General features: G+C 41.2%; 2 protein-coding genes across 2 annotated transcripts; one reads left to right on the forward strand and one right to left on the reverse strand.

Moving 5' to 3' along the window:
- Nucleotides 1-23,135: 23,135 nt before the first annotated feature.
- Nucleotides 23,136-25,507, forward strand: nfkbiaa (nuclear factor of kappa light polypeptide gene enhancer in B-cells inhibitor, alpha a). Its single transcript, XM_012868935.3, has 6 exons — nt 23,136-23,436; nt 23,994-24,099; nt 24,205-24,412; nt 24,509-24,597; nt 24,710-24,970; nt 25,085-25,507. The coding sequence occupies exons 1-6, from the start codon at nt 23,219-23,221 to the stop codon at nt 25,112-25,114; spliced, it is 912 nt and encodes a 303-aa protein (XP_012724389.2). The 5' UTR covers nt 23,136-23,218; the 3' UTR covers nt 25,115-25,507.
- Nucleotides 25,508-26,623: 1,116 nt separating this feature from the next.
- Nucleotides 26,624-32,854, reverse strand: LOC105930638 (proteasome subunit alpha type-6). Its single transcript, XM_012868937.3, has 7 exons — nt 32,677-32,854; nt 31,902-31,996; nt 31,717-31,798; nt 27,994-28,149; nt 27,733-27,911; nt 27,410-27,504; nt 26,624-26,860 (listed from the first exon to the last, which is right to left on the reverse strand). Exons 1-7 carry the CDS (start codon nt 32,750-32,752, stop codon nt 26,803-26,805), a joined length of 741 nt encoding a protein of 246 aa, XP_012724391.1. The 5' UTR covers nt 32,753-32,854; the 3' UTR covers nt 26,624-26,802.
- Nucleotides 32,855-53,546: the final 20,692 nt, after the last annotated feature.

The raw sequence follows: 53,546 nt of genomic DNA on the forward strand, positions 1-53,546 counted from the left end.
AAGTTTCTAATTTATTGTTTGGAGTAAATCAAACATATTCCTTTTGGACATTTTATAGAAAACATATTTCTTCAAGATAATAATATAAAAACAATATTTTTCTGGTCACAAACTCTTAAATGTTTAAAATGAATGTGTATTGCAGTTTCTATTGCGACCACAAGAGGGCGCCCAATCTTTACCTTAGACGTGAACCATGGGGTTTTCTTTCTAACCTTAATGAGTGAGGTTTATTCTTTCCAGCAAAAAGTAAACAATAACCATCATCTAATGATTGCTAAAGATAAAAATAACATAAAGACCAAATAAAAACAGAATAGTAAATAAATATTAAATTCATACTGTGCAAAAAAAAGTAAACCCTTTTAATGTCTCTTCAGACTTTTGCAGAGGAGCTTTAGGAGGTTAAATCAGAATAATCAGATCTAAAACCAGGGACTCTCTGCCTTATGCTATCTGATACTAGTGACGCCTGCAACAGAACATGTAGGGTGGCTGCCCAAGCCTCATCAAATAAAAAAAAAAGAGGCCTGTGAGAATGCATAAAGTATCTGCTCTGTAGATTTGTGGTTTGTCTCGTTGCCGCAGTGTTTCTGTGCCTATTTTCACACGGCTTGTCAGGAAACTTTGAGGGTTTGAACATGTAACCGGGGCACTACAGCGTGCCATCAGAAAGTTTGTGCTTTTGGTTTGTTTCACAAGCACGCCTTGGTGCTGTTTTTTCCCCCTCTCTCAATCTCCTAAAGAAGAACGCTGCTGGGTGCGCCACAAATAAAGGAGGAAAAATTGGAGAAAGGTTAAGAATGAGACAGGAATGACTGCGCGTCAGCTGAGTGCCGCTGTGTCTATTTTAAACCTTGATTTGCTTCACCATTCTGAAGCTGGGCGCTTGTTGTTTCACTCGAACTCATCTGCATCTGTGCTCACACAACAATCAGCTCTGTGGTGACTACAGTGGATGTAAATAGCCTCCACGCCCCCGTCAATCTGCAGTTTTTGTGACGCAACAAGTGACACCATCACTCATATTATAACAATTTATACTTTTTATGTGTCACATATCCTGTACAAAAAAAAAAAAACACACAAAAAAAACGATTAGACGGGGAAAATTCCCCCAAAATGTAAAGAACCTGCATAAGTTGCACTCCGGTTGCATAAGTGAGCACGCCTTTAAACTAATGCGTTGTTTTTGCAGGCCCCCCTCAAACTGATTCATGTCTTTCTGTTGAATAATACAGGATACATGCTGCATTAAAAGTGGATCCAGCATTTCAAAAGGGGTGTGTGAACTTTTTTTTTTATGTCAGCAGTACCTGTGGTCAAGTTCAAACTCCTACATCAGATCCTCTGCGGTGATGTTGAGAAGGTTTCTCCTGCCTACCGTCTGCTTGAGGTCAAAGTAAAGCAACTCCCATTTACACCTGCTTGCCTCAAGGGACAATAGCGCTACGGTCTTCTCATTTGTGAAGTTTTCTTGCCTGGATTTTTAGACCTTTGCCCTATTTTAATTTTTTTTTTTGATGATGATGATGAATAAAGGTTTACATATCCATGCGGTATTGCTGTGTCACCGTGCGTTTTACATTTGATGTTCGAGTTTGTAACTATAGCAACACACAGGTTCGACCTGATCCTGTACAGTCAGGAAACTAGTGGAGCTTGCTCACCGGGTTGGTCAGCGTGTGGCTTTTCTGAGCACGGCAAAATAAACAATGCTCACCGAATCAGTCGCTATACTGGTTCAGAGAGGCAGTGACAGGGAGGCTAAAATAACTCCACCATTATTGCTGTTGGACGAATCATTTCTTTGGTTTTCCCCCTGTTTAAGATGAACTCCAATGAACTGAGTAGCTTCTGATGTTCTGGTGGACAGAGTCAGGACTATCAATAATAATAATAATAATAATAATAATAATAATACATTTTATTTATAATGCACTTTACATTTCAAGTAAAATCTCAAAGTGCTGCAATAGCAGGGGGTTAAAAACACTTCCCAAAGTGTTATAAAAACAAAGACACAATAAAACACCATAAAAGCAAAATTGAAATCATAAGTATTAAAAGGCCGTTTGAAATAGGAATGTCTTTAGGGGCTTTTTGAACACCTCCACAGTTTGTGGGGCCCTCTGGGTCTCTGGGAGGGCATTCCATATACGTGGGGCGAGTGCCTGGAAGGCCCTGTCTCCCATATAGGAGAGATTGGTCCCAGGTTGGTGCAGGCAGTAGGTAGAGATGGAGGAGCGGAGGTTTCGTGGAGCCGTGTGCGGGTTGAGGAGATCACTGATGTCAGTTAAGAAAGGCCGTTTAGCTGAATCCATTTGAAGATCTTTGATGGCAAACCTTAAACCTTACAACTTGACATGGTCCAGAGAGCTCAGGAAGTAATTGGGTAGCTCTGCAAAGATGTCTGCACAAGAAGGCTTTTTAAACTTTGATGTCATTATGAACTGGGCTATTTCTTCACGTAAAAACTCTTCCAAGTCTGTGTGCATCTTCTAATGACTTATTGTGGCGAGAAAACTGAAGTGAACTACGGTGAAGACAACAAGAGCTAGCTCCTTAAACAGGGCCAGGGAAGTCCCTTGATCTCAAACCTTTCTATCAAATCAAACAGCCTCTAAAAGAAGGAGAAATTTAGATCAAGTTATTTCATATTTGAAGCTAATTCCTGGAGGTGGAGGCAGTGTGCATTATTGTGCTGCTTCCTGTAACAAATGCATGAAACTACAGCATAAAAAGTGCACCCTGCAAATAAAAGCATGCTAAACAGAAAGAACCCAGGCAAGGTCCTGCGTCAAATTCTACGCTAGCCAAGTAAGCAAATCAGTAAAGTTTATTGGTTAAGCGCCTTTCACAGACAAAACCATCGGCAGGCGCTGTGCCGTGAACCAATAAAATAACTATTAAAATTAAGTGCCGATGAAACACCAACAGCTGCCGTTTTCCAGGAAGTCACAGAAGGCTACTTTGGTGCCACTTTCAAGTAAAGAACACTGACAGAGTGCATTAACAACCATAAAGCTGGGTAGAAAAGAGTGAAAAAACGTTAGATGAGCCCAATGACTAGCTGCAGATTCAGAGTTGAGGTCTAATTAGTGATGTGAAAAAAATCAGGATACCCTAACTCAGCTTTCATGTTTTTTAACGTACATTATATAGGCATATTGATATTTAATATACATTTTAATGATACTAAAAATTTAGAAGATCTGGTGAGAATAAATTAAGTGGAGTGAATTTATTTAGCACTTTTCTAGTCATACTGACCACTCAAAGCGCTTTACAGTACAGCCACTTAAACGATCACTAATGTGTGTGCACATATTCACACACTGGCATGCAGATCGGTAAGCAACTTGGGGGTCGGGCGGCTTGTCCAGGAGCACATCAAAATGTGAAAGGGAGAAGCTGGAATCAAACCCACAACCTTCCAATTGCAAGATGATTAATCTAGAACATCTTTAATTTGCATTTTGAAGTAGTTTTGCCCTGTTTAAAATTAGATATTTAGTTTAACATGCCCCTGACAATAATCACCAAGCCCAGGTCTGGCTGTCCATGCAGGTTCAGATGGCTAACAATCTATCCAAAAACCCTAAATATCCCAAAAGGGCCCATAGCAGGCTCTTTCTGCTGCTGATGCAGAAATGTGTGGCTGTACAATAAGAAAATACTGTAGAAGTTTAACTTTCATGGAAGATGTGCAAGGAGAAGAACTTTGCTCTACAACAGAGAACAGACTAAAGCCAGAGAGAGTACAGAAAAAGGCCAGGTCTTTTGGAATAATATTCTCTGATCTGAGGACCCAGAGAGGGACATAACTGAACTCCAGAATTGAGGACATGCTTGACAATAACCAAAACAAACAAAAACCTTCTCACCAGCAATTAAGCATGACAATGTTAGTGATAGGGCTTATTTATTTATTTAGTTATTTTGCTGGTCCTGACTTGCTCACTATTGTAAAATTCTCCACAAATTCTAAAGTGCATTAGAGGGACTTAAGGAAAATTTGAGACATTGTGTAAAAAAATTAAACAGAAGAAAAACTAGACCCTGAAACATACGTAAGCTATGTTTATATGCACAAAATTTCACGATTGGATTCCTATGTATTCAGATTAAATAATTGGATTATACCGCTTAAGTTATAATCAATTACTCCGATCATAATGTGCGTGCATACGCATGTGGCTTTGTTCGGAATACAACCACTCTTACATGTAAAGTTATCAAATTCCCCTAAAAAAAAAACATAGAAGAAGAAGTACTTCCGTCATTGTTGAGATTGTTTACATTTCAATTGATTACAAAAATCCCCGCTGCACCTTATCCTGTAATTTACTGTAATTTACTGTGATTCTTCAAGCTGTATGCAAACATAATTTCGTTCTGTACGCACTCTGTGCATACAAAATGACAAATAAAGTTGTCTAAGTCTAAGTCTTTGCTGAACAACAAAAAATAGTAAACAAAGCAGAATTATGTGAGCTTGTTTTAATTCAATTCAATTCAATACAATTCAATTCAATTCTATTTTATTTATATAGCGGCAATTCATGAAACATGTCATCTCGAGGCACTTTACAAAGTCAAATTCAATCATAATAAACAGATTGGGTCAGATTATACAGATTGGTCAAATATTTCCTATATAAGGGAACCAGTCGATTGCATCAAAGTCCTGACAAGCAGCATTCACTCCTGGAGAACCGTAGAGCCACAGGGAGAGTCGTCTGCATTGTCCATGGCTTTGCAGCAATCCCTCATACTGAGCAAGCATGAAGCGACAGTGAAAAGAAAAACTCCCCATTTACGGGAAGGAAAAACCTCCAGCAGAACCAGGCTCAGTATGAACGGTCATCTGCCTCGACCGACTGGGGTTAGAGAAGACAGAACAGAGACACAACAAGAGAAACAAACAAGCACAGAAGCACACATTGATCCAGTAATCTGTTCTACATTAGATGGTAATAGCGGGTGATCTGTCTTCTTTGGATGATGTCTCAGATAACAGAACGCCAGACCAGGTGTACCTACTATGAAGGAAAAAAACAGAGAGAACAAAAAGTTAATAGCAGAAATGATGATGCAATTATGCAAGCAATGCATAATTGAAGAACAGTACAACTCGATAGAGTGAGAAAAATAGATCCTGATGTCCTCCAGTAGCCTAAGCCCATAGAAGCACATCCCCATAGGTAGGTCAGGGCAACATAAGCCACTCTAGTTATAAGCTTTGTCAAAAAGGAAAGTTTTAAGCCTAGCCTCAAAGTAGACAGGGTGTCTGCCTCACGGACCAAAACTGGGAGTTGGTTCCACAGGAGAGGAGCCTGATAACTAAAACATCTGCCTCCCATTCTACTTTTAGAGACTCTAGGAACCACCAGCAGACCTGCAGTCTGAGAGTGAAGTGCTCTGTTAGGAACATACAGGGTAATCAGAGCTCTGATATATGATGGAGCTTGATTATTAAGGGCTTTATACGTTAGAAGAAGAATTTTAAATTCTATTCTTGATTTAACAGGAAGCCAATGAAGGGAAGCTAAAATTGGAGAAATATGATCCCTTTTGTTTTTCTTCCTAGCTGGACTTGCATGATGTTCTACGTAATTATGGCTGAAACGTTGCTGAGTAAGCAAAAACAATTGTCAAACAGAAATGCTGTATCGGGAGTCGCGACATTTTTGCCTGTCGCGACCGTTTTGCCCGTGCGCACATGCGCATTCTGGTCAGTTTGCCACATTCAGAATAATTTAAGCCTGACAACTGTCTATATGCACGTTAATCGGATTATCAATCGGTATAAACCACCCCTCTCATTCGGAATACAATTTCATTCTGATAGAGCTTAATCCAATCATCATATTGATTGGTTTGTTTACATGGCGCCTTTTTATTCCGATCGTCCCTTTATTCTGATTACTTTTGTAAGTATTGACCAAAAACATACCAGCACATCCACTAAGGATGGGGAAATGAGAAATAAATGGTCCTGGGCGCAGTCAAAACCCAGAGCCTTATTCTTTTTAGATACCGTGGGGATAACTTAAGACAGGCTGTACTTGCAAGAAGCTGATCAAACACATCACAGCAGAAAGTCAGTAGTGGGATCATCTTTCCTCAGACTGATGTTTGGGGCGGGGTGAAATATTTTCCTTTGCAGTTAAACCAGTTTCTTTTCCGGAGGGGGAAAACGGAAATCAGAGACTGATATGTTTATTTATTTCTAAATAAAGAAGGGAATGTTTGGTGGAGGGGTGGCTCTGTGATAGACTGGCTTCTATTATACATTTGCGATATGCACCAGCCAGCCTGTGTCACAGGTAGAGCAGAAAAGCAAACGGATAGATGACTAAATTCATAAATTAAAGGAATGATACAATTTATTCTAAAAGGTGAGAAATGTAAATGTGCAAACTGTTTGGACTGTCAGATTTCATTAATATCTGCATAGACAGGATATGACTTTCAGCCTAAACGGAAGCAGAGGGTTCTCGTCATTTGCATAAAGATTACAGTTTCCACGCATTCACCTCTACCTGTTGTCGTTTCAGTTTCAGCCATGTTTGTATGGCAGTAAAGGAAGCTGCTGTGGTGCATCATGCAACACGGTTTTACAACTGAGGGAGGTATTCAAGCAGTCCGTGCATAAAACCAGGGTAAGCAATGGCACTCTTCAGTAAGGATCTCTCTAAAGCAACGGCAACTGTCTGGGCGTATCTGTGGAAATGCTAAAAGTTTCTAACATCGTGGGAATGCCTCAGGACGGAAACAAGGGTATTGCCCCTTCTCCGAATAACGCCCACACTTCCCCGAAAAAATATGCATTTGCACATTCAGCACGAAACCAAGGCTTCTTCAGAGAGGGAGCATCTCAGAGTTTTCAACCTCACTTTGAAAGTACCAGACTATAAGGCACCTTTTAAGTGTCTCTCATGACGTTTTCAAAAGGTGCAGCCCAACATAAAGGGGGAAACAAAAGGTCTATTATAAAGAAAATACATGCAGAAAGCTGTTTGATCTGGCTCTTTCAAGTCAGCACCTTGGATAGCAGATGTTCTTGGTCATTCCTCTCAACGGTTGGATGGAAATAATGGAAAAGGTTATTGTGAACACATACAATAAGCATTATGTGCAGTGTATAGTCTAATACCAGCATAATGCCACTAGACATGATAGATTCCTGCACCAGTGGCAGGCAGAAGCAGATTAAAGGGATGACTGTGGGGCATGGAGACCAATGTCCACCACTATATAAAATACTTCACCCCTAAAAAGACAATAATTGTATTTGTTTACTCATTTATCTATAGTAAACTGAGCACAAAAAACATAAGGAAATGTGGGCGTGACTATTTTCTTTGTTGTGACAATGCTTTTAAGGGTTACATGCTAGTTGAAATCCTGTTCTTTTTCCCTTAAATGGCGCCATATTTGTAAGGAAAACGCATTCATGACTTAAGCAGCAGTCTCGCATATGTGGACGTAAATGACTGAATTTATTGTAAAGTGCTTTGGGGTCATCGGACTTCATAAAGCGGCAAATAATTACAGGCCAATAATTACCATTTGGTTTGATCATATAAAGTTATTCTCACAAATCCTCACTGCTAATTCCTAACAACTTCCAACATGCCCTCGAGGATGTCCAGGCTTGACCCCCACAGAGGAGCGCTCATCATTGGTCAGTGCTCTCTGGGAACGGCGAGGACTGCCAGTTTCGATCTTCACCGCGCTGAACACCGGTGGCATCGGCTTGGGAATCCTCGGCAGTGACGACCTGGCTGTTGTGGCTTTGTTTGTTTCCCCCCACACATTACTAAGGTCCCTGTTTGTTAAATGAACAAATGTTAAATAACCACAACATTGTTAAGAAAGCCTTTCTTCAAACTAATATCTAATCTAATATGGTAAACAACACCAAACATGATACAGTAGATTAAGCTGTTTTGTCCTTACCTTTTGTGCTATGTATATAATTATATCCTTCACAGGCCTATTTTAAATTCTATACACCCACCCCCCCTCAATTCCCCTTCATTGGAGGCGTCCCTGAATAACAGCAAGCCACAGCAGGGAGGAGATCACTTCATTCGTCAAAGTAAAAGACTCCTTCTTTTCGTGTTATCAGATGGGTGTGAAATTTGTGAAGCTGTGGGCGTTGAACTGCTGTGTCACAAGCACCCACGCCAAAAAAAAAAAAGAAAAAAAAATAAGAAAATGTACCGGTTAGAGCTGAGTGTCAACGATTACCGTAAGGTGGAGGGATAGCTTCCCCCTGAAAGGAGGGAATCTGTCATGAATTACATACACACACCAGGGAGGCTGAAGCTTTTTTTTTTTTTTTAGCAAAACTGAGAAATGTGCTAAAAAAGAAAGGCTGAGGTCTTGTGGCAGCTACATTCATCGTGTTCGTTACAAAATGGGATTATTAGAAATGACATGACGCAAGCTAACTCCAGAGCTAGTTCTGGGAGGATGCTAGCTTGGAAGCAGGTGGAAACATGTAGCCTCGGTGGTAAAACTAAACAGTAAAATATGTTATTCATTTTATTTAAGGAGGCCAACTTATTTTTGATGAACAAATTATCATGCAGCTGGCTATACTTGCTAATAACCAGATTTTTATTTTTAGCATTTACGAAATATGACACTTTCTGGACTCAGTTTTAGTTAGAACAAGGGATGTGATGAAATAGCCAGCTCACACGATAAGGCGGTGTGTAACACGGTGTGTTTTAAGGAACATGCATTCGGTGTGGAAGAGTGTAATCCAGGAACAAGCTGTCAATGTATGACAACTTGTTTTCATATTTGGCTAATACTGAGATTATTGCAATGCTAAAAAAAAAAGCAATGAATAGTCTGTTTTTGTGTCTTTTTGTCTGTCCTCTGTAAAATGTCTGCAAAACACTACATATTTTTGCTTTTTTAACCAAAAGTTCACATTGTCTGTCCAGATCCCCTTCAACGTCGTTAAAAGGCCTGCGAAGGAGGTGCCATTTAGGGTCGTTAGGCACATCTCACTGTGTTCTCACAAAGCTTACAAACTGTTCATATCTTGTTTGTTGCAGTTTCTTGCCCAAATACGCCAAATGCTGTCTCACAAAGAAGAAGGGATTTCTGCCATGCCCTGAACTTTCTGCCGTCAGCTAGCCAAGCTATTATCATCTGTAAGTGGGCTCTTTGTTAGCACCACCTTCGTGTCAGGCCCATCGTAATAGCTTGCACTAAAGTAGCAACTTGATCGGGCATCAAGATAGATTTCACGTTGACCTTTCAAAACATTTCTTTGGCTCTAAAGTCTTTTTAATGAGATACTTCTGGAGCATAGTGAAGCCCCTCCCCCAGCCTATTATTATGTACCGCCAATCAGCTACTGCACAGTTCATTCACTTTGAAGATTGAAATCTGGCAGGTTGAAAATATTTCCAGTTACAAAAATCACAGATATCAGTCATTTTATGGGAACAAAAGAAGTGCCTTCAATCACTTTCAATGTTGAATGTTACGCAGATATTTGGAAATTGTTTATACTATATATTTTTTTGCTCAAGTCTATGTCTTAGAATCAACTTAATACATCTTTAGCATTATGATAAAGCCAAAAGTCATCATCTTATTTCATCATTTCAGCTGCACTTGGAATACGTTCTGTTGGGCTTTTTTTGTTTTGAATAAATGTAATTAAAAAATATATCACACGGAGTCTTTGTGCTCACGATTATTGTAAAGTGTGAATCTATTCATGGAGAATGGCCATCTATATATCCATTTCTTCTGCTGTCATCTCAGGCTGTGGGCTGAACCATCTCTTCGAGGCATGCTGACAAGGTCATTTCAAACTCCTTCCAGCAAGTCCGAAACCTGCCCTGGGACTGTTTGCGAACAGCCTCCAAAGAATGTTACCCTGAAAGTAGGGTGTCCAGATGACGCCTCTTAAAACGGAGCAGCAGAAGCTCTACTCCAAGCTCCTTCCAGATGATGGGTGGTAACCCTTTTTAGCCTTTTCAATCCAGGATTCTGTTGTTTCAGTCATTTTTCATGATCATAGGTGAAAGTTTTAATCCTAGATGGATGGGTACCACTTTAATATAAAGACAGAGAAGTAAAATATAGCCAAGTGATTGCTATGTCGTAGCTGGATGCTGTCAATATACAGCGCTTCTTTGTTTCTTTCTAAAACTTTTACCACAGCCTAGTTTAGAAAAATATGCAAAAGGGAAACGTTCTAAAGTTTTTTTTGTTCTACAGTTTTGCTCACATTGTCTGACTTGGTGTATTTCACTGATTTAAATAGCATTAAAAAAAGAACTTGAAGCTTCAAATCCATTTCTTTTACTAATAATTTAATCTTAAAACTACAGAATCTATATAAAAGAAGCAGACCCTAAAGTATGCTTTCCCTTCTTTTTGTTTATCAAATTGAAACATCATTTCCAAGGTGAATTTGAATAGCTTGTCAGCGCTACATCAGACCTTTAAATCCTTAGGAACGTTGCCAGTTGTTATTGCATAATGAATTTCATGATTCAGTATGATGAATCATGATTTAAATATCTAACTTTTATTTTACTGGAACCAGCAGGGCCCGATGTTTTTTTGTAGGGTGCATAGGTCAGCTTAATTCCGATCTTTGCATATACCTCAAAGGCAGTAATTGTCAGTCCCACTGAAGCCATGCCAAGGAGCAAAACTCCTGCTAAAACCAGATAAGAAAGGGGTCCTTTTGAGCAAAGCATCTCCATCCTCAAGTCTCCAACATTTAAATATCTCACCAACTATTTCTATTTAATATATCCTAACACGCTTGTCTACAAACAATTTTCTCTTCTCAACCAACTTTAGCACCAATGCACAGCTGGGTGGTGAATAAATGTTTCACAGGTTTCACAAATGTCAATGTATTCCTTGAAGTGACAACAGTCAATGCTCTCCAGATATTACAAATGTTTCAGTTTCACCATTTCGCCATGATGCAACAATGTAATTTCAGTATTATAGATAGGCATTCACTCCTCCACATACACATAACCTCCCCACTCAGTATTTTACCACCTGTGAAAAAAAGGAAACCAAAAGATGGAACAGCGTCATGAGTTGTAGTTATCAAACATTAGCAACGATCAGTACTGTGAAATGAGTCGGCAAAGATTGCAACAGCTTTCCAACTCTTTTCGCAGTTTGGTTCTTGATTTTATAATTGGTGCCTGTTTACTGGCAAGCAGAGTTGGCATAGTTGCTTGTTACCTCTTCAGGAAAGTAATCTGGTTACTTTACGGATTACTTATTTCAAAACTAATTATTTACTTTGTTACTTTTAAATATTGTGATGTACTACCTGAAAAGGATTCAACCTTTCAGCCTAATTCTGTTCTCTCTCTGTATAGTCTCATAATCATATTTTTCAAAACTTCTTTTATAAGTTTAGTTTTTTTCCCTTTATACACATTGCATCAACCAGAAGCTAAATGAAATGCAACAGTCTCTGAAGAAAGCTGTTAATAAAATTAAGTCTTTCTGTTACTTACTGTTTCTGTATATTCCATTGTATAAGATAACTTACTATTTTGTGTTTATATTCCTTCATTTAAATACATGTAAATAAAATACCGCAACAAAATAATTAAAATCCAAGTCTCACTCGCATTTATTAAGAATTATTATCGCTGGCATCTTTTAACAGTTAGTAAAGTCATAATGAGTTTACCAAAACAGAAAATCTTGTTCCGTGCCTGTGGCTAGCCTGACAAGGCCCAATGGTTCTTTGTTTTCTTTCAGAGTGAAACAGTGGTTATCTTGCATCACCAGAAGCTTCTCAAACCTCCTGTCAGACAGTCTGTTTCTTTTCGGGGAAAGCCCCGATCCACCAAAGCCGAACAGCCGTTCCACTGGTGCACTGGACTGAGTTGGAGTGTTGCATTTCATATACAGCTTGTTGAAGGTTGGGAAATGATTCAGAATCTCAAGCTTATACCCTGTCCTTATTTGGTAATTGAATATTTCTTTCTGCTAAGCAGCCATTCTCAAAATCAAAAAAGTTAGTTTCAGCTGTGCTGGCTGGCCGTTGGGACACATTAGCATCGTTAGTTGCAGGAGCAGCTTTACGACACTCTGTTGTCAGAAGCTCCTTCACATGTTCTCTCCAATGCGCATCTCTCAGCCATCAAAGTTTCAACCTGGGATGATGAGCCGCTGCAAGAAGTCCTTCTTGGCATCAAAAGGAGTTTTGATGGCCAGTAAAATAAAATATAACATAACCAAGAATATATTTATTTATATTAATCATTTTAATATCTAGCTGTGTAAATTCTATTGTGGGCTTTACTAACCTAAACAATCTCATGAGCCATCAATACTGTATGAGATTTAATGCAGGTTGTGGCAAGTTTTACTCTGTATTCTATTCCTCTGTGGATTTTATGATCGACATTCATGAATATTGATGATCAATAGCCCTGACATTGGGCTATGACATTGGGCTACAACGGGTATGAATGATTGATTTTTTTAAATCATATTCTATCAGTATTAAAATGCTACACGCTGCTTTAAACAAAGTGTAGCATTTGTCCACCATCAATGGTCCAATAAACTCAACAACTCGACCCATCAATTATCATATAATAAGGTCTTACCTTTACAATGACATCTGAAAGACTGGCTGTCATTAAAGATAGCTCATCTTACAGGGCTCGTGTCTTTGACATCAGGCATGTGAATATTGGTAGAAAAACCCCATAGGTGCACTCATCCCATTGTAAGGTGTCCAGTGCTATTGTCAGCAGCTTCGTCAATTCAATTCAATTCAAATGTATTTATATAGCGCCAATTCATGAAACATGTCATCTCAAGGCACTTTCCAAAGTCAAATTCAATCAAATTATACAGATTGGGTCAGATTATACAGATTGGTCAAAAAAATGTCCTATATAAGGGAACCAGTTGATTGCATCAAAGTCTTGACAAGCAGCATTCACTCCTCCTGAAGAAGCCTAGAGCCACAGGGAGAGTATTTTGCATTTGTCCATGGCTTTGCAGCAATCCCTCATACTGAGCAAGCATGAAGTGACAGTGGAAAGAAAAACTCCCCTCCAATGGGAAGGAAAAACCTCCAGCAGAACCAGGCTCAGTGTGAACGGTCATCTGCCTCGACCACTTGGGGTTAGAGAAGACAGAGCAGAGACACAACAAGAGAGACAAAAAAAGCACAGAAGCACACATTGATCTAGTAATCTGTTCTACATTAGATGGTAGTAGCGGGTGAGCCGTCTTCTCTGGATGATGTCACAGTTAACAGAACATCAGACCAGGTGTACCTACTATGAAGACAAAATGACAGAGAACAAAAAGTTAAAAGATGAAATAACAAACAATGCAAATTGGAGAACAGTAGGAGAACTCAGCACAGTGAGCTTGATGTCCTCCAGCAGCCTAAGCCTGTAGCAGCATAACTATAGAGATAGCTCAGGGTAACATGAGCCACTATAACTATAAGCTTTGTCAAAATGGAACGTTTAAAGCCTAGTCTTAAAAGTAGACAGGGTGTCTGCCTCACGGACCAAAACTGGGAGTTGGTTCCACAGGAGAGGAGCCTGATAGCTAAAGGATCTGCCTCCCATTCTACCTTTAGAGACTCTAGGAACCACCAGCAGACCTGCAGTCTTAGAGCGAAGTGCTCTGTTAGGGACATACGGGGTAATCAGAGCTCTGATATATGATGGAGCTTGATTATTAAGGGCTTTATATGTGAGAAGGAGAATTTTAAATTCTATTCTTGATTTAACAGGAAGCCAATGAAGGGAAGCTAAAATTGGAGAAATGTGATCCCTCTTGTTGATTTTCATCAGAACTCTTGTTGCAGCATTTTGTATCAGCTGAAGACTTTCAACTGCATTTTGTGGACTTCCTGATAGTAAAGAATTACAATAGTCCAGCCTTGAAGTAACAAATGCATGGACTAGTTTTTCAGCATCACTCCTGGACAGAATGTTTCTAATTTTGGCGATATTCCTGAGGTGAAAAAGGAAACTCTGGAAACCTGTTTAATATTGGATTTAAATGACATCTCTTGGTCAAAAATAACACCAAGATTTTTTACTTTATTACCAGAGGCCAAGTTAATGCCATCCAGATTAAGTGATTGATTAAGAAGTTTATTTTTTGAGGACTCTGGTCCAGAGATTACAACTTTTGTCTTGTCAGAATTTAAATGCAGGAAATTTAAAGTCATCCAGCTTTTAATGTCATCAAGACATGACTGCAGTCGAAGTAACTGATTGGATTCATCAGGATTTATGGATAAATATAGCTGAGTGTCATCAGCATAATAGTGGAAATTAATCCCATGCTGTCTAAAACAAATTGCCAATCAGAAGCATATATATAGTAAAGAGAATTGGCCCAAGGACTGAACCCTGTGGTACTCCACAAGTGACCCTAGAATTTGAAGAAGATTTATTATTAACATGAACAAACTGGAATCTGTCAGACAGATAAGATTTAAACCAGGCTAATGCTTTCCCCTTAATCCCTACAGTATGCTCAAGTCTTTGTAGGAGAATATTGTGATCAACTGTATCAAATGCAGCACTGAGATCTAGCAGGACAAGTACAGACACAAGTCCATTATCTGAGGCCATGAGAATATCATTAGTGACCTTCACCAGAGCTGTTTCAGTGCTATGATGAGCTCTAAAGCCTGACTAATACTCCTCAAGTAGGTCATTACTTTGCAAATGTTCACATAGTTGATTAGCAACTACTTTATCAAGAATTTTAGATAAGAAACGAAGATTAGATATAGGTCTGTAATTTATTAAGTCATCTTGATCAAGAGAAGGTTTCTTAAGTAAAGGTTTAATAACAGCTACTTTAAAAGCCTGTGGTAAAGATAGATTAATCATGTCTATAATAGGGCCATTGATCAAAGGGAATACCTCCATAAATAACTTGGTTGGGATTGGGTCTAACATACAAGTAGAAGGTTTAGATGAAGCTAAAATTTTAGATAGCTCAGAAGGCTCTACTGCTTCTAAACAGTTCAAACACAGATCAGGTTCTAAAGATTCCTCCAGCGCTGCCTCACTTACTGAGGACGAGGTAATCATGATGCCAATTATTTTATTTTTAATGGAATCAATTTTATTTATGAAGAATCCCATAAAATCGTTACTACTAAGAGCTAAGGGAATGGATTGATCAACGGAGCTATGACTCTGTGTAAGTTTGGCAACTGTACTGAAGAGAAATCTAGGTGAGTGTGGCATTTAATATACATATTGATTAAGTTTGAGAAATGATTCAGAATCTCAAGCTTATACCCTGTCCTTATTTGGTAATTTCATATTTTTTTCTGCTAAGCAGCCATTCTCAAAATCAAAAAAGTTAGTTTCACCTGCGCTGGCTGGCCGTTGGGACACATTAGCATCGTTAGTTGCAGGAGCAGCTTTACGACACTCTGTTGTCAGAGGCTCCTTCACATGTTCACTCCAATGCGCATCTCTCAGCCATCAAAGTTTCAACCTGGGACGATGAGCCGCTGCAAGAAGTCCTTCTTGGCTATCCAGTACAACATCAAAAGGAGTTTTGATGGCCAGTAAAATAAAATATAACATAACCAAGAATATATTTATTTATATTCATCTAGCTGTGTAAATTCTATTGTGGGCTTTACTAACCTAAACAATCGTATGTGCCATCAATACTGTATGAGATTTAATGCAGGTTGTGACAAGTTTTACTCTGTATTTTATTCCTCTGTGGATTTTATGATCGACATTCATGAATATTGATGATCAATAGCCCTGACATTGAACGGGTATAAATGATTGATTTTTTTTAAATCATATTCCATCAGTATTAAAATGGTACACACTGCTTTAAATAAAGTGTAGCATCTGTCCATCATAAATGGTGCAATAAACTCAACACTTGTCAGTGGGCTTATCAAAGTGCAGAACTCAGAGACATCCATCTTTTTTGGATGTGGGTACCATTAGCTTCCTACGACTGATGTCATCCACCTGTTCAGAAACTAATGTTGATCAATTTGTTTTGGTCCAAAGAGCATTGCAACGCTACTCCCACATACAACCTTGTCTACCTTTCTGGGTGAGAAGAGAGGTGAGTGGCACCTGCCTGCTGCTCTCAGTCTTCTGCTGCTCTTCTGACCAAAGATCATTCAGCGAGAAAATGCAATATCCATCCTATAAAAGTAATGTCACTACGGTCAAAAATTAGGTTTAGCACTATTTTTTATTCTTTTCATTTCTCGCAAAGTCGAGCGGGGCTGGGCCAAGCTGGGCTGGCCAAAATGAGTCGGGTCAATGGAAATGGGTCTGAATTCTCTGACATGCCAGGGTGGCCATGTTGTGTTGTAATGTAGATCTAAACCAGCGAACTGTTAGACCCAAAAAAATATTGTTTATTATTTATTCACCATCCAGGTGTCTGCAGTGGTGAAATCAAAGCCTACCTCTCCAGTTGTATCCTTCAGATTAGCGTCCATTGTATCATGTTCTGTTTTAAGGTATCCTGCAAATGACTTTCTCTGTGGCAGCTTGACACGTCTTTTGGTCAATATTTTTTCAGTGCAAATGATTTCAATTATTCATACCATGAAATTATGGGAGAGATTACATGGAGCAAGACAGAGGTCAGAAATGAGCATCCATAAGCAGCAGTTTAGCTTCATTCTCGTTTCTGGATTGTCCTTTCTTTTCTTGCCCCTGTTGGATTTCTCTTTGGCTTCAGATACCTGGACCTCGACCAAGTGCCTGACTCTGCCTCCGCTTCCTTGTGCATGAACCTCAAATGGATCACGGATTGTCTCCAAGTCTCAGCCCCCATCACTAGAGCTGATCCCAGAGCTGTTTTACTCCTGATCTTACCGGCGGCCTTGTCACCCCTTCGACGACTGTCAGCCTGTAGATCCGAACCGGACCTCAGATACAGCCAGGCAGAACCATTGCTCCTATTCCTGTGAGTGCAACCAGCTGCTTCCAGTGTCCCACTGGAGAGTTTCTTGAATAAATCTTTTAATTTATTCTCTGTCTAAGACTGAATTTTCAGATCCTGTGTTTTTGGGTATGACCGAAAAACAATTGTTACAACCAGGACTCAGTGACAGGCTATGGGCTGTTTTACTTTTTTTTCCTTTTCCAGGAGGCCGAGAAGAACCTGTGCAGCTCTGTGGGTTTGTTTGAGCCACCGCTGCCATATGATGGCTTAATCCTAGCAATCCCTCTTCCGGGGACAGGTCTGCTTAGGCTCTGCTCCTCTGCTGCCACACCACGCAATTCTTGTCATCTACAATGTTAATGCCTTGCTTCTGTTTGCTTTTTGCCAAGCTGAAAGTTTTTATTTTATTTATTTATTTATTAATATTTCTTTATTCACCAAGCCACTTCCACCTGCCGGTCTGCATTTGGGTCCTACTCCAAGAAACACAATCTTGACATATGATTGCATTATTTATTAACAGCAGTTAAATTATGCAATTAGAACATAATCTGCTCTACATGCAGCCCAATGACATGGTAGTGAAATGAAAGGAGATGGGACGTCTAAAATAGGTGATGAAGGGATGCAGTTAGGCCCAAAGTTATTCATACACCAAATTAGGTTTAAAATGACCCTCTATTTTTACCAATATGTTTCTTCTGAATAGAAGTATTATTAATATTTTGGAGTTGCCAAATCAGGGAAACCATGTAGGCAGTCAAAAAGTTTGATGTTTCCAAATTCTGATTTCATTTATTAAGGGGAGAGCTGTCCAAACCGAAACAATCTGGTCCTGTGTGGAAAAGCGTTGTTTCCTAAACCTTAGAACTAGTTGTGCCACCCTTAACGGCAACAACTGCCAGTGCTTACCACCAGCAGACTTTGCCGTAACAGATGTGAACCTGAGCGGTGCTCCTGTGGTTGGACTTCTGTGTCAGGGATGGATTGTCCAAACTGAACCAAACCTTGTGTGAGCACAAGGATATATTCTGGAGGGGAGAACGTGGCCTTGTCTTTACAAGTAACTCAATAGCTTCTCAATCTGTTGTTCCAAAGTAATCTGCTATCAGATTCCAAAACAGGGAGGGAGACTGTTTAACTTTGCAACATTGCACTGTTGCCAGTGGCCTTCAAAGACGCTAAACCTGGAAGGTACAGGTGTAGCGCCCCTAGTGGCTAGAAGTTACACGGCGCTGCTTCAAGTTTGGATTTAAAATGGCTCAGGTCAACGACTGAGCAAAGACACAGAGGAACCTGGTTCCAGAATATGGGTTCCGTGAGTGAGAAAGCCCATTCACCCTAATGTTTAGATTTAGTTCTCAGAACATTCAAGAAGAACTGGGACGATGTCCTCAGGAGTCTACCACATAAGCAGAAAGTGAATAAATCAGAGATGTAGGATGTGGCCAGTCCAATATGAGCTTTAAAAACAAGCAATAAAAGTTTAAACCCTGTGGGTGACTTGTTTGTGTCTGGGGGAGTCTGTTAAAAGACGTGTTTCTGCATTTTGGACCAATAGAAGCCATTTAAGGGAAGACTAAGAGACACTGACATAAAGAGACACACAGTGGATTATATAAAAATACATTCTTTACATATATATGGTATTGTGTTTGAGTTTTTGTGCCCTACTTCATGTTTGCAGACTGGTTACATTAAAAGGAGCAATGAGTAAGAAATTTACAGTAGAATCAACCTAAATCATTCTCATTTGTCACCCGGGATGGAAGTAATATTCCCTATAAACAATCGCTTCTCTCCATCAAGAATGTCTTAACCAGGTTTTTCTCTTTTCCAAACCTAAAGGTATAGTTGCGAACTATTCGGCGCAGTGAGAGTTCCCATGGTTGCCAACACAAAGAGCAGCATTTTGGTATTTTATTTTGATAAAAGAGCAGCAGCCTGCAAACTTGGAAGCCAGTAAGAGAAGCGGACCAGAAATAATCTCGACAATACCGACGAAGCCCCGGCCTCCTTAAAAAAGGGAAAATGATCCAAGGCGGGGTAAAACACGTATTAATTTTGTTGAGTCGTTTGAAAGATCTAATTGACTTCAAAACGGAAGGTTTCTCCTTGACAGGTAAGCACCAGTTTTTTTATTCCCTGAACAAATAATTAGTTCAAGCGGTCGGTTTATATTATTCAAACCAATAAGCAGAAGCTGAAATCTGCAAAGTGTCAGCCACTCTGACAACAATGGCACATACCTATCCTGTGTAAGTAAAAAATCAGAGGGGTCGGTGGGAAGTGTTTTTGGCCGTGTTTCACAGCAGGGACCGCTGCATCTCTCCCGTCTCTGTGGGCAAGCTGTTTATTCAACAACAACTTACTTTGGCTAAATAGTCTTCATTCGTGATCTTGAATTTAGCTGCACAAAGTCTTAACGCCGAAGACTTTGTGTGTTGTTCTAATTTGAAACGCTAGGTGTCATTATTACATATTGCTCCTTTAAGTGATTTAATGATCCTATCTGTCAGACCGGAATCAGGCCTGTGTGTGCCAGCGAATTTGAATTATGTTCTCTTAAGCAATTGAGTTAAACACAGTTTATTGATGATTTAAGAAGGCTCCCTGAATCATAAAATAAATCATTAATTGACAGCTTTACATTGTATTTACTCTAGTTAATTTGGTCTGATATTAGCATTTGTTAGATTAGCTGAAAGTTGCAAAATGTGACAAAAGCAGAAGTTGATAGGAGAGCAAATACATTTTCACAGCAATATAGGCTACTTATTCAATAAATAGAATATACATTCCGATAAGGCTTGTTTGTCATGAAATATACCTTTTTAAAATTAGCAACCTTTAAGAAGGTATTAGGCAGTTATTAGCAGGCAATATGAATTATGTAATGTTTTAGAGAATGCTTGTTTTATTTTTGCTAACTCCAAAACCTGCTTTAAGATTGGTATTGAACTAATGTGATGTATTTTATTTTTTATTAAAAATTTTGTTTTGTTGTCGCAAGACTTTATACTTGAATTGGGAAGTTTTGGTGAAAAGCTCAGCAAAACGTGGTTGTGTCCCTAAAAACGTGATCAGTTACCTCAGCTCGTTGTCCATCAGAGCATATTTTTTGCAGTGCACATTTTTTAGAGGAACTGCGGTCGTTCTTGGCCAGCTGGAGAAAATGGGAACGTTTTATGACTTTTACGGCATCAGCTGATCCTGCCGATGTGACACAACCCCGAGGCACCTGTGACTGCCCCAGCACACAGATAGGGGGCAATGTACGACATGCAGCACTGATTCAGCATCTGCGGGCTCAGCTGCTGGTATCTAAGCAACCGGTGGCATAAACAGAGCAAGTGTGGACAGGAACCCTTGAAAACGACGAAGAAAAAAAAAGTATAAAGTGGAAGTTCCAGTATTTCCCAAGTGGGCTGTTGAATCTGACCATGTAAGCGTTCAATCTCAGCAAGAGATAAAATAAATACTGCAGAGAGAGAGAACAGTTTGTCCCCAGCTTCGTTGTTTTGATACTTGGCAAGGGCGAAAGAATGTGTGGAATTCAATAGAGACAGAGAGGAGACGGCGCATGCTTACACAAGTGACGTTTATCTGATGTAAGACGCCATCTCAGACGCCTTCTAGAAAGCTTAACCACAGGCCCCGGCTGGGCGTGTACCAGTGTGCGTGTGTCTGGTTACTGTGGCAGGGTATCTGTATCTGACAGAGGTGCGTCTGCATCACGCTCCGTTGCTATGTTTACGCCATGCCTCACCTTTCGCAATGTAAACAAAGAGGGATCCTGGGATTTTTTAGAACAAATGTCAGGGGTAGCCCAGACAGGTAGCTCTGTCACGCACACTCAGGCCACCTTATTGTGCAACACCAAGGACTTTCCTTCCTTGGAATGGAACAGTGTGACAAAAACGGAGAAAACTCACATGAGGGACATGTTTGAAATTCCTAATAAAAGAAATCCTCACGGGGTTGTACGTTTAGTATTTTCCGGGATCTAGGCGTGCACAGCACAGTAAGGTCGGCAACTCCAGAAAGTGTCATTGCAGAGCGTGCTCTGCTGCTTTCAAAAGGAAACAGAGCATCTGTGTCTCTTTCCCCTTGTGCAAAGTTCACTTTTTACAGTAAACGTACAGTAAGAGAAGTGAGAAAATCCTAAACGCTACTTCTGTCTGGCCTCCTCTGTGCTTCACAGTGTAATTTCTGAAATCATTTTGCAAAATTAACACAAGTAGATGTCGAGTGTGTAGCAACAGCATCTGACGCTGTCAATACAAATTTAGGCACATTTATTGGCACCTGCAGTGAAGTTATGTAAAAAAAGCCCTGAAATAAATCAATCTTTTTCTGGAAATTTATGAAAAAGTAAACTTTTTTTTTTTTAAGAGAACGTTTATTCGGCAGGGGTAAAAAAAAAAAAAAAAAAAAAAAAACCATGCTGAGTAATAATAGCTTTTACTAAAATTACTGGTGGCACAATTGTACTCTTAAAAGCGCTTTTAAGATTAATACCGAAACTGAAATTATGGAAACCTTTTTTACAAATGTATACGTTTGGAAATTGCTGAGAGTTTCTGGGATAATCTAATTACTAATCCATTCCTTTCGAGTTTCTCTGGGGTAAATATAATGCGACAAAGGGGACCTTTTTTTCCCCCCACAAGCCTTTAAGCTGAATGAGGAGCCATATCTGTCTTACCACCAAGCACACTGTGGAGGATGATAATGAAGTTCACAAGTTCAAACCCCTGGAGAACCATACTTAGACTTGAACGGTTTACTTTTATTATACGACATTAAACATTTTTTACCGACTTTTTTTATTATTTTCTGGTGGCTTTGGTTATAAAGGAATTATGAACCTATTTAACAGGACCTCATGCCCACTGTTAAGTATGGTGGAGGATTTATGATGCTGTGTGCCTTTTTCTCTTTTCCAAAGGCCCTAGGAACCTTTTTTTATAGTGCATGACATCATGAACTCTCTGGAATATTGGATGTTTAAAATGATAATGAAAAAAAATGGTTAGGTCTGCGAGCAAACCAAAAGATATAAAATATTATTTTGCTGCAAAACGACAAAAGTTGGCAAGGTTTTGTCATATCTAAGACAGAAACCTAATTTACTGTAGTACACTTTTACTGTAGCAGGTGCTGTTTCCTCTATACACCTGACATTTTTCACCATTAAATAAATATATATGCATAAATACAAGAACACGTCAAATAAACATTTATAACGTTTTGATGAGTTCTTATGATAATAGGTATAAAGGTATAGTATATCTTTTAGTTTTTGCAGCGTGACACAGTGATGTCATGGGGTGAAGTTGCCAGCAGAAATAAGATGAGATATGGGAAGGGTCCGAATTCGAAAAAAATAAAGATTTTTTGTTTCCTTTTGGCTGAAAAAAAAAATACAACTAAAATAAATAAGAAAAAACAAATTCAAATTTCTGCTGATCTGTTTTGACTCCCCCCTAAAAAGAAAAGGATGTATATTTCCTTTTGAATGTTTTATATTGAAATCAAATATCAATTATTATTAGCACTTCACGTACAAAAACATGCACAGGAAGAGCACGCAATATTCCCATCAAACATTATTTGCAGTTTAAAAGTGGGGGGAAGAGTCCACTGCGTATTATAACAGCAACCACTGAATTAAAACTACTTTTGCAGTAAATTACCAGACTGCTGAGCTAAATGATGCGGCTAGCTGTGGGTTATTCTTAAATTGTCTGTGTGAATTTTGAAATGCTGGAAATTTGCTCTGTCTTGTTCTTAATGCCTTCAAATTTGCCCAGTGAGGGAAAAAGAAAAAATATTCTGTGCTTCATTTTTGGTCAGCCACTTGAAACGCATAATTTCCCCAGAGCACGAAGGGAATTCTTCAAGAGTCAGCCAGGGGCTGTCTTTGTGCCTCTCATTCATGCCCATCGTGTCTCATTCACCGACATGTGGCCCCTGAACACCACGTATAGGGCAGGTAGAAAATAGGTGTCTAATAGGAAACTACAGGTTTTCATTCTGACTCTCTTTTGGAGAGTGTGGGGGGGATTTTTCTCTCAAAAGCACAGCTCCGATGTGCTTTCCCTCGGTCGGAAATCCCCGCTTTGGCCCCGCCCAGCAGAGCGTACAAAAGCACGGCGAGTCTCCGCAGACGGCACACATCTGCCCTGACCTTCCGACGCGCCGCCGCGACGCACAGAGAGACGCACGCACTTGCAAAGTCAACATGGACGTCCACACAATGCACGGACAAATGGATTATAATTTGGACAACATGGAGGCCAAGCACGGGAAGATCCTGGACGAACGCCTGGACAGCGGCTTGGATTCCATGAAGGAGGACGATATGGTCAAGGACTTTGAGGAGATTACCTTGAGCTCCGAAAAGGAGCGCACGGAGGAGTACGAGTCGTGGAGGGAAGCCGTGACCGAGGACGGAGATACGTAAGTGGGATTTGTTCTTTTTTAATCTGTGCCGTTGTTTTATCTATTTTTTTTTTTTTTTTTTTGCAAAACTGCGCGAAACTTCTGGAAATTTACGCACAGGCCTGGAGGGTATAAAAGGGGGGAGGGAGAAAAATGCGGATGCGATTTGAGAAAAGCTGCAGAACAAATTAAAAAAGACGCACTGTAAGGGGGACGGTTTGCACATAAGTAGATGTGTGTTTATTTTTAAACTAGCAGCCAAAAAAAGCGCCTGCAAACTTGCTTGTTGAAGAGAGTGTTTTGCAGTGCGCCAGTGCGCAGTCTGGGCGGTGCTAAAGTCCGCTCTGCGCATTCAGGAAAGTCCCTGGCCCACTGCCAGGAACTGATAAAGCATCAGATGTGTCAAGCCACAACTGGTGGAAATAACCCGACAAAACTCCACTGTTGCGAAACGCTCCGCTGCTCAGCCTTTGTTCTCTCTTATGTGACTGAAACCACTTCCCCTGTGTGTAGTTTCTTTTTATAAAGCTTCTGTTTTAACGGAACGTTTTTTCCCCCCCCTCTCTCACCGACAGGCTCCTCCACTTGGCCATCATTCACGAAGCAACAGATCATGCCCTTCAGATGATCAGCCTTTCCAGAAATCACTCCTTCCTCAACAAACAGAACCACCAAAGACAGGTAACGATCAACGCCGTACCCAAAAGCCCTGAGATCAGCAACCTTTTAACGCGTCGCTCCCAAGTCTCATTGCATCCGCTAAATAACTCTTGTCCTAATCCTCAGACTTCCCTGCACCTGGCAGTGATCACCGAGCAGCCCCAGTTGGTGGACAAGCTCCTGAAGGCTGGCGCCGACCCGCTGCTGGCCGACAACAGCGGCAACACCGCTCTCCACATCGCCTGCAAAAGGGGCTCCCTGGCCTGCTTTGGCGTCATCACCCAGAACTGCCAGCGCCACCTCACCTCCGTCCTGTCCATCCCCAATTACAGTGGTAAGCGTCGACTTATGCACGTTCTCACATCTAAACCTACCTTGTTCCGAGCCGGGTCCGTAACTGACCTGCCTACCAACCTCTCTGCCTCCCCAGGACACAACTGCCTGCACTTGGCGTCAATCAACGGTTACATTTCCTTGGTGGAGAGCCTTGTTCGGCTGGGAGCAAACGTCAACGCACAGGTAGGTCTCTCCAGCATGACCGTGCTGCACAATCTCCTCCAAAAAAACAAACAAAAAGAAAATACATGTCCAAACTGTGAGCTAACCCTTTAATTTCCTGGTTTTCCCTCAGGAACCCTGCAGCGGGCGGACCGCGCTCCACCTGGCCGTTGACCTGCAGAACCCCACGCTTGTCCGCTGCCTCCTGGACCTGGGCGCCGAGGTCAACTGCCAGAACTACGGCGGCTTCACGCCGTACCACCTGACGTACGGGCGGCAGAACGACGAGATCCGCTGCCAGCTGTACGAGCGCACGGCGCTGGAGCTGAGGGAGCTGCCTGACAGCGAGTCGGATGACAGCGACATGGAGGAGCTGGATCTGCTGGAGGACGAGGTAGGCATCCCCATCGGTCGAGACACCGACAGAACCCCCTTTTTTATTTAAAGTGAGATCCTCCAAAGACAAAGAACACGTTCTCACGAGTTCTCCCCTCCATCTTCTCTCCAGGTCTACGACGACATAAAGTTCGGGAAGTAGATGAGGCACCCCTCTGCTGGTGGTGCGAACGTCAAAGCTGCTAACGGGGTTTGCCTGAAAGCGGCACCCAGCGGGGGTCACAGAAGCTGGTCAAGCTCCCAGCCCCCCCCCCCCCCTCCAGGGCCGGCGGTTCAGGCCCGCGGGTGCTGGCCCCCCCAGAGACTGCAAACGGGAATGAAGATGGTGTCCAGTCGGAGATTGCTGAAAAACCACGATGGCGAGACCTCCAATCGGCTCCGCGACTGTTTTTTTTTTAAAAGCATAAATCTATTATTGTGTAAATACGAGACATGTAACATATTGTAAATACAGAGATCCTATTTTTGTACCGAGTGTGAATTTAAACACTATTATCGTGAAAAAGCCACAAAAAAAAAAAAGAAAATAAAAGAAGTCTAATGAATATGAACACTTGTGACTCGTGGTTATTCTCGGCTGAGCCAACAGTCGAATTTCCCTCCATGCGAAGGATGACTGGCTGGTGGCCTTTCCAAAATTTTGAAACGAGCGTCATTTCCCACAATAAACCCCCGAAGTGGAGTCGCTCAGAAAAGACGAAAAAACTCCAAAAAAAGAAAGAAAGAAAAAAAAAAAAAAGATCAGTCAGCCATGGCTGGAACAGTATGGGATTTCCTCTGCTGGGCGAGGTCAGCGGGTCTCTGAGTCACCCCCGCTGAAAAAGTCCCCCGGGCGGCACGATGGAGGAACACGGCGTGCTAAACAGTCCGCGCCCGAGCGGCAGGGGAGGAACTGGCACTGCCAGATAGCTGCGCCATGCAGGAAATGTTCTTTTTCAGGAAAGGAAGCACAGGTAGATTTACTGCTGTGTCACGATAACAGGAGGGGGGGGGGACTTTGCTGAGAATGGGAAGTACAAGACGTCCTTTTTGAGATAAGCTGGAATTTCTTTCAACGGATGATTCAGTCAGGCTTGCTGCTGTCAGCCGCTTCCTTGTGAGACCGGGCTCGATAATCCCGAGGTTGATGGAGCGCCGATTGTCGCAGGACGCAAGAGGAGAAGCCGCGGAAAGTACAAAGGGAGAAATCACGGCGATGACGGTGACGTGGAAGCTGACGCACGTCAACATCACTTCTGATCAGCCGTGATGAATGGCTGACAAGAATCCTGAACCTTCTCATTCCCCTTCAGCTAAGAAGAAGCCCATGTGTCATCTTTGTCAAACCCATTCAGAACTAATAAGAGGAACAACCCCCCCCCCCCCCCCCCCCACAGAAACTATTTCTGCTGTATATTTCCTGTTAGCAAGCAACTTCTGACAGGTTTAACATGAAACCAGGTCAAATCAGTGGCGGTGTAGTAAAGCACCTGGGTTATGTGACTAGAGCCGCAACAGCAAGCCCAGACTCATGTTCCCATTAACAGATTCAACAAATGTCAAAAAGAAGTGTGAAGTTGCAAGACCAAGGATCAAATTCAATTTTGGGCGCTGAAAATGAGTACTGAAAAAAACAAACAAACAAAAAAACAACTAATGATCAGGACGAAGGTTATTTTACTCCAAAAAACTTGTTTTATTGTTGAATGAAATCGTGGGAAGGAAGGGGGGAGGGGGGGAGGAGAGAGGGATAAATGTACAGCAAACAAAGATAAACACCAGCCTCCTTCTGGGAACTGCACTTCCCATCATGCTCTACGTCAGTCAAACAGGTGGCCGCTCTCTGCTCGCTCAGTCCCGCTCTGCCAAGGACATGAGGTGGGTGTCTACTTCAGACTCTGTCAGAATCCTGCGGGAAAGACGCGGGAAAGCAGACGACGTGTCAGAAAGTTCCAGGTTTACACAGACCCCCGCCTACGACGCAGTAGGCGGCATACAGCGCCCTGCAAAGCTATTCGGACCCCTTAGACGCTGTTAAGTTGCAACCACAAACTTCATTGTGTTTTTGACAAAGCCATTCTAACACATAAATGTGCATCGTTTAGACCCTTGTTTAGTAGATGTGTGTTTTGGGCTGGAAGATAAACCTCCACCCTTGTCTTAATTCTTATCCCGCCTCTAAAAGGTTTTCAGATTTCTTTTGTACAATATATAGAAAATCGTGCATTTTATTTCCTTCCACCACTCAAGTTATGCACAACTTGGTCTCACAAATAAAATGGCACCACAATACATACAGGTTTGTGGTTGCAATGTGACAAAATGTGGAAAAGCCCAAGGGTTATACATGTTTTTTGCAAGAAAACTGATAGTTTTATCAGTAAAAACTGGGTTTCTACTGTCAAACAGTAATGGCGTTCACATCTGAGCCTTTCTGATTTCACTGCTGAAGTTGTACCTGAACTTTGGGTCCTGTGTTGTCACGACGCCCACCTCGAGCTCGGAGGGCTTGAAGTCAATGGAAAGGACAGTCGAAAGACAAGAAATGGCCGTCTGAGGTGGGGGGGGGGGGGGGAAATAAAGGTAGTTAGGAAACAGTAAGATGAGGTTTCATTTTGCATTTATTACATCTTAAGGGCTTATCTACTCCTTATAATGGAACTTTAAGGTTATATAACGTGTTACAGGAAGGCAGGAAACCACCACAAGTTACACAAGTTGCTTTCACATTCAGGTTCTCTTCCCATCAACCTGTGCTTCATCAGCAAAACACAAACCTACCTCAATGGTTTGCTCAAAGGTCCAGTCCAGTTTCTTTTTGACTTTCTTCTCCAGGAAGCTGGTGGCTTCTGTCTGCTTCACTCCGGCGGCGGTGGCCTTGAAACCGCAGTAATAACCGGCCGGGTCGCACTTGTACACCTGGGGGCCGTACTCCTCGTCGATGCCGATCACGATCATACCTGCGGACGGACAAGCGGCGACTTTAGCTTCGAGCCTCGGCGCGGCAGCGGCTCAACGAGCGGTCCGAGGAAATGAACTCACAGCAGCCTAGCGGTCGCATCTCGGCGTTCTGCGTGTAGACTTGCGAGATGTCAGCGATTCTCTTACACAGCATGTCCACTGGGATCTCGTAGCCGTACTTGTACTGCCAGTTGGCTGCCTCGTAGCGAGCTCGCTGGACCTGAGACCTGCTGTCAGCTTGGGGGGGGGACAAAAGAAATTATTAACTTTCACTTTAAAAAAGGAGACTGACACAAAATGCATGAATGTTTTTTTTGTGTAAATACAGACTCCACATAGAAACACTGTGTCAGAGAAAGTGAAGGAGTGGCTGAAGTTTTCACCAGCTGTATGAAGCATAGCGAGAAGCAGTGCTGCCCCTCCCCCACCTGCTGCTACCGGCAGAAAAAGGTATAATATTCAAGCACAAAGTACTGAAAACTACTACTGAACGGAGCATATTTTCATGACATCTATCAATATCCAATAATTAATGTTCAATTTAGTGGGAATTCAGGTTTCCCCTATGTGCCCCCCCCCCTTACAAGGCTAAGCGATGCTCATTTATTTTAAATGGTGATACCAAAGATGGTACATAGTAGCGTTGTTAAAATAATCAATGCCTCGATGTTTGAGAGCAACATAAAAAAGGTCAGTAAAGCTCCTGTATCTGCAAAAGTTTAGTATACCTCCCGGACATAAGCTAACGCTAGCTCTTATTAGCTTGACGGACACGGACAGCCCAGGCGCTCTGCAACCATCAGTCTGTCTTAAAGGGTACATGTCATGCAAATTTCCACTATTTTTTAACCCTTAAATACATGCTGTTGTGCACTTGGAGTCTCCAGGACTGCAGAAAAGTTTAACGTATTATCTCCAGGTGCTGCGTAGATATCCTTATATTCTGTTGGGGTCATATTTTTCCATTCTGTTCAGTGTTCTTTGTTCCCTATTAAATTTTTTTTAAACAATTACATCATAGAATTTTCTGCGGAACTGCTAAACAAGGTAATTTACTTCTGGCTAACCAAGTTTGCAAATGCACCGTTTTTTGCTGCAAATTTTGTGGTTCAAGCTGAAGGTTGCCAAAGCTACAAATGGACAAGTGAAAATGTTGGGTTGTTGGCTGTATTAATACACACAGTTCATAACACGGCGCCCCAGCATGCTACAAAAACGGCCGAACAGGGTGGGGTGGAACGCGCTGCGACCTGGATGGGGGCGCGGTGTGAAGTGCCTCCTTTAAATTTAAAGAGACAGCACAAAAACAAGTTGATCTCAGACGCACTTCAGAAAAGGGGCAAAAGAGGGGCGGTGGAGCAAAAACAACGAGGAATTCCGACCAAAGAATTGCAGTTCCACTTCATGCAGACCACAACTGAATGATTTAAATGTGAAACAGAAGAACTTAAAATCATGAAACGTCCCTTTTATACTAGAGTGAAGCTGTGTCAATGGCCCATTCATAGCACAACGATCTGTATGAAAATTATCCTGAGATTTTGCATCCAGAGGAACTGTCTGGAATTTTTGAATTTCAGCAGAACTGATACAGACTGGCAGGCAGAGCAGGTAGTTAGCCCGGAGAAATGACAGTTTGGTCCTAGCTACACCACATGCACTTCTATCCAAGTCTACACGGCTCATAAAGAGCCGTAACAAATCTTTGAGTGAAACACTTAAAACATGTCTCCTGCAGCTCAACAATTTGAATATCCCACATCGTACATTCTTCAACACATCAATATGAATAAAACAAAATAAAACAGTGTCAATTGTATCCAAATAAATGGCGTTTGTTTTAAATTTGTGCAGGCCTCGTAAAACCATGTGTTCAAAACAAACACATTGTGCTAATTCTCCTCATATTTCTTTTTAATGTGTAAACTTTATGTATTGGGTGCAGGGTGGATCAGCACGCACATGCACATAACTGATTGTGTTAGGCACGGGTTGGCTACTAGCTTTCAGGTATAGCGAAGTTTTATAATTTCAGTTTCAAAGCAGCTAAATCTTTTCAACACATTATTCCAATGGTTCGTTTAATGTGACGTCACAGAAAGCTTCACCTTGTTATCGCTTCAAACATTACAAAAGCGTTGTTATATTGTGTAGCTCTGTAAACTACTGGTAAATTCAGCAGGTATCTACTGAAATTCAAACAAATGTATACAACCATTTTCGTGTTAAATGTGGCGGGAATTCTTAGCAGGGTTCTCGCCGGCGCATTTCAGCGTAATGAACCGTTACGCTGAAAGTTGTCCCAATATTACTCTGAAATTAGACCTAACGACATTAGTAATAGTAATAGAAACGACACTAACCCTCACATGCGCTGCCGCCGGCAGCCGTCCACTGTAACGCTGGAAAAAAAATCCTGGAGTGGACCCTGCTTAGGATTTTTGACATAAATAATTGACATGCTACATAATAACCTCCTGACGCCCCACAAAACATTTGTGATAGCAGGCTGTAAACAATCCTTGAGGTTAAGCTAACACAGTGCACTCCACAGAGAGCACTGGCCCAGGGCGGGTCAGATCAGCCCCTGATGTGTTTGTCGTGCAGATCACGCGCAGGGCCGCACAGAGCAGACTCAGATGTGTTATCTGTCCCCGCTGCTGCAGCTGCAGGATGGGCTCGATTATTGCATGAGAGAAAAAAAATTATAAAGAGTCCAACCTGTGTGACATCATGGTCCGACCCGGCCCAAATTTGGGGACAGGCTTTGCCATTAAATCTATCATCGAATGACGGCGATGATAGATTTATTTGGATGCCAAGATGGCAGCACCCGTGAAAAGCACTACAAGGATACAATATATATATATATATATATATATATATATATATATATATATATATATATATATATATATATATATATATATATATATATATATATATATATATATATATATATATGAGTTTTCTCCGTAGTGTGTCTGGGCTTTCCCTTAGAGATAGGGTGAGGAGCTCAGTCATCCGGGGAGGACTCAGAGTAGAGCCGCTGCTCCTCCACGTCGAGAGGAGCCAGTTGAGGTGGCTCGGGCATCTGGTTAGGATGCCTCCTGGACGCCTCCCTGGTGAGGTGTTCCGGGCACGTCCCACCGGGAGGAGGCCCAGGGGAAGACCCAGGACACGCTGGAGGGACTATGTCTCCCGGCTGGCCTGGGAACACCTTGGGATTCCTCCTGAGGAGCTGGCCCAAGTGGCCGGGGAGAGGGACGTCTGGGCCTCCCTACTGAAGCTGCTACCCCCGCGACCCCCGGATAAGCGGAAGACAATGGATGGATGGAAGTCTATATGTCGCAATCAAATGAGCAATAAAGAAATGTAATAGATAACATATTAGAACTGTAATAAGGATTAGATTATTTTGGCACCAGTAGGAATAATATTGGCCTCAAATATTTTTTTTTAAATCAAATAAATTGCTATTTTTATACTTTGACTTTCCATAAATAACACTGAGTAGGAATACTCAAGGGTATCATATAATGAGATGCTCATAATTGCTGCCTCCAAGGATTCGGTAGAACAATGAGATAAACAGCAAAGAGATCCAAAGGTCTCTCACAACCTCACCAACAGACAAGATGCACGGAGACGGACAAAGACTCCGGCAACACAGAACTGAACGTATTAGCAGACCGACGCTTTTCGGCGTCTCCACCTCTCCAAAACTGAGAAATCTTAAAACCTTTCCAAACAACAGCCCGTGCCCCGTGTCCCGACACCCCAAACGGTCACAGAAGTCCTTACCCGTCATCCCAGACATTACACATCCGATGTTGTCTGTTATTCTGAAGAGGTGGGTCACTGTGGAGGCATCCAGGAGCTTATCCTGCAGGAATATGAATAGAACAATAAGAAAATAGTCAACGCTGTGGATTTATCTGTGCACATACATCCCAGCTCCTCCAAAAGGCCCCGATGCCCAAACTCACCGGAACTTTTTTTTGTGTTACAACAACTGCACAGTCCTTCCCTCGGACCGCTACCGACGTGAGGCCGCCTTGGTTTATAGCTTTGAAAGCATATTCTGAAAGAAGATGTAAGGCGAAAAGTCGGTTTCAGTGCACATGGTTGTCTGAAGACAGCAAACAGCTACACTTTTCATCTCTCATGTTAGACAGTAAAAAATTGAAATAAAAAAATTGCTGAGAAAAATGATTGTCTCATGCAGCTGAAGAACTGTACCAGAAACAAACCAGTTTGCTCCAGAAGAGAAGGGATCAGACCCCAAAATGTATAAATCAACATTTCACAGTGTGGATTTCCCCCCCCATCTGGTTTAGTTAATATATAATAATAAACACGCAAAACGTCCGCAGGTGAAGTCAATATCTCAAGATCATTTGTAAAACATCTTCAAAAGATCCTAAGAGAATATTAAACTCAACCGCAAGGTGTTTCTATAATGAATCAGCTATCTGGTCTGTAATGCTAGCCATGCTAACTAAGCTAGCAGCAGGCTCGCTCTTTACATTTGCTATTGAGTTTCACATCAGCGTCGGAAAAGGAGACGCAAAACATAACAACAGCGATATTATAACCCGAATGTGTTTTACACCTGTAAGCGACACTGCTTTCACTTTGGCGGGTGGAAGTTAGTAGCCAGGAGCTGGCCTCTTCCAACCATGACAGAGCATTTAGCTAGCTAGCAAACAAGTGAGCCAGCGAAGCGGCTCTTTTTCCACCTGACCCGCTCCAGATACTGACCGACTTGGTAGAGTCTCCCCTCGGGGGAAAATATGGTGATGTGTCGATCGAACCCAGCACTCGAGCCTCGGGACATTCTGCGAGCTTAAATTGTGGCCGACAAGTTCGTCCCCCCAATGGATTTTCAAGCAGACTTTACTTCATGAACAATATTCCCACCCGGAAACGGATTTGAGAGGCTGAGAACTACATCCGGTGTCAGAGGCCTGCCGCGTTACCATGGTAGTACAGTGTGTCAGTGGACGTTGTTGGCGTCTATTAAGAAAACTATATATATATATATATATATATATATATATATATATATATATATATATATATATATATATATATATATAAGAATTACATATGATGGATGGCCATTCATCTGCTTACTTTGGCGCAGGCAAACTACCAAGCACACATACAAAAACATTTGTATAAAAACATTTGTATATTACATCAGACCAATAAGAACTATTGTACATAGATGTAAATGTTATTGATTACATAGTTTGACAGCAGTCACCGACACACCACACTGGTGGGTAAGCCCTAAAAGTTAATTGCTAAGAAGTTGACGGTTCACAGAATGTTGTCTATGCAAGCGTTATAACAGAAAGTTAATTGGAAGGAAAAAGTGTGTTAGAAAAGAAGGCACAGGGAATAACAGCGGTTTAAGGAGGATTGCGAAGAAAAGCTCATGCAAGACTTTGGGGGAGATTCAGAAAGCATGAACTTCAGCCATTCTGATACCGCACCTTCGTCTCCCTTTCCTGTCCTCCTTCTCACCCCTGCGCACAGCTGTATCCTAGAAATGGGCTAAGACGCGCAAAGAGACACATAGTTCAAGATGCTTGGGGTCCAGTGCTTGTTTTAAGTGCTGAGTCATCTGTCTGATGGGAAATTCTAGAGCAACTTGAGCTTCATGCTTACTTTTATTTACAAGCTTCATGGAGATGCCAATTCCTTTTTCAAACACAATTTGGCACCAGTACACACGGCCAAAAGTTCAAATATACTTACTTTAATGTCCATGGTGTCATTGTGCTTAATTGTTCAACAACCTCATTTGATCTAAATCCGACAGAGAATCTATGGAGCCTTGACCAAGTACCAAGTACACATACTTTAAAGTACCTGGACACACTTTTCTGAGTTTTTCAGTTCCCAAACACTTCAGCGTTTGACCTGCAAACAGACAGTGGCATAGAGCTGAAAGTCTGGCGGTTACTGGTTGACATCTACACTCATTTGTAATGATCAAGTTACATAAGGGTCATTTGCCAGCAAGGAATCAGGTGATTTTGCCCCTTCGTAATTTTGGACCTCCATTTTTGTACCTTCGCATTGCAATTCTGTCCCTTCCTACTTTGATTTTGTATGTACTCACACAATATTGTATCAGTTTGTTTTTCTTAGCAGTGAAATGTTAATTGAAATGAATTATGAAACTGTATAATTATGAAAATCCTAAATGTCATTAATAAATTAACTTATTTGTGTATAATTTTCTGAAAACTTTATATTACACCCTATTCACATTGGTTGCCATCTTGACTTCAGTTTGTGCATGTTGACTCTCACGATTATTACCCCTGATCAAACTAAAATCAACAAACTGAAATACCTCGTTGCTGAAGATAATAAGCATTGAAGTCATTTAACTATAATTCCTTACTGCAGACTATGAGAAAAATATAGAAAATTGCTTGAACGCTTTGTCAAAGCAGCTATTAAAATTGTCCCTAAGATCAGAACAGAATTTGAGAACATGGGACAAAATGAGGAGTGGCAGAAATTTTAATTTTATAACCTCCCAAAAATTTGTCTCAAGCGAGACTATTTTTTTTTCCCCAGAATTTAGTAAGTTGATTTAAATTTTGCAATTTTCATCTACCTTTTTTGATGAGATACTTCAAAATGTGCAAAATTTTGTTGATGGAAACGTGACTAATACAGTATGTTTATCCATTTAACACTACTGACAATGGATATGTAGATGGATTAGTTAGGCCAGGAGCCTGAATGTTTCCAATGTTTGCAGACAATAGTGGAACTTGGGAGAAAGTGGAAGAGAGCTAGAGAGAAGAAGAAGAATTAGGTGTGTAGAGGCAAGACAAAATGCAACTGTGAATGAAAGCAAGGCAGATCTTTGAAAATAGTGAAGGCGTGAGCAGCAAAGTGCAGCTGGACACTGAAGGCGGACATATTTAAGTGCCTGGGGTCAACCGTCCTAAACAACCTGCAGTGCAAAACAGAGCTGGAGAAGAGAGCGTAGATACGATGGAGTGAATGGAGATGAATTTTAGGGTGGTGTCTCCGGCAGAAGGATAGTTGCAAGACTGCAAGGGACAGTTTGAAGAATTTCACTGAGCAATGCCAGTTGCATTAATTGACATGAAATCGGTTTTAACAGAAATGCCACATGTAAGCAATTCGCAAGAAATGTTTTGACTGAGTCTGACGTCTGAGCACATCGATGTTTAACGACCTGGTCCCTGGAATCTAATGGCAGTTTGATGTCTTAACAGGTCGCAGTGTTGCAATGTTAGAACGCAGTGCTTATTGCTGCAGAGGAAACAAAAGTTCCTGTTTGTGAGCACCACCACTGTGACTTTTTACCATTTCTTAACAGAGTGGTTGAGAGCATGAGAGCAGTCAAAGCTAATGGTAAAAAAAAAAAAAAAAAGCCCAGTGTTCTTCCAGCAAGTACACCAGGGCTGACAAGCAGAAAAAGTCACACAGTTTACCAACGTTTGATCTGAACTAACTCCTATGCAAAAGCACTCTGACCGTACCGTTGCTGCCGTCGGCTAAATAAACGCAAATAGTACCTTTTGAAATGGCTTTCTCACTGGTTGCGATTGCAGGATGAGAATGTAATTTGTATGTAGGCCTACATGTCGTGACTGCAAATATCCAGCCATATTAGCAAGAGTCTGTGGGAACCCAAACGAGGAAGCAATGTGTTTTACAATTTCCTGTGAGCGTGAAAACACTGAGGGATGGTATAGTTTCTTGCACCACCACTAAACACCAGGGTAAATAAACATCTATGCCCATGCAGGGTTGCAGGCGCCTATCTCCAGCAGTCATTGGGCAAGAGACATTGGTGCAGAAGGCAGTCCGTCACAGGGCAACACAGAGGCATTTGGAGAGACCGTAATTTTGGACCGTCCGAGAAAGCAATAACACCTAGAGAGGGCACGGGGAGAACATGCAAACTCCACGCATCCCTGGCTAGGATTTAAACCCGGGACCTTCTTGCAGCAAGGCCACAGTGCTACCAACTGTGCAACCGTGTAGCTCCCAAATAATAATAAAAAAAAGGTAACTGTATATAACTAACCAGTCGAGGTAAATCATTTCCAAAGGGTCAGGTGCAAGGAGCAGAAATCATTGCTTTTTGTCTTGGTAAAGTCCCAAATCTGGCTTCCTTGTTCCTTTGTAACGATGTCCACGTGTGTGTGTCATCAGGGACTTTCCCTCTACAGACAGGTAGATAACACAGCTGCATAGAGGATGTCGGCTTCCCCTTTGTAAGTTAGTTACTTATTGAGACAATGACTCAGAAGGAAGCTCCGTGAGGGGTCAGGATGTGCGATTAGCAGAAGTGGAATCAGGACTGGGTGATGCACCTGAGGATAATCACCCCTAAAAGCTTCTGATGATGGCTTCCAGGCAGAAAGCCCCGACTTCTGGTTGCTGGGTTGTGTTCCTGTTTTTTTTTTTGAAACAGCGCCGTCTGTGTCCGAATCACAGACATGGATGGTTTTCTGTTGAGGTGCTCAGCTATTTCTTGAATCTGAATCTGAATCTAAAATCAGCATGTGAATGAGCAGTTCACGGAAATGCTAAACCTGGTATTGTCAGCTCTGGCAAACTGTTTTCACGAGATAATTTATGGACTTACACGCTGACTCCTTTTTTGATATTTCATAACTGAGACAGAAAGCCTCCCCCCACCCCCACAATTGCCCCTCCATTCTGATACCGCACCTTCGTCTCCCTTTCCTGTTCTCCTTCTCACCCCTGCTCTTTGTCTGTCTGTCTCCCTCGCTTCTGTTCTTACTGTGCCTCATTCATAACGTATCAGTAAAGCTTTTTCATACAGTACTTATTCACATTTTGAAACCCAAAAGACCCCCACCCATGCTGCAACGAGAAAAGGCGTAGGAACTAGTTCTTGAATGTGTCTGGTGGTGTGTGTGTATTTTTTTTTTTTTTGGGGGGGGGATCTCCACCAGTTCTGAAAATACTGTGTCACATTTCAAAAGCCGCCATGGGGGCTAATGTTTTCCAAGCTCAGAAGTTCAGATGTTAGGCAACGGTGGAAAGGTTGACATGACTGGGCTCTCAAGTATGACCTGAAACACAGCAGTTCTCATTAACTTTGTAGTAATAAATGAATAAAAAAGTGCAATCTAAAATCATAGATATTTTTGAAATGCTTACTTAAAAATAAAACAACAGAAAAAAAAGAGATATAAACTGTCTGCGGGGTTGCATCCAGCTCTTGGTGCATGCCTCACAAAACCTACCAGCCTTTAACAGGTTTGCTTCCAGCACTGTTTTTAGCCTGATCCCTGCTGAAAAAAAAAATAAAATCATCCATTCACCAGATTTTTATTCAGATTCATCTTATTTGCCATTTGCAGTATATATAAAAAAAAAACACATCAGAAAGGAGATGAAGGTACACAGTTTAACATTCACAAAGGGGGACAAAAACAACAGCCACCCAATCTAATACAGCGACATGGGCACATAAAAAGAAAATTTCAAACAAATTGTAAAACCCTGATAAATAAAATAAAGCAAAGAGCCAAAAGGGCTTTTAACAGTCGTCATAATGTCTTTGTGTTTACAGCCTGAGTCATCACAGCTTATTTCCCACAATTGCTCAACAGCGCCTCCCAGAAGTGAGACGTTGAAACATTGTCTCTGGTCGGATGCAAAGGGTCCTGCCGGAGACCCTTGGCAAAAGGGTCCAGGATGCTGCCGCTGCCGTGGGTCACCGTGGGGATGGAGTGTTCGGGGCAAAAGGGCAGAGCTCATTTTTGTTTTGAATTCTGCATTCAATTAAAGCTTTGAAACCCAGATTTAATTCTTCCTTCCTCTTCACAATTATACACAGTCCTTTACGTTGGCCTGCCATAAAACCTATTAGTCTGTGGTTGTAGCGAGACAAAACGAACATGTTAAAGTGGTGCACAAACTTTGGCAAAACAAATAGATCATCTGCATTCTAAACTCGACACGTTTGTCGGCTTCCACGCGCCCATGAATAGTTTGGTTTCTGAGAACCTGTGGACCGTCAGCAGCTTCTGAGAAGAGCTTATCTGCTGAGGACTAAAACGCTGAGCAGAGCAAAGATGATAAACGTAAGTCCACTGCAAATGAGCGTGCTGCTGCTGGGCGCTGGCTTCCTTTTTACCACCAGCTTCTACTTTAGAATTTGCAACTTGTTCCTAGTAAATAATCTTGTGGCTTGGCACATTCTGACACTCAGACAATCGCAACGTGAGCCTGAAGCGTGTTGGACTGTGACATGCCCCTCTTATTTGGCAGTGCTGCGGGGCTTTACACTGACATGTAAATGCTTAAATAGGAAAATAATGTTGTCATCCTGGTCCTTCTTCTGCGCCTGCAAAGCACCTGGGTGTGGACAGTTTTTTTTTGGGTGTAGTGACGGGGAGGATTAGGACTTAAAACAACCAGGGACTTTACAGAGATCGGCATGTGCACAGGGCAGATTGGAAAGGCTAGATAAGCCTGCTCTTTGGAACTGGGCAGAGGCCGAAAATGAAAATTGTTTCTGTTTATAACCATTCACAAAGTAAGCCTGTAAGTCCTGAGCTAATATCTAAAAAAAAGCGATTTTCCTGGGAAACCTTGTTGAGTTTGCTTGAAATATATTCTGCACTGGCATGGTTATTAACTGAGGTTATGGCTAAATTCTGCTGCAGCAGGAAATATGAACGTGTTTACACACAACATTTACTGCAGAAAACAGGATACAGCTTTTGCATAGCGTTAAAACAAGTTCTTGCCTTTAAATGAAATCCTTTCAATCCTTAATTTTATTTGAACTATCCTTTTTTCCTAGATTAAATCTTTATGCAACATTCAACTTTAATGATTATGACAAAGTGATATTTCGTTTAATGCCTCTTTGCAAGTTGCGCCATGACAAAACATCCAGTCGAGATATTTGAGCTCCCTTCTTGGCAGAATTGGTAAAGTTTATGGAAATTGGTAGATAGTCCAGAAACTCTCATTCGAGTTAGGTTAATGCTGTTCCAGAATCTTAATGTCAGGTGGCTTTATTGATTCCAAAACCAGTTTTGATGTGCATTTCAGATGATTGTCCAGCTGGAGCCTTTATATGTGTTTAAGCATCAACCGTGTAACTGTGATCTGATCTGAAGTTGAAGAATTTTGACGTTGGCCTTTTCTCTTTCATTTCCCGCCCTTTTAGCAATGCATTAGTACCACAGACAACAAACACCCCGCATCATGATGCTGCCACCCCTTATGCTTGATAGATGGCACAGTATTCTTAGGTATAAGTATCTCACATTGACAAGCTGACTTTGACTTCTTGTCCATCTTTGTGTGATATACCTATCAAATTTTTCCCCAGGAGAATTTTAGCTTGTTCATGTCAGTGCTCTGGAGCAGGTTAGCGCCCTGTAAGTCCGTGAAAATACTTCAGGGTGATTAATGGCACTCGTGTTCCAGCAGTTCTACTTCAAGGCAGGCTTCAGACTTGGTGGTTCCTGAACATCTTAACCTTTATTTGTTTTGTCCAATGGAGTCGCTTTGGGTCGAATGGTTGAAACATGGACTTTCTTGACCAATATGAATGTACAAGGGTCGTAGTAGACCTGTACACCACCTCTACCTCACAAATTGCAGTAATTACACTGAAATAACAAATGCACCATTTGACCTGCAAACATTTAAGTGACAAGAATCATCAAGATCCAGAGGATGAATCTTTAAGTTGGGTATGGATTCTTAAAAAACAACACACAAAAACAACAACAACAAAAAGAAACATGAAACAGTGACAAATGTGAGACAGTGCATCTTTGAAAACATGCTTTCTGTGTGACTGTACCTAAAATGTTTTGTGTAAATTTGCTAATAATGAAGCCAATTTTCTTTTTTCATCATAGACAATTTTTGAAAAACAGAATAACACTCTAAATCTAGTACAAGAATAAAAGATTCCCTCTTCCTTTTGACTTTATCATTTGAAATTAAAGTTCAAATTATGTCTAAATGGGTAACTTAGGTAATATTTATATAAAAGCACATATTTCTATGGACAAGTGTGTGTGTTTGGCCAGCTAAATCCAAAGCTCCTGGATACAATAACATTTAGATTTGGATCAGCTGTTAAAGGTTATTCCTGCCACGTGAGTGTTTTTAAACATGCATCTTCTGCAGTTTTTAAGTAACAGACGGAAACTTGCACAATAACCTTTACCATAGGTCAAATTGGTCATCAGACTAAGCTTCAATTTTGTAGCATTAAACCACCAAAGACTGTTTAACACGCACACACGCATTCCCTCCCTGCCATTTCTTCTTTTTTTCCTGTAAATTTGACAGCTATCTCTGCTGTTCTTTGTGAATCAGTTAAGAGCAGGTGTGAACACCGGCACTGGCTGCGGAGAGTTGACAGGTGGGCGGGTATCCGTGGTTTTTACCCGCTCTGATGAATGCAAAATGTGAAGAAAAAGGGTACACAAAATCCCCGAGAAACATAAGAAAAGGTTTACGGTTACAAAGAAAATCTATTTAAAAGAACACGCGTGCGTACACACACACACACTCACACACACCTTGATTTAGCAGCAAAAGAAGCTCAGAAGAAGCTCAGCCAACTTTAACAGCAGGTAATCTTGTGTATATATATATATATATATATATATATATATGTATATATATATATATATTTGTGTGCTACAGTGGTATGTAACAACAATATGTAAAGAAAATAAGGGGCCGACTCTAAGTATTGTACTCTGCAGTATTAAATTCAATAAAATTTTCAATTCAATTTTATTAACATAGCGCCAATTCATGAAACATGTCATCTCAAGGCACTTTACAAAGTCAAATTCAATCATATTATACAGATTGGTCAAAAATTTCCTATATCATACAGATTGGTCAAAAATTTCCTAAATAAGGAAACCAGTTGATTGCTTCAAAGTCCCGACAAGCAGCATTCACTCCTGGGGAACCGTAGAGCCACAGGGACAGTCGTCTGCATTGTCCATGGCTTTGCTGCAATCCCTCATACTGAGCAAGCATGAAGCGACAGTGAGTAGAAAAACTCCCCATTAGCGGGAAGGAAAAACCTCCAGCAGAACCAAGCTCAGTATGAACGGCCATCTGCCTCGACCGACTGGGGGTTACAGAAGACAGAGCAGAGACACAACAAGAGAGACAAAAAAGCACAGAAGCACACATTGATCCAGTAATCTGTTCTACATTAGATGTTAATAGCGGGTGATCTGTCTTCTTTGGATGATGTCTCAGTTAACAGAACGCCAGACCAGGTGTACCTACTATGAAGGAAAAAAAGAGAGAGAACAAAAAGTTATAAGCAGAAATTATGACAAGCAATGCAAAACTAGAGAACAGTAGACTGCCCTTGTACTTTTCAACATTTCGTCAGAATACAACCTCAAACTTTAAGGCTTCTTAATCGAAATCTCATGTGATAAATCAACACATAGCAGGGTGTTATTCTTAAATGGAAAAATTCTTCTGAAATAAATCTCCAAAAAGAACAGTGTGCTTTTGCGTCTTCTCATCAACTATGGCGAGCCACCCATTGCCTGATAAAAAGGAATTCCCACAGCCTGATAATGCCACCACCTTTGTACCTGCTGTTTTTCACTCTTTAACAACATTGTGAGGCCTGTACAGAACAAAGGCTTAGGTGATTTCTGAAGGCTACAGTTTTGCGCCACATTTTTCTTAGGGCTCTCAAAACAAATGAGGCTGAATACATCCTGTATGTACACCACAACGTTCAGATTTTTATTTTGTAAAAACAAAGTTAGAAAAGCATCTAGCATTTTCCTTCCACTTCCCAATGATGCACTTTGTCGTGTTGGTCTATCACATAAAATGCCCATAAACATACGCAGATGTTTTTGGGTGTAATCGGACAAAACGTGAAAAAGTTCAATGCGCTATAATCCTGCATTGTAGGTGAGAACAGTCGCAGTGCTTTCATCCTTTTATGCTCAGCTCAAAGCCGTCCTGTAGCATGAAAATATTCAGTTACAGAAGATGCTGAAACCGGACACACTTTGTGTGCAGGCTTCAACAAAAGAACAAGCATTCAGGGCACATATCAAAAAGGACAAAATGCAGGACCGGACCGACTTTGACCAACAAAAACAACTTTAACCAAACTTTCTTTTAAATCAGCTGCAGGAGAAAGTCAACATGCCCCCCCCCCCCCCACCCCCCCTCCCTTGGGCCACAGAGCAGCAGGAAACCTGAATCATGGCAGCACCAGGCATATTCAGACAGGCATTAACTATCAGGTTCTTTTTGGAGAGTCAGCCATGTCTCATACCTTGTTTGGCATTAGATGATGTCTCACGTGGAGCTGCCTCATTATGTGGAGCTCTGTAAAGCCTTTTCTAATCTTGTCGACGGTGCCAAGCAGACAGGCTGGGTACGCTCTGGGTATTTCACTAACAGGATGACAGCAACCTAACTCCTTCCCCTCGGGCCATTTGGAGATCATTTATCAAAAGTCAGCGAAGATAAGATGTCTGAACGGCAAAAGTATGTCCAGTCGAAAGGAGTTTGTTTAACGCTTCAACTTTGGTTAAGGTGTTCATAGTTGTTATGGGAACCGGTAGTTCTGGCTTTGTTTGGATATGATTTGCAAATTTGGATCCCTATTTCACACCCACACATTGCCGTTATAGCCCATTCCACTTCCATTTTATTATAAACGCGTTTCGTGTCCATGCACTCACCGCCCATGTTTTTAGGTACGCCTTTTCATTTGCTTGGTAACACAAATAGCCACTAAACAAATCACATGGCAACAGCTCAATGCACTTTTTTATAGTATAGTAATAGAACAATAATAGCTTTATTATCCCACAATGGGGAAATTCAGGGGAATCTAGAAACGATAAAGGTCAAACCAAGCATCAGTATGGGGGAAGAAAGGGATTTAGGTGACTTTAAGCATATTATATAAAGGCAACAGTGGTTCAGAGAACACATTTATCATTCATTTACACATTGAAAGTTTTTAAAATGGAATACTCAAGCTAAGGGTTTTTTTTTTTCTGCACATTCCCATTCAACATGGAATTGCTTTTAGTCACTAAGCAGACACTTTAAAACCAAATGACTCACGAGGGAGTATCAACATTTACCATAATGACAACCTGTGTTGTAAGGATTAGCGACTATGTAATTAAAGAACACTGAACAGAAAGAAGAACAATCAAAGAGGTGCAAAGTGAGTTCAACGTAGGCACGTTGGGGGTGTTCAGGAGTATTGAGGTAGGAGGTGTTGTTGAGTCTTCAAATGAGTTGTGAAGCTGCAGAATGGGAAGCCCCTGCTTAAACAAATTACAGTGTTCTTAAATGGAAAACCGAACGGGGTTTTAAGGTGAAGGGGGGATTGTACAGAGTAATGTCGACAGAGTAGTGGTTCGTCACGACCTCAGTAAAAAACAGCGAAGTCCATAATCTCTTGATGGCTCAAGACGAGAGGAAACACCCTGCAACGCTGCAGCAATGCAAACCATGCAGCGTCGGCCAAAACCGACAAACCGTCCGGACCATTAAAATACACTGCGATGAAAGGAAGAGATCAAACCAAGAGGCTAAAACACTGTGGTAGCATACGTCGGGCCTCGGCGAAGGAAAGGCCGCAGTTTTTGTGACATGCCCCCGGCGTATTTAAAGAAGGAATGGACGTTGTCGCCACAAACATGACTCATTTTCTGCACACTAATTCTCCCCCTCCAAACACACACACACACTTCTGAAGTCATTAGCGGAGCATCCGTATTATCCAAAAATGGAAAACATGGTCTTGCGGAGCTTGGGGAACAAATCGCCAGATTGGGCTGGTAAGTCATTGCAGGGACTTTTAGGGAAATTTAGAAATGAGAAAACTGTTCGTATAAATCCAACAGATGATAGATGTGCTTTTTTTTTTTTTTTTTTTTTTCTCTCTCCCCCCGTTGGTAAACATCACGGTACAATTACTGACACCATAAAATGAAATACATTTAAGTATTTTGGGCACCCAAAGAATTCCATCCCTCCAAAGGTCTGCGGTCTTGCTTGTTCCTTCACGCTCGCGCAGCATTCCACCAACTGAGCCTGCAAATCTAGCAGGACTAAAAGCTCAAATGTGATCGGATTAAAGATTCACTGACATTTCAGATTTACGGCTCGCTCAAGTGCACGCTGGATCCTCCCGAGTGCCTCGCAGCTGTAAAGCCAGCCTTTCATTTCAGCTGTGAGATGTTAGGAACAGCTCTGGAATGCACTCACAGAGGACTGCTAGAGTGGAATTTTTTTTTGCTGGGAATTTCCCACACTGTGTGTGTTTTTGCATATGCTCAGAGTGTGTCTCCGACCCGTGTTGAGTGCATGACTCTGAGTCGGCATAAACAAAAAAAAAAAGCGAGTGAGTCATGTGTGCAGAACGCTTCAGGAAGGTAAATAAGTGGCATGTCAGGTAAGACACGCCGAAGTGTTTTGTTTCTTTCTGAGACTTTAGATTAGATGTGTACTGTACTGTTCCCTGGAAGAAGGTACTTCCCTGTTCTAGCGTCCGGCCCTTCCTGCTTTGTGTGTAACCACACCTTCACCGGCACGAAGGGTTTGTTTTTAAAAGCCTTCATTCAACTGCTTTGGCATCCCGAGTGGCAACTTTTTTCAAATGAAACTGCACATCCAAGGAGCAGAACGGACCAACAGGGCCCTGCAAAAGCGTGCCCTTTGAGCTTTATTACATTTTGTCAGGCTGCAGCCACAGTTTTTAATGTATTTTATTAGGATCGGAACTACTGACTAGTTGTGAATTGGAAGAAAATTTGATGTGTGCTTTTTAAAAGTTGTTACACACGTCCTGAGAGAAGGGGAACCTCCACCCCAGTCTCTTGTCATTTGCGGCCTCTAACAAGTTTTTAGCCCAATCCGTCTTCTCCTCAACTCTGACTGGCTTCCCAAGTTTGCTGGAAAAAAAAAAAACACTGCATGATGCCATGCACCAATGCCATGTCTCACTTTAGACATGTTAGTGTGATATGCGGTGTTCAAGGTTTACATACACTAATAAATTTGATTTTGGACTCATCTCAACTGAGCACTTTTTTCCTCATTTACATGGACTTTCGCAAACTGCAAACATTCTTAGGACTTCTTTCAATTGCAACAATCATCTTGTTGCTACGCTGTAAAGGCCAGGCTTGTGCAATGCACGACCAGTAGCTGTTTTGTTGAGAGATTGTGCCAGCTAGGATGTGAATCTCTGCAGCTGCTCCAGAGTTACCAAGGGCCTCTTTGCTGTTTCTTTGCTGAAGGCTCTCCTTGTAGTTGTACCATAGTCCATCTGTTTTTTGTATGCTGAACTGGGCATTGCTCTCAGAAACGCGATACTGTTTGTTTAAAATCAAGATAATCTTCATTTTCCCAAGAAGGGGACATTTGTCTTGGGCTACAGTTCCACATGCAGCTGTAGGACCTGTGATGAACACGGTGGCCTTTGTGACGCATAAAATAATCAGAAAGTAACCACAGTGGCAGGAACTGTAGAATATACATAGAATATTAAAAAAGAACCAGTAAAATACAAGGTAAATAAATAATGGACACTTGAAAATGATGCACCATGCATATCATTCATGAAATTAAGAATAGTTTAAGAGTTAAACAATAAAGCGCCTAATGAAGGAATAGAAGGAACTTTGAGCTGCTTTGAACTTCATCACATACATTCAGAAAAAGTTAGAAAGCATTTTATTCCAGGTTTATTTAGGGGTATCAGACTAATGGGTACTGAATAGAAATGTCCTACTTTACAGTTTTTTACTTTAATTGTTTTAAACTTCTCATCTTTGCTCCACAGCTGTCTGTGTTTCCTGGTTTTCATGATGCTCTTCGTTCACTGATCTTCTCCAATAAAGGAGTTTTATTTAGGGGAATCAGATTAAAGGGGACCAACTGCAAAACACAACTCATTTCTTTCTAAAATTTTGGAAGAAATGTTGAAAAAAAACCATTCTTTCCACTTCACAATTACAGTATGCACTACTAGGTATTTTTCATTAAAAATCCCAATAAAATACTCTGAAGTGGGTGATGTGGAACTAACTGGATAACATTGAAGGGATGTGAATACTTTTCCAAAGCACCAAATTAGGGGAAGTGACTCAAATCAATGAAAACGATGGCCTTCTTTGCGGCGCTGCATGCGAAGGACCGCTTCTGCAGATGCTGACCTTCAGTAGCCTTGTTAATTTGAGGCCGCCTCGCTCCTTTGTAAAAATCCCCCAAACTTTCCCCACGCCAAGTCTCTCCTCCCAGCCGCCAAGATAATGGCCTTTTCAGGCCTCCCGTCGTCTCCCCGGCTCATGCAGCGCACTGCACCGCAGCTGGCGGACAGGCTGCCTGGCGAGTGGCAGCGTACGGAGGCCCCCCCGTTTTCCACCTAAGTGCTTTTCCAGGTCCGAGAGTCTGGGCAAGCGTCGCCAAGGCCCCAGACGTGGAAGGCCCGAGCTTTGTGGTCCAGATGCGCGGCGATAGCAGCCAGCCAGACGCACATCTGCAATCATTTGAACTTATTGGGGAAATTCCTTGTTCAGTGTGCCTCTCCTTATGTGTGTTTTTTTTTTCTTCTTCTTCTTGCTGGATCCTCATCTTGGGGGAGTGAATGCTTCACCACCTCCCTCTGTTCTTCCTCTAATGGCTCTGTGTGTCACGGTGCATGCAGACAAGACAAACAGGCCGGTCTGACTCCAGAAGGCGCGGGGGTACTTTGTGTTGAGGAAATTTAAAGACAGGATGAAAGAGCTCAATCTTTCATCTTTTTTAAATGCGTCGTTCTGCACAAGAGGCGCAGACATAACAAGTTGGTTTGCGAGGCTGTGTTTGTCATTACTGTCTTTGAATCCGTTTCGCCACACGTATCATTAGTGTGACAAAGAAGAGGAAGAAAAAAACAAAAATGCATGGATTTCATTCTCGAGTGATTCATGAAAGGAGACCCGGAGATGGGCCACCGCTCGCTCCAAAAATAAAACCCTGCGTCGTTTTTTTTGCAGCGCCGGTGACTGCGGTGCGTTCCAACAAAAGGCGCTAAAAATACCCATTGTTATGCTGCTGCATGGGTTGGCCGCGGCACAACAAAAGCGGGGAGTTTCATCACGTCCAGGATGTCGGCAGATTTCCTTGTATTTGGATTTCGAGATTTGGGACGTGATGTTCTGATGGATGTTCTGAGCTCAGCTGTAACCCAGTGTCATACTTTCACAGGTCTGCAGGGTTCTTCACCTTGTCTGACTTGTACAGGGACAGAATTATGTTTTTGCATCACACTGCTTGGCCTAAACAAACCGTTCTGGGAAACCGTGCTCTGTTGTGTTTATGCAGGAGGTTTCGTCCTTGTCTATTAGATGTGGCCTTTTGGAGACAATGTCTCCCTTCCGGAGACTCCGACGCACATTCTTTGACTTGAACCTTACCTCTCTTACTCCCTCTGGAACTTGCAGGTGACCGTCCTTTTTTTCCCCCTCATAGTAGAATAAATATTTGAGTTAATGGCTTTTTAATTCACAGCATGCTTAAGCCAAACAACAAAGAGACAGTCTTTCAGTTCAGTTCGGTTTCTTTATACAATGCCAATTTACCAGCATTTACAAGCCAAACCAATTCAAGCCCTGAAATCTATAATCCGATCAAATCAATCTAATTAATTTACATACATGTATACCAGCTAGATCCTAGTTTTTTTTAACATGCACTTTTATTAAGTTTACGTCAGCTGATTGCATTGATGCAATACCTTCTACTAGGCAAGCTGTTGCCAGCAGTAGGCAGTTGATTGTGTAAAGGCAGTTATTTGCGGCGCAAGCGATCCCTCCTCCTAATAAAGCATGCGGGGGCAGTGAGAAGGAACAGCTCTTTTTTAACAGGAGGAGACCTTCAGAATTTGGCTCAGTGTGAATGGCCATCTGCCAAAACCTACTGAGGGTTGGAGAGGACAGGGCAGTCTCACAAACAACACAGACTCAAGAAGTACTTCATATGTTAAAGAAAACTAGAGATTTAATGGCAGCAGCAGATCCTTTAGTGGCATCATCTAGTAGAGAACCATAGCTAATGATAATCCAAATAGTAGAGCAGTAGGAAAATGCAGCAGGGTGAGGGAAAGTGGTCATTATGTCCTCCAGCAGCCTAAACCTATAGCAGCATAACTATAGAGATAGCTCACGGTAACATGAGCCACTCTGACTATAAGCTTTGTCAAAAAGGAAAGTTTTAGGATTAGTCTTAAAAGTAGACAGGGTGTTTGCCTCACGGACCAAAACTGGGAGGTGGTCCCACAGGAGAGGAGCCTGATAGCTAAAAGATCTGCCTCCCATTCTACTTTTACAGACTCTAGGAACCACCAGCAGACCTGCAGTCTGAGAGCAAAGTGCTCTGTAAGGAACATACGGGGTAATCAGAGCTCTGATATATGATGGAGCTTGATTATTAAAGGCATACTATGCAACATTTTTCAGTTAATTAATGTGTTCCATACCATTTTGGATGATTAAATGAGTCATTTCAGGTCGAACAAAGGTTTTCTCGGCCATCCTGGGGCTCTGTGGTGGAAATACCGCACTTGATGAAGGTTTCTGCAGTATTACTTTGGACTTCTTGATAATAAGAAATACAACAATTTCACCCAAAAATATCAAATGCATGGACTAGTATTTATGCATCAATGTGGGACAGGATGTTTCAAATTTAGGAAATATTGCATAAGTGCATTAAGAATGCTCTTAAAACATGTTTAATATGAGATATAATGACGTGTCCTGGTCAAACACGAGATTAAGGTTCGGTGTAGTATCATTGGAGGCCAAGTAAATGCAATGCAGAGTAAATTACTGACTAAGCCGTTTCTTTTTTAGATGCTGACGCTCTGATAGACTTGAAGACTGGCTCAGATTTTAACAGACCGCAACTTGTGAGACTGATGGACTGTGGTCAGCAACACAGGAGCGCCACAGGGGACTGTATTCTCACCGTTCCTTTTCACTCTGCACACTTCAGACTTCCAGCACAAGCCCGACTCAGAGATGGATAAGAAGCTGAGTACAGAGAGCTAGTGGATGGCATTGTGGTAGGTTGTGGGAACTATTATCTCATCTTGAATGTGAACAAAACAGAGGAGTTGATTGTAGATTTCAGGAGAGGGTCAGTTCAAACCCTATTTCCATCATGGGAGAAGAAGTGGAGGTAGTTGAGGAATATAAATACCCCGTTGTTTATCTGGACAACAGACTAGACTGGAGACACAACAGTGAAGCCATCTATAAGAAGGAAATGAAGCTGACTGCACATTTTGAGCCAGCTTAGGTCCTTCAAAGTTTACAGCAAGATGCTGCATATTTTCTATAAGTCTGTTCTGAGGATGACTGTTCCCATAATGCAAAGAAGGATAAAACCAATAAAATTATGGACAACCTTGACCATCCTCTTTCTGTCAACAGCCATCACTATCTACAATATTTTTTTTAAATCTGCTTAGCTGTGTTTCTCTCCTATATGAAGGCAGTAAAGGAGCTATTACTGTCCTCACCCTTATAATTTTCCCTTGCAAAGAAAATACTGGGCTATTTTTGTGTGTGTATGCTCGTTCAGGCTGAGCTTGGTTCTACTTTCTTCCTGTTAAAGGGGAGTTTTCCTCTCCACTGTCGCTTCATGCATACCGGGTATGAGGGATTGCTGCAAAGTAAATGGCCCAATGCAGGGGACAGGAGGAGTGAATGCTGCAAGTCAGTGATTCAATGCACTCTGCTGGGTTTCCTCAGACAGAAAATGTCTTAACCTATCTGTCTGTATTATTTGATTGAATTTCCTTTGTAAAGTGCCTTAAAATGACATGTGGTGTAATTAGGTTCTTTATAAATAAAATAAATTTAATCAAATCAAACTGACTGAAAGTGACAATCTCAAAGAAAAAAAAGGTCAACTTAGGCTTCATTGGTCTGTCGTCTAATGAACTGATTAGATGCATTACATTTATATAAATCAACAAATATTTGTTTCACCATCACTTAAGATCTAAGTATTAGCACCATAGTTTCAGCATAAAAATGGAATTTAAATGTATTGTCCGAAGTAATAAAAATAAAGCAGTTTCTAAGATTTCCAACTACATCATTGGGTCAAATGTATTGTAGCTGACAGGTGCAGACACGCAGCAAACGGCTGAAAGCGCCACAAACGGCCAAGTGTGCTGCAGGCATGTGAATGATGCCAACTCCAAAAGCACAAAGACAAAGTGCAACACACAAATGCTGCAAAAGAAAAAAAATGTAACCACAAAAAAATAGACGGGAGTAAAATGAAAAGTACTGCAAGTACCAGCGTTTATCTGTTGCATTTGTGTGTGTGTGTGTGTGTGTGTGTGTGTGTGTTTTGAAGTTTGCATCATTCATGTGTCTGCGGCGCGTTTGACCGTTTGTGGCTCACTCAGCCGTTTGCTGCACGTTTGCACATGTCGGCAACTGTAAAAAATTAATATTGCCACTATGGAATTTCAATATTAATACACCCAGTTGAATGATACACTGATATGAGAGCAGCTTTTGTGTACACCATCTATCATGAAACCCTGCTGTGGAATAGAGTCCACTACGGACTCCCATGGATGCTGCTCTTGGTCTAAAAGTTGCGAAATCCCACAATCTTTCCCAGCTTTCTGCTTTACATTGGAAACTGGACACTTAGCATGGTGATGTGGAGAACTGCACATGAACTGGGGATCTAATGTGCAATCCAAACTGACTGTCAGCCAAAGTTTTGGACCACCTGGTACAAAACGTCCTCCAATCAACCATACCTCTTGTTGCACCATGTACACATAAACCAACAAAGTCCTATTTCTTCCCTAACCCTAAAGTTATTGTGGAATGATGTCGGTGAAGCAGCTAATTAGCAATTAGCTTTAGCGTAATCAAAAACAAAGGTCAAGTTAGAAGGAAACAAACGCGCTGAAGGGTCACAGCAGTGTCAGGACATCTATGCCGAAGGTAGCTATACACATATGAGATAATATTTGAGAATACAGAAGTTTTTTCACGTGCTGGCAACATTGAAAGAAACAAACAGAAAAGGAATTGGAGTTTATTTAATTTTATACCAACATCACACCTGAGGCTTTCGTACTTAATTTTTTAAATAAGAGGGCATTCCTTTAACTTTCATATTTGAATTCTCCTTATGCACACGGGCCACAGAAAACTTGGCTTGATTGTACAGATTTAATTAAGGGTTTGTCTTTGTCCTGGTATTTTCTGTCACCACAAAACTAATCTAAATGAACAGGAAGAATGGAAATGAACGCAAATCTAAAATTGTGTTGAATTTGGACAAGATTAAGTAGGCCGAAAACACATTTTAAATGCCATTTTGAGCTATATGGTGAAAACATTCCTTCTTACCATATGTGGAAAATGACATTGCAGGAAGGCCAAAACCTGCATAGTAAAGACAAATGTCTGGAGGGGGTTGTGATGTTTTTCAATATCATGCACAAAAAACACGTTTTTGTTTATGTTGCTTGCTTTTTTTGTTGTTGGAAATATGCCAAGATCTTTTGTGGGAACATTAAAAGAATAGTGTGAATATATATGCCAAGTCCCAAACCATCTATTTTTTTCCCCCTGATACCAAAGCAGCACGCCCTTCTCTTCCATTGTAGTGTCCAGTTTTAGCCCAGAGATAGCAGACAAATGTGCTACTTGCCGTACGCCATGTAGGAGACACAGCAAACGCCTGGCTCTGGCCACATGGAACCAAATATAAATGCTTTCGTCTATATGCAAAGCCTGTGTTCCTCAATTCACCATCTTTAAATGTGAAACGTGGTGGTGGCAGGAGCCGTGGCCAGTCTTTCCAACAGACTTGACCAGCAGCACAACTACCCTTAATATTAAGCCAGAATTACAACTGCATGGTTTAGAATGGGTCAAAACTAAATCTGATTAAGAATCTGTGTCTGAGTTTGAAAAATGACGTTCACTAATGTGCTCCATACAACCTTATTAAGCTATTTTTGAAAAATCTGCAAAGATGTCTCTATGGGCGTGCAAAGCTTGTAGAGCCATAACCCTAAAGACTTGCAGCAGAAATTACATCCAAACGCGGTCATAAAGTAAGGCGTTGTTTAGGCTGAATACAAATGCATGTCACATTTGCAGAGTTTAATTAATACATTTTTTTTTTTTTTGGAAAACCCTAATTTTATTCCTAACTCATATGTACCCACTACTCTGTGTTGTTCTTACACAATACAGGCACTGTATTGCAAAACATAATTACTGGAGTAATTTGATCCCAAATAGTAAGCATCAACTAAGATCAAGTTTGTTTGCTCTCTCTTATCTGTGCAGCTTTCATTTCATATTTTGTTCTTATCAGCAGCACGGACTACCTCATTCTGATTTACTTGTGATTGATGCAGGGGGCGGTTTCACATCTGCATTGCTTTCTTGTTTCAACCCCGTGTTTCCACCCAATGCCGTGTATCAGATCTGAGAACAGTGGCAGACACATGGGAGGGGGTTGCTCTTTACACAGGAAAGTACCTAAAGTGTACTTTTAGTGTCCTTTGCCGCGCCGCGCTCCGCCCATGCACATGCACTAGTCTGCAGAGGATGTTTCACTACCGTTTTTGCCTTGACCAGCCGTTACATAAGCCATTCTGAAAAACACACAGCTGGCCTCCACCCTGCAGAACAAAACGCCAAGTGACCAGTCAGGTTTGTTCAGACCAAAGCCAGAAGACCAAATGAATTGGATTTGCTGCTACTGGCTTATAGTTCCTTTGTTATTCAAGGTGTCAAAAGGTGTTCAGATTGTGGTAAATGTTTTCTCAACGCTGCATAACAATATTTTATTAATACGGGAGATTAAGACGTGTTCAGACACAAATTCACACCCTGTAGTTAGACTAAGACGGAAGCTTAAAATCTCGTTTATCCAGTTGAAAGACACCAGACCAAGAATCAATCTGATAAATCCTTTGTGGTAGCTGAGATTATTTTTCGGACCTTTTTCAGGCTATCGTAGTCAGTTTGCATCTCGTCCTGCAGGACCTTTGCTCCTTTTTCCACTCTCCCATGTTTGCATCTGTTTAGCTTCTCTTTCAGTTAGACATAATTTAACTCATGTGATAACTCAGTGATGAATTTGCATTCCCTTTGATCATTCATTTGCACATTGTATTCTTTGTATTCACAGGCCAGATAACGATTGTCAGAGACAGGTGATATGGTAAAATGTGAATTAAAGTTTTTCATGTTTCTATCTATCTATCTATCTATCTATCTATCTATCTATCTATCTATCTATATATATATATATATATATATATATATATATAAATATATATAAATATTTATATATTTATATATATATATATATATATATATATATATATATATATATATATATATATATATATATATATATATATATATATATATATATATACACATCAGAGCGACTCATCTTCCGAAAAACACGGTGTAATTTAAAATATATACAGTTTTAGATATTTAATCACAAAAAAGGGTTCTGCTGTTCAT

The sequence above is a fragment of the Fundulus heteroclitus genome, chromosome 15 (assembly GCF_011125445.2).
Source record: "Fundulus heteroclitus isolate FHET01 chromosome 15, MU-UCD_Fhet_4.1, whole genome shotgun sequence".
NCBI lineage: Eukaryota > Metazoa > Chordata > Actinopteri > Cyprinodontiformes > Fundulidae > Fundulus > Fundulus heteroclitus.

What these genes read in the sequence shown, in the direction of transcription:
- nfkbiaa (XM_012868935.3), top strand. Translation starts at nt 23,219, where the DNA reads ATGGACGTCCACACAATGCACGGACAAATGGATTATAATTTGGACAAC. An exon ending in GTGACCGAGGACGGAGATAC is followed by an intron (nt 23,437 to 23,993) that starts GTAAGTGGGATT and finishes TCTCACCGACAG; the next exon opens with GCTCCTCCACTTGGCCATCA. An exon ending in TGGATCTGCTGGAGGACGAG is followed by an intron (nt 24,971 to 25,084) that starts GTAGGCATCCCC and finishes TCTTCTCTCCAG; the next exon opens with GTCTACGACGACATAAAGTT.
- LOC105930638 (XM_012868937.3), bottom strand. Translation starts at nt 32,752, where the DNA reads ATGTCCCGAGGCTCGAGTGCTGGGTTCGATCGACACATCACCATATTT. An exon ending in CCTTTGAGCAAACCATTGAG is followed by an intron (nt 27,505 to 27,732) that starts GTAGGTTTGTGT and finishes CCCCCACCTCAG; the next exon opens with ACGGCCATTTCTTGTCTTTC. An exon ending in ACACAGGACCCAAAGTTCAG is followed by an intron (nt 26,861 to 27,409) that starts GTACAACTTCAG and finishes TCTTTCCCGCAG; the next exon opens with GATTCTGACAGAGTCTGAAG.